General features: G+C 36.3%; 2 protein-coding genes across 3 annotated transcripts; one reads left to right on the top strand and one right to left on the bottom strand.

Moving 5' to 3' along the window:
* Positions 1-8,039: 8,039 nt before the first annotated feature.
* On the top strand, positions 8,040-44,676 carry PPP3CB (protein phosphatase 3 catalytic subunit beta). Its single transcript, XM_085312172.1, has 13 exons — positions 8,040-8,076; positions 11,397-11,597; positions 13,636-13,760; positions 16,774-16,885; positions 17,820-17,965; positions 24,778-24,917; positions 25,015-25,092; positions 25,191-25,285; positions 27,029-27,154; positions 30,028-30,105; positions 34,660-34,741; positions 35,595-35,692; positions 42,990-44,676. Exons 1-13 carry the CDS (start codon positions 8,040-8,042, stop codon positions 43,166-43,168), a joined length of 1,497 nt encoding a protein of 498 aa, XP_085168298.1. The 3' UTR covers positions 43,169-44,676.
* A 2,786-nt stretch (positions 44,677-47,462) lies between these two features.
* Positions 47,463-61,593, bottom strand: ANXA7 (annexin A7). 2 transcript variants are annotated; one of them, XM_085312237.1, is made up of 12 exons: positions 61,509-61,593; positions 57,551-57,767; positions 57,118-57,225; positions 56,468-56,511; positions 55,518-55,620; positions 55,138-55,232; positions 52,472-52,585; positions 51,314-51,484; positions 49,618-49,788; positions 49,438-49,513; positions 48,340-48,452; positions 47,463-47,819 (listed from the first exon to the last, which is right to left on the bottom strand). In XM_085312237.1, the coding sequence occupies exons 1-12, from the start codon at positions 61,584-61,586 to the stop codon at positions 47,697-47,699; spliced, it is 1,413 nt and encodes a 470-aa protein (XP_085168363.1). In that variant the 5' UTR covers positions 61,587-61,593; the 3' UTR covers positions 47,463-47,696. The 2 variants fall into 2 exon arrangements, with proteins under 2 accessions (XP_085168363.1, XP_085168364.1); XM_085312238.1 differs by having other exon boundaries at positions 56,468-56,508.
* Positions 61,594-65,446: the final 3,853 nt, after the last annotated feature.

The following is a 65,446-nucleotide window of genomic DNA, read 5'->3' as shown; positions in this document are numbered from 1 at the left end:
CACATTGGGGGCACTCAGGCTTTCCATCTCTCCTTGCTGAGCTCTTCTATTTGTAATGTCTTCAGTCGTTGAGAATAGCCACATAACTTAGAAGCAGAATGCAGTATGTTATCTGGTGTGTCCGTGTAGAGCGTTGGTTCCTATGTCAGTTTTCATGCTCTGCAAGTGCTAGAACCTTTTGGGAGGGAATGTGAAATCAGGACCTAATGTTTGCTTTTGGAAGGGCTAGCCAGTTTCCGAAGTAAAGAAAAAAAGAAGAAAAATATTGAAAAAAGATGATATTTTTATTGTTTTGTCTATCTCTTTCATTATAGCTTTGTTTTCTTCTTCTTTATTTCTTGGAAGAATGGAAAAATACTGGAGACCATGAGAAACGAGAAACCACGAGAAATGAAATCTTTCATGACAGATAATATATGTTGGCAGAAATGGGCAACAAATGGTCACCCGAGAAAAAATAGTTAAATTATTGTATCGTCAGTAACTGGTCTTTTCCAATAAGATAGGATAACAATTAGAGTATGTCCCCCATTATATTTTGACCAGTATATTTAGCCATTAACAGGAGACGTACATATCTAGAAAAATATCTGAAACATTATCAAGTATAACATTCACCTTAGACATAAAGATAACAAGCATAATGATGGCTTTAAATACGCAGTGTGAATAGTCTACCTGTATTAGTCTGGCATGCCTTCCCAGGTATGAATTGTATCATCATAGCGTGTTGATTGCTTTTATTAAAGTATGTAAAAAGCTCAGACTTTCTCTTTTCAAGACTCAGTTAAATTGTATCCAAGTAATTAGTACTTGTGGAATTTCCTATGAATTAATACTTAGATACAAAATTGTAATATCTGAAGTTAGTGTGTGCCATTCAGTTCCTGAGAAATGTCTTGCGGCAGGGCTTTTGTTACTCTATTTTTTAACAGAGATAAGGAAATGTACCTGTCCTCCTGATTCACTGTTTTCTAAGGTGACCTGTTCATCTTTGAACAATGATGCCTAGTGTTCTACTGTCTTAGGAAAGATAACATTTTCCTCTATTATATTCTGTTAGAATTACAGAAAAAAATCTCCTTTTTTTCTGACTACCAATGGTATTTAACTATCATATCTGATTCTTTTGACTTTTGTTGTGATAAACTGACTTCCATCAGTTTGTTTGATCTTTGAGTGCACATATGATTCTCATGCTTGAAATTTGTCAGTATATTGTATCTTGTTTACTGAAACAACTGTTCCGCTACCTTACAGCAAAGTACTTTTCACCGGCACGGAGGAACCTTCACTGGCTTTAGATTGAATGAAAAGCACCTGGGCTTGTGGGACCCAGCTGTCAGTAGCTACGCTGCAAATATGTACTTGAAGTAGTGTCCTTTCTTGCACTGCACTTCTGCCCACTGTGAGTGTTACTAGGCTTTAGGATGTAATCCACAGTATTTTGTTCTGCTGAGCTAGTGGATATTTTTTTTTAATGAATTCTGAAAATGATACCGTGTTCTTCTGGACATGAGAGACTTCAGCATCCCTTTGCTTTTTGGGTAGAAGTTGTGGTTAGGTGCAATTGGCAAGCAGTGGTTTTACATGTTAAACAATAGCTTCTTGAAACAATTATTCAGAGAAGTCTGAAGAGAAGCAACTCATCTTTTATCCTTGAGCAGGGTCTTAATTTAGATGCTGATAGGATATACTTATATACATATATGTAGTAGAAAAAAAATCATTGTAGTATTTAATTTTAAAACATAGAATCTCGCTAAAAGAAACAGCTAAAAGGTAAATGCGTACAGGCAGCATGAAGATTATTTTAAAAATGTGATGGACCTAGAGTGTATTTATGCTACTGATCATAAATGGTTTTAAAGTGACGTAAAAAAGCAGCAAAGTAAAGAGAACGTTAAAAGGTCATACTTTGAAAAAAATCACATTTGTGTTTTGGGATGGAAAATGGAATGGACTGAGTTCTGACAAGTTAGTGTTTGGCCTTGTACTTTTTTTCACTTTTCTTTGAGAAGATGGTGAGAGGGAGGGAAAAGAGAAAACCTCTAAGCAAAAGCCAGTGTCAAGTTTCAGTAGGGCTCATGGGCAGTTGGGGTTTGGGAAGGTGAGGCCAGGGCAGAGCAGGCTGACAGCTATTTGCATGGGTGTTCGCTGTGTAAGAGGACTCTTTCACACAGGGGTCAAGTTTTTTTTGCTGAATGAGCCTGAGGAACTGTCTCATTGTAATGTAAGTGGTTGTAGAACATTTCAACCCAATGAATGTTTAAAAAAATACATGTATGTCCCAGGACTGAAAGATATTTGTCTAGTGCCTCTAAAGGAATTCTCTGGCTTTTTTGGGTGAGAAGTTGCTGATCTGTTTTCCATAGCCTGTGGCTTAAATCATCTCCCGAGTCTGAGAAATGGAGCATAGCAGCATTTAAAAAAAAGCTCTGGGTTGAATTGGAGAGCTGTAAGTTTAACTTAAGGAGACTCATAGCAGTTGTAAGAAAGAGTGGACTAAATACACCCCTGGAGGAATATAGTATGTAAAAGACAAGCTGGTACAGTTTGCATAGAAGGAAACCAACAGAAACTGTTAGAATTGTGTGGAGGAGCCAGTGAGCTGCCTGGTCCAGACAGAAGTGTTCGTCAGGTTGCCTCATGAGAGCTGCTGAAGGAAGCAGTCGTGCTAAATGAGGAAAGGTCTTTTGGATCAAAACTGGTTAGGAAAGAAAGGATGTGAATAAGTAATAATCTTCCATGGTTGAGGGGGGTTGGTATCTGGAATTTGTGCTTTTTAAAAGTATTAATAAATTATTTAGAAAACAGAGTGAATAGTGAAATAACACTTATTCAGGATAGTTAACTTCTACAGATGTTTCAGAAGGGTTTTATTGGACTGAGTGAATTAAGTAGTAGGGGACACTGTGCTGATGGAGACAGAATAGTAAGACTCTGCAAGGCCCTGCTAAAACATTGACCTTGCTTAAATATGCATAGTGGTGGGAACAGGGAAGAAACGATAGAGTCCGTATGGATAGTACTCTGAAAATGTTAGCTCAGTGGGTGTCAAATAGACTGATAGGAACTTGGGCATTATTCAAAGATCAATTTAAAAGAGAAAGCACCATCATACTCTTACGTAGGTCTTGTGTTGTACGTACACCTTGAACAGCGACATGTAAGTTTTGTCTACTTCCTGATATTCTTCATTTATAATGTACTGTGTCCTAGAACTAGAAGGAGTACAGAAAAGACATGGTTGGAGGCACAGAGTGGCTTCCATGCAAGGTGAAACTGGAAAGATTAGGACTCTGTGACTTAGAAAAGTGGTAGCTGGTTTGGGGTAGAGTTAGCTGCGTCATGGATAGTAGCTAATGGAAAAGATGAATAGGAAGCAACTGCTCTTTTTATCTCCCTGTGAGAAGGAGAAAAGTAGCACTAAATGAGTTTTTACAGAAATTGTTATAAAGGGAAAGTGAAGTACTTCATACAGTAATGATGTAACGAAAATTCTGGAATTGATAGCAACAGGGTGCAGTGGAGGTGGAAAGTAGAAAAGCATCTCATGCAGGTCTGGACAAATTAGCGAGAGAGAGTGCCATCAGTGATCGTAAACATAATGGTCTGAGCAATACTTATGGCTCCAGAGGAAATCCTGAAACCATCAAGTTTTGGAAAACAGGGAGTATACTGAGGGGAAAGACCTATGTATCCGCTTGTGCTAGAGAATTGTTTAAGCACTAAACAGTCTTTTGATATAACATGCTATGTTCATTTTAATGGGATGGACATCCTGAAGTACTTTTTGAAAAAGTACTTATGTTTTTCCTGAGAGAACTTTACAAAAACATCAGCTAGGTTACTAGAAAAATTACTTGCACAGCATAAATGATGAGCATAATGTGGCATATTAGGCATATCAACATTTTCATTTGAGGTTTTTCCTTCCTTGCTTTAGAATGTTTGATATTGCAGCAAGTATCACATATTTAAAGAAATCTGAGGGAAGAGATTATTTTTGTGGCTTTTGGAGAAAATGCCATAATCTGCAGGAAACTGCATTTGCAGGATCTGTGCTGTCTTGTTTGGTATGAATAGGGCAACCCATGCCTTTTGACAACTATTGATTCCAGCTTTCTCATTCAAGTAAATGCTGCTGTGTTTTTTGTGCTAAACTAATATTTTCAAGGTTGCTGGTCCATAGACCATCTGTGATATGTTTATGAAATTTCTTTTCAAGTCTGTCTTGCCAGACACAAAAGGATAATTCAACATACTCTGTCTTCATAGCAGTCATGGATGCTGTATTTTCTTTGTTCTTTACTGATGTTGGCATAGAGAGGTGGAAACTCTGGGGAGAGACCAAAAGGATTTGCTGGGAGTTAGGCTTCTTGCTTCTACTAAGTGTCAGTTAATAGTCAAAAGTGCATTTAAAACCAAAAGCAAACCCCTCCACTCTTCAAGCCCCACCAACCAACCACACTCCCAACATTTTGGGGGCAACGGTTGGGGCAGGTAATAAGCCTGCTGACAAAATGACTGATAACAGCCTGTCTTTTTACTGAAAGCTCTCCTTGTATTAATATATGATGTTATTTTGCAGAGGCAAACATTATATCCTGTTTCATGTATACCTGTCCCCAAAAACAAAAAAAAATCTTTGCTTGTGTGAAATAGAGAAATTCAATATACATAAAATGTCTGTGTTTAGTAGCCTTGGTAATGTGAACTGAGACTATGTCTATGTAACGCTCTGAAAACAGAAAATAAAAATTGGGATGTTGAGCACAGTTTTGCAGCCAAAGCTGAGTTCGTGGAACATGTCATGGGGTCCTGACTGTAGACAAAAAATGACCAATTTTATTTCAGTGAGAGAGAAAAAAGAATTATTTAAATTTTAAGATCTTAGGAGCAGAAAGTATTGTGTTTGTGGAAGCAGAGTACCTTGCACAGTGACTCTCTCATACCTTTTCCTACCATTAAACTAGGAGGTTTGGTCTCATCTTATTTTGGGATCCTGTTCTAATAGGGTATCTCTGATACAAGCCAAATTTAACCAAGGCTGTTAAGATAGGCCTGTATATCAGTGTGGTAACCTTTGCAATATCTACATTTTATGTTTTATTAACAGCTACTGTTGCATTCAGTTACTAGGCACTGTGAGATCTGCTTTGGGTCTGGAAGTACTGTGTTTGTGTTAGTTGCCACAGTGCACCTCTCAGTTGGGATTATTATATTGGGTAAGGTGCTATGCTAATGTAGTTTTTTACTTCTGAACCTTATTGCAATGTACTGTGAATGTATTTGTTCAGATTGATGCTAACTTTTAGATCTTTATAACATGCTTTATTGTAATGTATAAATGTACTCAGAGGCTCATAGGAAATCTGTGGGTAGAATTAGGTTTCTAGGTTTTACTTTTGATATGCCTGTTTTAAGTAGTGCTGCAGTATAAAGGAAAGATCTTTTTTTTCTTCTTCAGAAACGCACATGAATAGTAATAAAATCCATGACAACCTTTTTCTTAACAAACCCTACATCTACTCACTGGGTCTTTTTCAGCATTAGTGTTTAAAATTTTGAATTAATATACTTGAAATAGCTGTAAGTTATATAAGCAACAGATTTAATTTTTTAAAATTAATTTTGACTAGTAAACAGCAGTTTGTTTTAGAAAGCTTTTATGTTATTTTAAATTATGATGCATGTTATCTTTGTTAATGAGATATATTCCATTGCTAATAGGATATAGTTTCTGTCTTTTTGTATGGCAGTGTGTACTGCTTTAGAGATTTATCTCCAAATGCTTGTCTATTGCTTATCCTTATCTTTGTTGGGAATGGAAGAAGGGAATCTTTTAATGACCAGTATCATATTATTTCCTTAGGGTAGTTCCTCTTAATTACCATTCCGTTACAGTCCACAGAGCCCAGGTTTTGCCCAAAGATTTTGAAATGTGGATTGTATTTCTGTCTTGGAACATACCATGCTGCAATTCCTTTTCCTTAGGCTATACTGCTCTATTACTACTTCACTAAATGTTTAATTAAACCCATTAGTTTGCAGAAATTGTCTACATGCTTCAAAAATTATCATCCTTAACCCATTAAATAACATTATTTATAATATTTTCCAATGATATGAGCTTTAATACAGTATCAGCTATTGTTGAGACAAAAATTAAAGTATAGACTACAAAGCCACAGTTTTTATAGTAAGTGTTGCTGTTTCATTCCAATTCAGTGTTCTAGGTTAAATCATTAGCGGTGTTTATGCTGTCTTTCGTGAAGATTATTCTGAGAAAAAAAAAATCCTTCTTAAGCAGTAAAAGAATACATGTGTTACATGAAAAGGATGTTGTTAAACTTAAAGAACTAATTTTAAAACTTAAGTTTTTCCCTGAGACTGATAAAACTTTATAAATGCTTGACCATTTTTGATACTGCCACTTGTGATTTTGGGACAATATGGATGGCCCCTAGAAATACAGAATTTTTCATTTGATGTATAATCTTCCTAACTATATTAATTCAAAGAATTCAATACAGTTCTTTCCACACAGCAGATGGAAACACCTGTTTTTATATCCTCACAGAAAATGTAACTTGTTAGATGTACTCAAAGCTGTAGCTATTTAGAATAGACAGAATTCAGTTTTGTAAGAATCTGATCAGAAATAGTAAAGTTCTTGTGTCCAGGTAATCTAAGGGAAGGAAATTGCTTCTATTGTGTGTTTAGAACCCTTTCAGTATTTCTAAAATCCCATAAAGAGGAAATCAACATTATCTTCTAAATCCTGCAGCCATCAGTAACCGTATAGTTAATCAGTAATGATTAGCAAATAAGAGAGGGAAGATCAGAGTGGTCACCTGCATGGGCCATTCTGCACCCCATGCCCTATCTCCTCAAAAAAAAAATCTTCTCTCAAAAGAAAAAAAGGGTCATCTTTCATTTAAGATCATTATCTACGAATAGTACAAGAACTAATGAAGCACAGTTCCCACAAAACTGTGTCTTGCGTTGATTGACTTTGGTTCTGGGCAGGTACGATCTCTAATGCTTTTGGAACAATTAGAGCGGGAGAGATCTCCCTCGGGAATTGTCTGGGGTATCATAAAAAATGAGCTCAACTTTGCATTGCTGAAGGCAGTTGTGGGCCCGTCTCCTCCAAGGAACTGCCTGCTTTTATAAGCTTGCGTGAGCTTGATTGCTTTAGAGACCTTTACCTCTCTGTCAGTCAGCCCATAAGTTAAGTTACTGATAGGAAAAGAATGAGATGTAGAGGACACACAAGTATATACAGACAGTACATTTTCACCCTTTATTTCCTTAACAAAACAAGCTACCTTCCCCCAAGTTTAGGTTCAGCGGTATCTTCCAGTCCTGGTAAGAGCATAAGAAAAATGATAGCGCTTGAGCACAAGACTTGGGAAGTTCATGAGATGAAGAGCGAGGAGGCTGGATGTGCAATTGCCTGACAACTTGATTGATACCTTTAGTAAATGGAGTATCTGATGAAGATGTGAACAAAGACTAGTAACAGGCAGGGATGGGTAAATTTCACACTAGGGGCTAATTTTGTATAAAACAAGGTTCTAGAATATGGCCCTATTCTAAAAAGACTGATCAAAATTGTGTTCCAAAACGAGCAACGTCAGTCATAGCAGTTGAAGAATAGATCTTCCTTCTAGCTGGTTTTGAGCTCCTTCATTTCCAGTGCACCCACACAGGCAACTTTCCCTTCAGGTTCTTTGGCCTAATGAAACAAATGAGACTTGACAGATCAGTGATGCTGGTGATTAATCCAGAGAAAATCAACAAAAGAAGAATTTTATGCAAGAGGAAGAACCTCGTCCTTCTTCACAGGACACTTAAGATTCTCAGGTCCTGGACAGTTTGATGTCTGCAAACAGACCTGAATTCTCTATTTTTTCCTACTGACTTTCTCAGCTACCAGCTCACTTTGTGAGTGGTGTGTGTACACACATGTACCATCACCATGCACACATCTGGGTACCTGGGCCTGCTACGTTTGGTAGTGACCTAAAATGACGAGGATAGCCGTTCTGCCAGACTTCGTAACTGGTGAGACTTGTGACCTTTGTCAAGTTCACTTCTCAAGTTTTTTATTTCTCAGTTTCCCTGTTGGTATTTTGGAAGTTGGCAGCGTTCCTCTCTCAGAGGCTTTTGGAACTGTTGAAAGCATCACACTAATTCTCAGTGCTGTTAAACAGTAATAGGCTCAGGTTAGTAACTCAGCACTAATGCAAGATTCTGTTGTCAAATCCGTTCCTATCAAAACATGTCAAGAAAAGAAACAAAGACGTTTACCTAGATAATATTTAATTAATTTGCAGTTTATGTGGAGTGAGTTTGTTCCTTGTGGTAGCAATACTGTGTTGAGAAAGGAAAAAGAAAGAAATTTTCTAAAAATAAATTATGTACAGATTTATGTGAATTTCCAAATAATGCAGAAAATACAGTTAAGAGAATATGAAGGCTGGAATGTCAGGTCGAGTGACTATCAGAATTAAGGCATGTGTGGTCATAATTAAATTCTTCTAAAAATTCAGTAGATAAAGTGTCTTGTTGAAATGGTAGCTTTGCCTTTTCAGAGTCAGATTTATGTTGTTTAAACAAGTGTTTTGCATGGAATGAAAGTGATTGTTTCTGATTTCTTAAGTACATTGAGTTTATGAACAGTTGGACTACATGGGATTTTAACACTTCCAAATGAAACCTGACCGATTACCGCGGAAGACTGGAAGGAAAGGTGTGCCATTTCTTTTCTGTGTTAGTAAAGTATGTTATGCCCAAAACCAAAATGTCAGATTTGTTTCACAACTGTTTAATGTCAGGGCAAGTTTTTCAGCATCTTTCCATTTCTGAGCATTTATAGGACAATTCTGCAATTTATATTTTACAGAGCATCTTTGTATTCAAATGGAATTTTATTTGAGTTAATATTTGTATGCGACTTATGCATCGGTTGCTTCACTGGTGTGTTTTTGTTCTTGTATAAGACAGAAGAGTAGCAATGTGTTGCTGCTAATCCAGAAACCAAGTTAAATGAAGTCAGTGCAAATGTTTTAGTGTTTAAGCATTAATTTTGGAATGTAAAGGTTAACTTTGGAGAGTAAGAAAATACAGTGTGAATAACCCAGCTACTGTTGTATTCATACTACTAGCTGTTCTTATCTTTAAGTAGATATGTTTCTCCCCGGTGTACTTTGATTATTTTAAGCAATATTTGAATGGAGAGAAATGGAATGGTTTTGATTCTTGTACTTTTTTTTCATTCTTTTGATACCAGTTTGTATATAGTTTTTTCAGATAAGTTTTATTTCCTGTAATCATGTATGAGCATGAGGACGTTTTGATGAGTGCTATGTGGGACTCTGCCTCCGTGTCCTGCATGTGTGTTCCTCTGCGCAGCGGCCGAGTTGCTGCTGTCTGCGTTCGTGTGGGCCACCGCCGGACGTGCTGTCTTGGCAGCTGCTGAGCCTGCTTCGGAGGCTGGCAGTCCCGTTTTCCCCAAGGTTACTGCCCTCGCAGATCTTTCAGCGTAACGGGGTGTCTCCGCCGTTGCCTAACGCGCTTCTGTCAAAATGATCTTGGCTAAATGGCAAGTACTCGGCTTTTAATGGCAGCAAGCAAGGAGCGCTGGAAGAGCAGGCGCCGCGCAGCCCCGCACCTCTCGCCGGCTCCACCGCTGCGGGAGCCGGGAGCCGGGAGCCGTGGGCTGCGTCCGCGCCCGGGCCGGGCTCCGCGGGCTGCTGATGCCGCCCATCAGTTCCCAGGCGCTGTCCAGGCTGCGGACCGCCGTTGCACATAGCTTGACTTTTGGAGGCAATGCAGCAGGAAAATAAGGTGAACAAGCTTAATGAAGGAGCTTCTGCCCAGAATGGCGATATTGTAGGTTCCCAAAACTTCTAAGGTTTTCTGCTGATACGAATTTATTTTCCTGCTTAATCTGTGGTTTGACAGAACTTCAAACCTGTAGAATCCATCCTGCCCCTTTTCTGTGCTTCAAGGGTGTGTGCGCGTGTGTGTGTTTGTGTGAGGCAGTATTTAACATCTTGCATACAGTAGGATCATTAAATAGTGGGTTCAACCCATATTTTGAGGCCTCCCCTATAAAGAAATCCATTTTTTCTCCCCAGTAGTAGAAGCCAATAGTTGCAAAGCGAAAATTTATGAGCTTGTACTTGTTAGTTTTATTTATGATGCCTATTTTATCAGAGGAGAGAGTGAACAGTTATTCTCCTTTCACTTTCCCCATTAATGCTCTTATAGACCTCTGTTATAATCCCCATTTAGTTACCATGTTTTTAGACTGGAAAATTCTGATCTATTTAGTAATTCTTGAAGCAGAAACCATTCCAACTTTTCAATTTTCTGTGTTACTATTCTCTGAATACTTTTTTAAACTGTTCTTTCCCTTTTGTAAGATTTGGAACCAGAATTGCAGTGCACTTATGCATTAGCATAATTATATCTTCTTTTGTTTTCTATTCTTTTGCTAATAATTCTTAACATTTGGTTTTCTGGTTTTTTTCAATTTATGAGTACTGTCCATTTTCCTAGAATCATGTGAAAGCCCTTACTTCTGAAGAGTAAGCTTGTAATCTGTGATTTTTGTATGTAAAGTTCCTTATCTGCATTAATTTACATTTATCAATATTTAATGTGTCTTTTTTTTTTGCTGAGCCATTCAGTAGTGTTGAGTTCTTCTGTAGCTCTTCATAGTCTGCCTCATTCTTCATTGTGCAGAATAGTTGCTGTCAGCAGCAAACTGTATCGCTCCACATGTAACCTCCTTTTCAGTCTAATTTATGAGTATGTTGAATAGGACAGATCCTTGTGGGGGCTACCCAGGTGACCTTCCTCCTCTTCAGATGCTGGTTATTGCCTCCTTTTTATTTTTTGTCCTTTTACGAGTTGTTTATCCTTTCCCTGCTTGCTTGGTTTCTTTTTTTTGTTTTAAGAGCCTTTGGTGATGAACTCTTTCAAATATCCATTTGGACTTGCAAAAGGCATTAAATCCTGTGTCCCCATGCTTGTTGAGTCCTTCAAAGAACCTCTGTGCATTTGAGAGGTGTGACATCTCTGTACAAAAGCAGTTTCGACTGTTCCAATGCACCTACTAACTCAGTTTCTATTATTTCTACAAATTTGCGTATTATAGTTCAGTATCGATAGCACAAGGTAGAATTCCTTGTCTGGCACAATTACATCCAGTTACTATTGATGCTACTGAATTTGTGGATTGAGAGACAAATCCAGTAGTCTTTATGCTACTTTGGATAGCACTTATTCCATGATAGATCAGTTCTCCATCTAGGTGGAATGTTTTTTTTTTAAATAACATGGTTGTGATTTATGTATTTCTTTTTAAATTTCAGCTGTCCCTTTTCCACCAACACATCGCTTGACATCTGAAGAAGTATTTGACACAGATGGAAAACCCAGGGTTGACATTTTGAAGAACCACTTAGTAAAAGAAGGTCGAGTGGATGAAGAAATTGCACTTAGAATCATCAATGAGGGTGCTGCAATATTACGGAGGGAAAAAACTATGATAGAAGTTGAAGCTCCAATAACAGGTGATATTGCTAGTCAATTTCACTGGCAGCCAAATTGAAAAAATCAGATTTTTTTCAGTTCTATTCTTTATCTTAAATTGCTTTAAAAAAGATTTATGTGTAAACTGACCAAATTTCCCCTCAAAATTGCATTTGTTTAACACTACTCAGCTAGTCTAAAAAATATACTGCACAGTATTGTGCATAACAAAGGCATTAAACCTGCCTGGAAAAATGAGTAGTATTCGTATTATAATGACAAAAGGGAAAGTAGTTAAGTGCAGATGAATTACGGATATCTAATTCTTGTGCTGTTGTAAGTGAGAATAAAGATAGCTGCCTGGAATAGAAAAATGAGCTCAGAAGAGGAGATTTAGTAATTCTGAAATCTGAATATGTGAAGAGAAGCTAGTTGCTGTTGTTTGAAGCAAATAACTTTAAGCTGGATTTCTGAGTGAAAAGTACATTTTATAATTCCTGTGCAGGTGAGACTGGCAGTTGCATGTTAAACAGTGTTCTTGTGAGGGTTCTTGTACTGGTAAGAAACATAAGGGTTTTTTTTATTTGTTTGGGTTTTTTTGGGGTGTTTTTTTCATATTTAATGCAATAGGACCATGTTCATTTTGATACCAAACTGACAAATTGTCAGATTTTCTTTAAATTTAATATTTTTTTCTTCTTCAGGATGGACCTGTGTAAAATTATCATCTCATAAGTTTATTTTAGGGCATCAGCTTGCTAATTTTAGCTAATTTTAATTGGTTGTTAATTTTTTAACATTGTGTAAATGAAAGCATTTAAATGGTACATGACTATTATTGATTTTTTTAAAGAAAATTAAACTGTTGAAATGATGGAAACCATTAAATGACTGCCTGAACTTTTTCTGAAGGTCAGGCAGGCTCAAAACAACAGTGTTGTCTATATGTTTACAATTTTTCTATTTCAGTTTATTCAAATAGTTATGCTGAGTTACTGGTTAATTGCAAGTGGAAAAAGAAGGAAAGTTCCTGCAATGTTTGAGTACAGATCTGAAGAAAAGCGATATACAAGATAGCAAATTATGTTAGGTCTAGTATTTTATAGGTCATGATGACTAAATAGCCTGCTCCAAGGGAATGGCAACCTTTAAAATGTGGTATGCCATATCCTACATTTCTTTCAAAAATTAGAAAGACTTTTTTCCCCTTAATTTGTTGGTAAACACTGACAAGCAGAAGATACTGTTGGTCGGATAATTATTGGCATTTTACATCAATGGCAGAAGGCACAGCCTCTAAAATTTTCCTCTTGATTGTCGTCAGCAATACCTCATGCAGAAGCAAGAAAACAGCTCCTAACTCCAGCTGAGCTGGGAACTCCTTGGGGCTTGAGGAGTTGGGAGCAGTTGTCTCTTCTATATGCTTTTTTTTAAAAAATTGTGAGAATACCTGGCTTTGCTGCACACTCTTCAGAGTCTTCCCATCTGCTATCTTTGGCACTTCTGCCTCAGATTGCTGACCACTGATCTTGTCCCGTCCTGTATTCTAAAAACATAAGAAAAAGCCACTGTTGAAGTAGTGAACGTGGCTATTTGAAGGCGAAAAATAAGAGAAGATATGATTATATTAAAAAGTATGTTAGTCTGACTTGGGAACAAAGACCTACTCCCTGCTTTTTTCAGTCCCACTGGGTGCAGCAAATTGTTGCAGGACAGCATTGTAATCCCTTTCCAAGTATACATACCATGGCAGATTTGCCAAGATACGTAAGGGGTTGAGGAGGACGGTAAACAGCCTTCAAGACCTTCAAGACGTGAATGCTCAGTCCACTGGCAGCTCTTGGAAAATTTTCCACAATCTGCCAGGCATAAATATGATCATTAGCAGTTTTGTTGTAGGTAGAGAGAACAATATCGTAATGACAGAGGAGAAAGCTCCAAAAACTTGTGTTATTCCTGGCTTATGCTTACCTTTCTTCTTTATTAGAAATACTTTGTGGCTGTTTACTTAACTATAAATTTAGTAACTTTTTTGTTAGAGATTTTTTAAATTAATTTGAGCACATTTTTTGCTTGCAGTGTGTGGTGATATTCATGGCCAGTTCTTTGATCTAATGAAGCTGTTTGAAGTGGGAGGATCACCTGCTAACACAAGATACCTCTTCCTTGGTGACTATGTAGACAGAGGTTATTTTAGTATAGAGGTAACTGAATATATTCATCTCCTTTGTCCTAAATTTTTTGTAAGCACATTTTCATGGACTTTTTTCAAATGAAATCTTAGGTTTGCTTTTACATGCAAATATATTCTTCCTTGCTGTGCTTTCTCTTATTTTAAAGGCCTGTTTACAGGAGGATATTGACCCGCCATCCAGCCTGTCTTGTTGGAACCATGGGACTTGCTCATTTTTCCCCTTCTTTAGTTACTTTTGAAAAAGTTTGATTCTGTGGCATTATTCTGCATAGTCTTGCTTCTCTTGTAATATTGAGTAGGGTGCGTTTGTAGGTTTTTGGAGAACAGGTGAGTAATGTTTAGAGGTCTTTCTCATATCCTCTTTATGATGTTCTTAATCTGTATAAATTAGATTCCTTCTACTTATGTAATAAAGTATTTATAGTAATTATTATTATTTTTATTTATTAAAATTCTGACGGCTATTACAAATATTCCCTAACGATGACCTGTGTTTCTGCCATTAATTTTTCAAGTATTTTGAATTCAAATACTTTTTAAAATTTTCAGTATGTTTGTTATGTTATATTTGAGAGATATTCACACTTTCATATCATCAGATGGTTTCAGGGCTATGGTTTCTAAGTTATCTATTCTTTTGGAGCCAGCTTGGAAAATGCTTCAGCTTGAGACCTCTTCACAGATACCAAATTCAGTAGAGTGGCTTTTGAGGTAGCATATTACCTTATTTCAGTGCCAGAATTATGCTATTCTAATACTGTGTGTGTGTATACTGTTAAGGGCATGAACAATGCATTTGGGGATTATAGGTTTAGTAGTCAAACTGAAGATACATCAGGAAAGATTGCTTAAAAAGTAATTTGTGAAAAGTAATTACAACAAACATTCCCTATTTATTCATTCAATCTTCCGTCTCATTTTTTTCTCTCATGATTTTAATTTATTTTTTTAACTATAATGCTTGGGATGCTAAATATACTCATGGAATTCTTGAAGATATGTTAACCATATTCTTCAAAATCACTCCGAAGTCCTGCAATGGTCTGCTCTATTTTGCTCAGAGTGCCTACAGAAACATTAGTAAAGTGCATAGCAGATTAACTGAATGGCAGATTATCAAATTCCTGTAAGTATATAACAGGCTATGCTATGTAGTCCTGTTGAAAAAGAAAAAATGCATATTAATATCACCCTTCTGCTTCCCACTTTTACTTATAAAAAAAAAATTATCCTTCAGGTTTTGCTTGGCCATCAGTAACTTTTAGAAAGTTCAATTTAATTTTTAGGAGTTTTCGTATGATCACTTTTAATTCTTTTTTACTCATTGTAAAGGTAACGTATTCAGTAAAACTTCTGAATTGTAATAGAAAAGTGAAGATGAAATTTTCTAGAAATGCGCAAAGAGTGGAATTTGTTTATTCACTAATAAATTCTTCATCAGTTTGTCTGAAACCTCTTCAAAATTTTGTTGATAAAAACATTCATATGTTGCATCAAAGGATAGTAACTCATTTTCAATATAACAGCCAAATGCCATCACTTCTTCTAAGAAGGATCACTGCATATCACCATGACTGTGTATAACAAACTATATGGGTCAATGTGGAGTTTTTCATGTAAGAGTATGTAAATTCTGCATTTCTGCACTGAACTAATGTGATGTAGAGAAGTCTGACATTTGTCTGATTAATAAAAAATAGTGCCAGTACAGGAAAGGTACAAAACCATTTTCTTTTTTTCTTTAATAGGTGTCATGCTTAAGAACATGTAAATCTTAGCAACTTACATACAGCATCCATTTACTTGAAGGAGGGCACTTTTCTGACACTTTCCTTTTTGTAAAAATTCACTTAATAGATTCAAATTTGTAGAATTCACCAAATTTATTGATGTCTTCATCAGATGATAAAACAGTTGTTTTTGTCACAAACTGATTATGTTCTCTGCTGGGAAACAGTTTCAAAGTGCCTCTGAACTTTGCAATTTATCAGGATATTTCAAATGTACAGAAACAGGAAAAAACAGAGTATGTGTAGAAAAATGAAGATTAGTATTTTGCATATTTTTACTAAGGAGAATTCAATAATTAATTCAGCTAAACTTCACAATAGAAGTCTTCAGTGTATCTCTCCATATGTTTATTGTTTTTTTATGTTCTTGTGTTTTATTCCTTCATGTGCTTACTACAAAATAAAAACAGTGTTGAAGAATGAGAGCTTCAGGGTTCTGAATTGATTAATAAAAACAAAAATAACTTGAAAGTAACTCCAGTGTAGTGCAAAACTTCTGGAGTTTTGTCTTTTTCTGGGCTCAGTCAAAAATGCACATAAGAATCGCATTCAAAGTTTAGGTGAGACATTTGGGACATTCAAGGATGGCAGCTGGTAATGTAATTGGAACTTGAAAAAAATCTGTCTCCTGTAGCTCTGCCCCTATCTCTGTTAATTACTAAGTCTACGATAATAATGATACATAGAAACGTAACACTAGTAAATTTGATATCTGAAAATTGAATAAACAACTACCTTTCCCAGTTCCAGAGGAAAAAAGGCTTACTCTATCCATTTTTAGTTCAAAAACAGTCCCCAAATGATGTAGCTGTCTTTAATGTAAATAATTTTATGCTTCAGATTCTGTGAATAAATGTCTGCCCTCCTCCTTAGGCCAGTCTTATTGTAAAATCTGATTTTACATAGACACATACATGATCTCTTTAGATTAAGGTGTTCTATAGTACAAATCTGTTGAGTTTTTTTTACTCTTGAGTGTCTAGTAAGTGTAAATATTTTTCCTGCATCCTGTTCAGCTATTCTTTTGGAAAGTAATAAATTTGCAGAATTCAGGTGTAGAATAAGTATATTGAATCAGGGAAGTAGTGTTATAATATATTTTTAAACTGTACATTTTAGGCTGTACTTGCATTTGAAGTTATTAGCATTTTTATTCAATGTTTTTCAGTAATAACAATTTTTAAAGTTCTTGTTAACTTGTTTATTTTATTGGATATATTTATTTTTCAACAGTGTGTGCTGTACTTATGGGTCCTGAAAATTCTCTATCCAAGCACATTATTTCTTTTGAGAGGCAACCATGAATGCAGACATCTAACAGAATATTTTACCTTTAAGCAAGAATGTAAGTACTATCCAAGAATGTAAAATCAGCTTACTTTCAACCCACTAATCTTTGTTCAGCTGTCTCGTTTTGCTGGAGAGATGGTAGTCTCTAGCTGTAGAAAAGATGTTGCAAGCATTTTGAGCCTGCTGATGTCTGTAGAATTGTTTGCAGTTGTTAGATGTGGTGTTGGTGTATAAGTGTATGGAACACTGGTGTCAATAAAGGTACATTTTGGAGTAAGGATTGATGTATCAATACTGTTTTTAAAATCTTGGAGAGGGGAAGGTTATTGTAAATAAAGCACAGACAAGGGCTAGGACTGCACTTCAAATCTTTTGCTGTCTTGACTGTAATCAGGAGTGTAAAGTAACTGGCAGACAGCATTGTGAAGCTAGCAAGAAAACCCTACTGCTGCTGTAATTTTTCCATTTCGGGAAGTAATTTTAACTGTACTAGTGTAAGATCACTCTTCTGCTGATGGAAGCTGCTCCTCCATTTGGAGATTTTTAAGTATAGATCCATTGATCAATGTATCAGTGGTCCTGGTGAAACCTATTTTGATGTAGATAAAAGCAATGTAGTAGAGTCTATAGGCAGTTTTTGACTTCTCATTCTAATGAGAATGCCGCAAACTTCTCAGTAACATTTTATTTACTAAAGTATACTGTATAATTGTACAACACAAAATAGTTCCCTGATTTTTTTTTTTTTTGAAAAAAAAATTTTCTCCAAACTTAACACAGCAGAAGAAGAAATGAAAAAAGTTTATAGTTTAAGAAGAGAATATGTGTTGGAATCATACTTATTGTACAGTTTGATATTTTCACTTGAAGTTTTTTTTTTTTTTTTTTAAAGTATTTAGTTTTTGAGATTGTTTCTTAAAATTAAGATCTGTTATATTACTTTTTTTCATCTGATGTGTTGTTCCTAATGTTTTATATTTTTTTTCCAGGTAAAATAAAATACTCAGAAAGAGTCTATGATGCTTGCATGGAAGCTTTTGATTGCCTCCCTCTTGCTGCCCTTTTAAATCAGCAGTTTCTTTGTGTTCATGGTGGACTTTCACCAGAAATAAACACACTAGATGACATTAGGAGAGTGAGTATTTCGTGTATTTGAAAATAAGTGGAATATGAAGATTTACATGATGCTATACAAAGTCATGTTTGTGAAATTGTCAGGATACTGTTTTCTCATCTTCTCTCTTTTGGAAGTGTAATTCAGGAACTGAAACCTAGGCTAAGAGTTTTTAATTAAGATAACGCTTAGCCTGTCTAGTGCATTTTTCACTGGGAGATTTCCTTGAAACAGTTGGAACTGTCACAAAACACTCAAAAAAAAAAAAAAATCCAAAAGTCCACCAAGTTTTCTACGCGACATGGTGTGTGTGAAGAGCTTCTTACTCGATCTGTATAGTGCTTAGTGTTTCTTAGGAGATAAAAACTGCAACTCTCATGGCTATCAGGACTGAGCTCATAAAAGTTAACTGTAATCTTAAAACCAATTGATGTATCAGACATCATATTTCAGTTATTCTTATAACTTCTATAAGTCCTATTAAGTGGTAGGCTATAACTTTGTGTATTTTTTGGGAGCAGTGCACTTGCCTTAAATGGATTCCTTACTCTCTTCATCAGGTGGATTTTTTTCTTTTTGAAAGAGGCTGCGAAGTTGCAGCACTTAATAGAAGTTCAGATTGTTATTTAAAATGGGAAATTTGGTAGGCATTTGATTAACAGCTGTAGAATACTTCTCACTGTAATAAATGTGCTGAATGTCTGTATCGGTAAGATGTTTGAAAACAAGTTTCAAAAAGGGAACTATGGAAACTAAATATTCAATCGCATGCAATTTAAAGGAAGGAGAGTGTGATGACGTCACGTTTCTAACTATCTTTTAATAAATTGGGTTTAACTTGCAATAAATTGGGTTGTAAGTAACAATTAACTTGCAAGCTTAATTGTTTTTTTGTACACTCCTCCTAGTTAACTTAGCTGACATTTTGACTACAATACTTGGCTCTTTTCAAGAAAGTAATATTAGATTACTTAAGTTTTGGGAAGCTAACATAGAGCATGACAGGAGTGGTGTTCTATTCTTGGAACTCATTTTCAAAAGTTAAGATTATTCATTATGGAATATAAAAAATTATCAGTTATATGAGAAATGGAAATACAGCTGCTGTCCAGTTGTGTGAAATCTGACTTCCCTTGATCATTGCTAGTAATGTGGTTCCTCTGTAGGAGGGACAGGGTGAGAGGGGAGAATGCTCTGTCTGATGTTGAGCCAGCTGCATGAGTGACTTTCTTGTGGCTTTCAAAGCTTCCGCGTTTGCCCTTAGTCATATCTTTTGTCATCTCTGAAATTTTAGAAGAAACTGGTAATAACAAATTGGCTTTACCAAGGAAACAACTTCTAAAGGGACAAAAAATTTCCTTATGCGAGGCTTCTTGAACAGATGGGTCTTATGCAGCTTAAGTAGTGCAGCCCCTTCTATAAAGATCCAACTGCTTTAAAATCTTTATCACTTGTATGGTTGAAAGCTTTTGCCAAAATATGCCAGTATTTCTTCCTCGAGGAAGGTGATCTTATCTGTAATGGATCATTTGTCATCTGTGAGTCAGTAGCCATCCATCTGCTATTTTCTCTACACTTAGGGAAAGAAGAAAATTGTGTGTATTTAGGTATCTTCTTCATTAAAATTGCAACAGTAAATATGTCAATGGGGTACCAGTAGGTCATTGTTTTACATGCAGTAGTGAAGTTAGTTATAGAGCTTTCATGAGCATTATACTGTTTTTAGATAATCAGGGCAAGATCTCTAGTAAAGTGGTCTTGGTGTAATTATTTCCTTTGAATAAGATGACTATTTATTCTCCTGTAGTGCAATTTCTTTTACAGTCTAATGAAGGAAATACTGTTTTGAAAATACTTGTAATACCAGAAAAATATAATGAAAATGAGCTATTCTTTTGCATTGTGAATTTTTGTTCACAAAAGAGGTTGGTCTTCATTGCTTTAAGCAATATGTAAAGGGAGAATCTTCTGAAGCATGTGTGTTCAGATTCCAGTCCACAAAGTTCTGTCCTTCGTAATGATTCTGTTGTTTGTGCGAATTCGCATTATTATACTACTTAGAGTAAGTTGTGGTACAAGAAACTGAGGCTGTGAATGAAGAGAATGAAATAAAAGATTGAGGCTCTACTAAAGGATTCTCTAGCAGGAAATCTGCTTGTTGCATTTGGCATAGAATTGATTAAGTATAAGTTTTATGATCGCTATAAGATTAGCTTTGCTAGTTTTGCATTAATGATAAACTTAGGTTAGAGTGAATAGTGGAAAATTATTGGAATTAGTTACTATCTTTTTCATGGGCCTACTATGGAAGATTTAATGTACAAATTAAGAGTTATAATTTTTAAAAATGGAAAAAATGTGTTCTTATTGGCTAGTTGTGGGGGTTAAAAATCAACATAGCTGCATTTATTTTCACAGTATGTATGTAGAAATGTATTACAAGCTCCTCATCTGAAAGAATCAGAAGTATTTTACAAATTCTCTATACATAACTTTGGAATTGGGTTTCAGATTTTCGAGTGAGGGTGGAACATGCATACTGTCCGGGAGCTGACTCCGACATTTTGTAAAGTTGAACAGGACATGAAATCCATTTTTAAAAACTGAACAGGCGAGCATAAATTCCTGCTTCTGTTATTTTCTTGGGAATTGTTTGATTAGGTGTGACTGATCAAATATGGGAGTTTCATCACTGTAACTGGGAGTCTTTCCTGTTGTTACTCATCTCTTAGCACATACGACCAGCAGTTCTGGATTTTCAAAAGCTGAAAGCTGAAACAGAATCTGTGAGCGTTGTAGCAGCTTACACTTGTAGTGCTGTTTTGGATAAGTGCTTTCCTGGTTTTCCTATTCTTTGTTCCTTTTCTGAGTGAGGTGTGAGTGAGTCCTTTGTGATTTGCTAGGTGCATCTGGAAATCAAAACCGTTTCTGTTACGATTACTAACAGCTAAAGGATAGTTGATTTCAGCTTAAAATGTAAATAGCTTGTTCAATGAAAACTTCAGGATCTTATGTGAGGCTGGAAGAAATAATAAATTTATATATACATGGAACAAGATATTTCCAAAGTTTCCAAAGTTTTTTGGAAAGAAATGCAAAAGAAACAAATGTAGTTTGGAAAAGCACTTTGGAAAGCCACTTTGATAGTAGGATTGTGAGATTTGGTTTTTTCCTTTTTTTTTTTTTAATCTTAGTCTTGGAACTAATTTGGAAGATTTGGAAGTCAGATAAATTTAAGGGATACTAGTACTTCAGAATGAAATACTAACTTGTGTGTTTATGTATATGAAAGTCTCTTATATATTTCTTCTGATGAAAACCATATCTATAAATGTAAGGCAATGTTATTTGATCTTTGAGCCTTTTTTGTTTGTTTGCTTGTTTTTAAAGAATCATCTGGTAACTTAAAAAAAAAAGCGCTATTAATGGCTTGGCAGCTGCTCAGTAGCTGCATTAGAGCTTGGCCTACGCTGATAGTGCAAGATGTTTTCAAATTAAATAGGTGATATAAAAAGTCCCTTTTATGTCTAGGAAAATATTACATGCTTGTGATACAAGTGTGATATATGAAACATAGCTTTTGTAAACAGTCAAGGTAATTGTATAATTTTACAAGGCTTCTTGATTTACTAGCAGAAATTTTTGTTTAGGACAGGTCTTCTTTGCAAACATGTAGAGACATAATCATCTGGTGTAAGAAGGGAATCACAGCTCTAAACAGGATAGGTTGTCAGCCTAAAGAAGAAATTCTGTGTACATGCAATTTCTGCATCATGGTATTTTTTTGTCAGCATTGTTGATATTCGGGAAGGCGATTTAAATCTACATGAACAAAATGATTATTTTTGCTGGCATAAACTCATTTCCAGTAGAGGGCAGCTTTCATAGTCGCTGTAACAGTAAAGCCTAACCAGAAAAGTTGCTGCAAATGTGTCTCTAATTTCCAAGAAACCGCAGTTTTCTGAACCTTCAAGTAATCTGATTTTTGTCCTCTGAAGCTCATTTACACAGATGTTTTGATTGTGTGGGTAGAGTGCTTCTCTTTCGGAGATATGTCCATCAATTTAGAGGTGGTACTTAGTCGATCTCATATACACTGCCAAGACTTTTGCTGAAACAAAACTCTTTAAGTATGGTGATTCAAAGCCCAGTGCCTTATAAGGAAGGAAGTGTCTAGATAAGATGACAGGACTCTTAATATTAAGAGAGACAGAGAAAGAATTGTATCTGATTTACAACAAACAGTCGTTTTATTTAGTTGTCTGTGATACTAAGGTTTAATTAGTAAAATACTTTGAAATATATAATTTTCTGTTAAAAAAATAAAATAAAATTCTGCATATTTAATAAAGGAGAAGTACCCTGTACTTGTTCCATTTTTGTCAGTGGCAGTCCATCACTTCCTACTCATGTGCATTTTAATGGGGGAACTACTGCGATTCTGTCTTTATGCTTTACTTCCTTTCTGTGATTTGCTGAAATTTCCTTTACTTTGGCTATATATGACTGCCACTCTTCACTGGCTTTCACATAGTTTTTTAGGGCTTTATTATATAATAGTACAGAGGAAAATCAGGACAGATTAATTAAAACCGGTGTCTGTAACTTCAAGTATATGAAACTTCTGTAAAGGTGCTTTTTCTTCAAATGTAAAGTAATTTCAATTTGCTCTACCTTGATCTACCTCCAAGGTTTTGTGCCTTCTGAATTTGAGCATCTATGTGGAAGAATAGTGCAATTTTATTTAGTAGCCTTAACTTCATAATACATAGGTATTAATTTATATTTAGTTATCTTAAGATATGCATTAAAAATATGCTACCTATATCTGATAAACGCCATGTATAGTGATTCCTATTCTAAGTTCTCAGTTAATGGAATCTTGTTTAGAAATAAATTATGCTAATTTGAATTGAGATTCTGTTTTGCAACGGTCACAACCTATTCACAAATAGTTAATCAGTTACAAGTATTTTGAATTAACTCATGTGCTTTGTTAACCTTTCCTGGTATCATTATGTAGACAAACCCTTAAGTTGTTCTGATTTGATGTATGCAGTCTGGGTTGAGTGGAATGCAGTGACATTTCCTTAAATTTTGAGATGTCTTGAGAAACATGCCAAGTGGTAGTCTGATGTATCTAGTGAAGGAGACATTGATCTGATGTGTATGTAAGTATAATTACTTTTTGCAAGCAGACCTCCGTACTTCACTACATTACAGTTCTGAATACTATGAGAAGGTAGTTTGGGAGAGAGGTGTGGTGTTTCCAGCAACCAAAAATTTTGATTTATAGCATCTTCCTCTATCCCTTTGGCCAAAGTCATAAGGAAAATCCTTGAAGAATCAGTCAATAAAATTTCTTAGAAATACTTTCTAGACTTTCAGCCTTCTATACTGCAGGAAACATCAATCAGTGAACAATTGGATCTTCCTTGTATAAATGCTTCAGTTAGTTCCTGGACCCAAATTTGTTGCTGGAGGTTTAGAAACTTGATGGTTTAATCTACAGAAATTCAGGTACTTGCAGAAGTTGATGGACTGACTTCTTCAATCTGGAAGGAATATTCCATACTGGGTTTATCATCCAGTGTGGGAAATGTTAAGCCACTGGATTTATAATATGGAATAAGTCCCAACAACACCTTCAGTTAATACCTGCCTTGCCATTATCTGGCAGGAATTTGTAAAGATCTGGACCTTTCCACTTATGTTACAGGTGGCAGCCTCGGGAGCTCTGATTTTCCAGGGCATGAGAGAGCTTGGCACTACTGCTGGTTCCATATTTGAATGGATTCCTATGGACCGTTAGACTCTAATTCACCAGGTGCTCACCAAACCTCCTTTCGAACCTGTCATGAAGAGTTAAGTGTTCTCTAGTACCATCAAAGTCTTCTTCTTTGGTATGGGAGGTAAAGTGAGATTAATGCACTGTCCATCAAAGAACTGTTCCTACATTTCTTGGATAAAATCATCTTGTGAAAAAACTCCAGCTACATAAAGATCAAATAAACTTTACATTGAATTTGGGATATCTAATTTCATTTCTGGGAAATTAGAGATTGATTGAATGTTACCTAAACAGGGTATTTTCCTTTTGCGTTATCAGATGCTCTCTCCTCCTTCCCTCTGCCCCTTTTCGCTGTGGTTACTAGGAAAGTAACAGACTGGTAAAGCACATGTTTGCAAGTGGACAGAAGTAAAGAAGCATCTAGAGAAAAGAGAGAGGAGAAAACAAAAATAGACATCTCTAAAAATATTTATGGCCCATTCCAGTAGGGCCATAGCTGAGAAATAAAATCTATGTGAAAAATGTAAATGGACAGCTAAGCTAGTCATCTCTTCATTACATTGTTAAACAATCCATTATGGAGATAGTGGAGTTTTTTTGATGGTATATTTAGTCTGTTACAGTCAGTTCTAATTGTTCATAGTTTCTTTTATCAAACCTGTTTTCTGTACCCTTACTCTTTGCTAATTCCTGGTAATGACTCCAGATTGATAGATATGGCATGTGTGCAAGGAAGAAAAGGACCTTATTGTTCCTTGTTTGTAAATTAATTTTATATTACACATATCCATCAGTCTGGAATTCATCTCCCTGCTTCTTAGAACTAATAAATCTTATTGCTTTTAGCAGGTTTGGTTCTTTTGACCTCTGCCTTATTTGATGTGGAGGAGAGGAAAAAAAATACAGAGCCTACTTCTCTTTGATATGATTGGGATTTATTCTACAAAGCCATGTCATTGATGGATATGTAGTATAACAAGTGTATAAAATTTATTCATTTACTATTTAAATAATCTTTGTGCTATTGCTTTTTCTCAAACAGTTAGATAGATTCAAAGAGCCTCCAGCATTTGGACCAATGTGTGATTTACTGTGGTCAGACCCTTCAGAAGATTTTGGAAATGAAAATTCACAAGAGCACTTCAGTCACAATACAGTCAGAGGGTGCTCCTACTTTTATAGGTAGGAGTAGGCTAGGTTTCATTTGATGTTTTAATGCTAATCCTTGCTCCATGTTTTTAGAGACTTTCTTTTATTCATAATTGTTTCCATTTCACAGCTATCCAGCAGTTTGTGAATTTTTGCAAAATAATAATTTGTTGTCAATCATTAGAGCACATGAAGCACAAGATGCAGGGTAAGTACTTTGTATCCTTCAAGAGCTTATTCACAATGTGAAGTAAAAATTAACTGTCTGTTGTTGTATGATGTAAAATATTTTGTTTGGTTTTACAGTTATAGAATGTACAGGAAAAGTCAGACTACAGGGTTCCCGTCATTAATAACAATTTTTTCAGCACCTAATTACCTTGATGTCTACAATAATAAAGGTAAGAACTTGTTATAAAGAAACTAACTGTATATATTACTAAAACAGAAATGCGATATTAAAATAAAAATGTCTTACTAAATAAGTTGTATAATATCAATAACTTTTTGCCAGGTAAGAAATTAGAGAAAAATAATTGCCTGAATAAAAGTTATATTATTAAAGAAACACACGTAACATAAACCATGATCTCTTATAAAAGTAGCCTGCAGTAAAAGTATGGGCCAAAGGTTTCTTTGTAAAAACTGATGCTGTTCAGTATTTGTGAGTGTATCACCTGATGTCTTCCAGTCAGGCAAGGCTTTCGTGTGCTGCTAGTAATTCACTCCTCTGGTTGTCTTTAGTTTGTGAGCTAAGAAAGGAAGGGAGGCATTAGTGAGCAGTCTCTGCATGGCGTAGCTTGCATTGCGCGTTACGACATCTGAGTCTTTAATTACAGAGGAAAGTACATGCTTACCGCTTACTTCTTTTGATGAAAAAAGTTAATTACTAAACAAACAAAAAAGCCCACAACACTCATCAACGCGTGGTCACTGTGAAGAAAATGAGTCAGAGAAGATGCCAAGTTTTGTGATATTACAGGGCCAATAATGGATGTGTTTAGGAAGTTGGGGAAGAGCAAATGCTGATCTAGATACTGATCACTTTTGGAAATGCTGAGTGGGAGGTATCAGAGAGAAGGAATTAATTTTTGCCTGTAAAAGATTTGTATTTTTGTATCTGTTAAAGATAAAGCTATGATATAAAGTTTGCTTAATAGTGTGGAGAAAGATTTACAAGTCGAAATTATAGAGAAAAGCGTAATGTGAATGGATGTTAGTAGAAGTTCAAGAACAGAAATAGTTAAACAAAAATAAAGCCTGCTGAAATGCATGGCATTCAAGTATGTGATGAATGAATGATCTCCAGGTGTTCAAATAATGCTCTTTTGAAACCAAGACCTCTTTCCTAAATTCAGTATATTATGTTTCCTCTCCCCCTTTCTTCCTTCCCTCTCCAACTCATCTCCAAAAGAAAAACTCCACTCAACCCACAGCACTTATGTAGGGTGATAAACTGTATATAGGGAAAGATGAGTTGCTGCTGTTTGTACTGGTTGTAAAGTAAAGGAGAAATAAAAATAGCTTCATCTGGCTTTTACCTCTTTTTTTCTATGGATATTGATTCTAAGAATCCTTTTTACCTGTCAGGTGTTCCCAGTGCAGTGCAAGCATAAATACGGAAATATATGGTAAACATCTATGTAGCTTTAGAATGCCGCTGTTCTTCTGTTTTGTTTCTCTATGCTCCCCCTTCTAGGTTTCTGTGAGTTTATTCCTCTCTGTATGAAAGGGAGTTACAGAACATGGGCTTACAAAAAAGTAAATGGGGAAAGATATTTTAACAGGAATAAAACATGAACTTGGTTATACTACTGTTTTGAGTTAGATTTAAAAAGGTCATGAAAAGGTGTAAATTCAGCAACTTTAACAAAATCCTGTGTTCATTCTTGACCTATTTTAGGATAGTACAAAACTATACTGAACTTAGCAGTACTTTAAGCCTCAACATTTGCAATAAGATACAATCCAAAGTTCTCTATTATAAATCTGTTCTGTAAATACCATGAAAAAAGAGAATGGTATATCTCTGGATATATTTTCTCTGTAGTACAAAATAGCGCTAAAAAAGTCCCTATAGCTTTGCGTTTGTGGTACTTACTGGTTTTAAACATTCTTTCTGAAATGTCTGAATTTTGTTGTAGCTGCTGTATTAAAATATGAAAACAATGTGATGAATATTCGTCAGTTCAATTGTTCCCCTCATCCTTACTGGCTACCAAATTTTATGGATGTTTTCACGTGGTCATTGCCATTTGTGGGAGAAAAAGGTAGGCAATAGTTGTACATTAATGAATTTCTTTCCTATTTCTGCTAGTTTGATGGTATTGAGAGCAATTTTTTTATATATACCAAAGAGAAGCTAAATATATAGTTTTTGGGGAAATGGGTATCTGTTTGTGTCTTTATGAGGCAGGCTTCTTGAGCTGTTGATTATAAAGAGGATTTGATAGAGTTATTAGACTGTGCTTTGCAGGTTTTTTGGAAGTAAAGTTGCCGTTTCTGAGAAAGGGTAGAGTGAATTACAACATATTCTATAGCTTTTGGTTGTTAAGGTAAAACTGCATCTAATAGAGATGGTAATAGAAAGTGTAATTCCCACTAAGAACATGTATCTGCATTATGAAGCAGTACCTAAGTAGGTTTTCAAAATTTGAACTTCATATAAAAACTCTGTTCATATTCTGCAGAACGCGATGATAAGCATTTTGTTAATCGGACATTATAGGTGTTACATTCTTGAAATTATTAAACCTTTCTCATTTTTTGGGATGCTCCTGTAAAATTTTAACTTTTTTAGATAGTTACCTTTTCTGAAGGTCAATTTTGGGGGGAGCAGGTGCTAAAAGATAATTTAGCGCAGATCCTCATTTTTTTTCCCCTCTGGAGCCTGATAACCATGAATCTAGGACGCTAGGGCTCCGAGTAGTCTTCAGTTAAAAAAAACAATGAGGTTAGAGGCTAAAAGGGTCTGTTTAAAATCCCTCCACAACAGGAATTGGTCTTTTCATAGAAGAGATCTGGAAAATTTCTTTCTAAAGTACCATTGCGATGATATATTTGCTTCACATAAACAAATCTAGAATTATGGATTTGTTTTAGTTAGTGAGCATTTACAAGCAAATAATTAAGATATTTTTTAGGGTGGTTAACCCATTCAGCAAATTTTTGTGGTTTTCAAGCCAAGGGAACTGACAATTGGAAGGAGATTTTTATTTACATTTCTTTTAAGAGATGATGCAGTACATAACCCTTTGCTGTTGCAACTGTTAAAACTGTTTATTTTGAATTTCTTACTGCTGGCAGAAAAATTCTTTTCTGCTCCTCAACATGTATGTTCCTCATACAAAAATAAGGGTCATTAAACTATTTGGTAGCAAATTCCGTACAAATAAAATGAGATGATCCTTCACGTATGTGAATAAACCGTTGAATTGTCTTTCGGGACAATTTTTATTCCTATAACTACCGGACAGCGTCACAGAAGAAAAGCTTAGAGGGCTCTTAAACAGAAGAATACCCTTTCTGACCTGGGAAGTCCTGGAGCATCAAAGTATTGGAAGCTGGGAAAGTGTTTGGTAGAAGCACTGCTACGTGCTTACCTGCAGCAGGCATCCCGAGCCGTCAGCTGTTCGGGCTTGGCAGAGCCCAGGTGCTGCGGCCAGGCGAACCTTTGGCACGACCCAGTACGGCTGCCTTAAGTCAACTCTGTTCTAGCGGTCTGGACGTGGTAGCCTGCCGCAGCCGCCAGGATTAGTTATGGGAAGAATTTCTAGGAGTGCACAGTGTGTTCTGCACTGTGTTGTGGCATTTTGCAGTTCAGTGTGTCTGCCTCAAGAACAGGCTCCCGGTTACTGCACATCAGAAGGTTTGTAATTCTCCTTTCTCCCATTAGCTGCATGTTTGTGTGGGGCTGCAACAGAACCCGTCCTTTCCCATGCTCTGAGCACCTGAACAAGCGAAAAAGGATATGCCGTCATGCTTTTCATTAGGTCAGACACCTTTCAAGCTAGCAACTCATTTTTAGTTGTCAGTTTTAATATTTCTGCCAGCCATCTAGTTATAGGTATGACTGTGAGTTACCAAGATCATAGTTTTGAAAAGGCATAGCATGATTCGAGGATGCATTAAGATTTTTTAGCTCAGTAAACAAAGAATCGATTGCACTGCATAATGCTTTGCCACTTTCATTCGAGAAAAACGAGTTTAAATTGGCTTAGGGTAGCAGGGCTCTAGTAGCATGATTAAGGGAAATGGAGATTGTGCTTTGCTGTGGGAGATTTAAGACCGATGGCTTATTAAGTCTAGCAAAACAAAGGACCATGTCTTTATGGATATGCTGTGGGAATATATATCAAGAAAGGAGAATAGCTTAGCCGATAACACAGAGATTGTATGAATTAATCGTGAATAAGTTTGGCCAGGAAATAAATAAATAAACAAGGTGGTTAGCCATCTGAAGTTCTGGGAAAGTTTTCTAAATACTTTAGTGTGAGGAAACTCTCGACTGTCTCTTATCAAGAGAGTCTGATATATATGTGAAAGATTGACAAAATAGCAAGATTCCTGGAGATAGAAAGTATAAGCCTTTTAGTACAAGTTTATGTATCCACTATGTTGTAATTTTTAGGGAGAATTTGAAAAGACATGTAGTTTGCAATATATTTATATCATACTATTTTTATGCTGTAGTGCTTCTGCCAGGAGCAGAAATGGAATAGCCAGGCATAGCTGCAGAAATGGAATAGCTTTCTCCCTTTATATCTAAATTTGAGCAGTCAAAATGTTTTCATATTTAAGTAAGTTTTGCATAAGATCTAGTTCAAATGAAGATGAATTGAAATGATTTTTCCTAGTGTAGAAATACTAATAATACACAAGAAAATAATTCCTTGTAAGATAGGAGAGAAAGTTCTATGATGTTCTAGTATTTGATTGTTAGGTGGTGTAATTTTTAGTTGATAGTTTTTCTGAGCTTTTAAATTCTAAGATAGTGAATATTTTCGGGACAGTATTACTTATCAACAGTTATCATGTGGGAAGTTCATTTACTGTAGTTGCAGGTGACTAGTTACATCTTAAGTGCATGAAAATACTTAAAATTAGATAGGCAATTAATGAAGATTTATTCTTTCCTACACAGTAACAGAAATGTTGGTGAATGTTCTGAGCATTTGCTCTGATGATGAGCTGATGACAGAGGGAGAAGATCAATTTGACGGTAGGGGTCACTTTTAGATATAACAGGTTTGCTGATGTGGAGTTTTTTGTTTGGTTGGTTGTTTTTTGGGGGAAATACTTGCAGTATAGTAGTTGATACTATAGACTGGAATTGGAAGAAAATTATCTTCGCATTGCTTTAATATTACTGGCACTTTTGGGGGGTATCAACTGTATTTTCATGTTTGTGATTAAAAAGCAGTAATGGTATTGTTTGCAAATATTCATATATGACCTCTATTTGAAGCTGAAACCTTTTTGTGAAAAATTCTCAGTTTATCAAAACTTTAAAAGTATTAACATACTAACCATATTTGCAGAAGTACATCTTGTGTACAAGATTAATAAATATCTAAATAGTGCAATAGTAATCTAGAGCAGTTTTATCAAAAGCTCTTGCATTTCATAATGTAATATTTTTTCTTCAGTTTAGAGTCAATACAGGTAAAAGTCAGAAATAGTACTTATGGCGCAGTACTGCTTAAAATAGGAAATATAAGTTTAAACTTTGATATTTGAGTTTAAAGCATAAAAGTTGGAGAACTGTTATATGTATGTTTTATAATAGATATTTATGTAATAAAATATAACATCTTTCTGTCCTGTAAACTGATATGGTGAATTGTTAAGGAGATGTTTTTAGGATTGTGATGATTAGGTAATAACATTAGATGGTGATTAAGATGTATATAGCCTTATAACAGCATATCAGAGAGTTTTTTTTTCACAGTAATGCTTAATATAACATCTGAAAGATTCTCAGACTTGCTTCATTTTATGCAATAATAGAATAGATTTACTGGATTGTTTGGTGATTGGAGAGGAGGAAGGAATGTTTACAGCAGACTTTGAGAAGCACTAAAGATCACATATAAAAGATCTTAGAGACATCACCCCATTCTTTAGTGTTTGACAATTGCTGTGTTAAAATTCAGGAACAGAATCAGGCTGTGCTATGCAGCTGTGTATTTTAGATTGGAATACATGGATCAGGAGCCACTTGAACTTTGCTGCCATCTAGGTTGTTGCTAGAAATGTGAAAAATTAGAGAGTTTCAGATGTGATCCTGCAAAGTTAATTTGCCTTTCATGCAAGTAATCCTGCTGAACTGGGCATAGAACAATTAAGTTGAATATTTGCAGGATTGGGCATTTGGGTTTTCTGAGGTGATAGACTTTAGGCTATTTGGTGTAAATGCAGTCATCAGTTGATTGCATATGCCCTGTTTTTAGTACAGTAGTTGCACAGTTTCCTAATTTGAATTATCTTATTCTTCTGTCTCCTTTAACAATTTCTTTGCTTGATGCATATCTCTTAATGCCATCTAGGTACTGTCTATGCTTTATCTTTTTATGTGAATGGATTTTTTTTTTTAACTGTTGACAAGCTTTCACTTGTTTATCATCAAAATTTAAAATGTACTCAACAATTCCACTTCTTATTCAATTAATGCATTTTTAAGTGTTGCAGTTTTCCATTTTCTTTTTTTTCACATTTGTTTTCCATTCATTCTTTATTACCACTGCCAAGTTAAATATCTTTATTTTGTCTCACTCACCTTTTTCTCCATCGTTCACTTCCTTTTTTTCTGGACTCTCCATCTGAAGAGCGACTCATATATGGCAATAAAAAAGGTACAGACCAGACAGAGTAGGAATGTTTTGGAATATGACTTCAAGGAACCTAACGGTACAAGTTTTAGTGCAGAAAATACCTGCTTGTGGAGAGACATATGTAGGTTTTTATTTTATTGCCCATTTTAATGGGATGCTCATAGTGGTTTTGTATTTTGTTATCAGAAGTCATATTCCAAGACATCTGTCTTTCTGAGCATGATTTTTTTTCTCCTTTCTTCCATTCCTTTTTTGTAGAATTTCATTCTTTTACCTGTTTCTAATACTTTATCTTTGGCCCTGCATGTGTAGGGAGCTTTCAGTTGTCTGTCTTACTCTTCAATAACTTTATTGTGAGCATTTTTTCAAGATTGTGCATGGAATGTGTTTATAGAATGTTCCAAAACCTGGTTTGTATAGTACTTTTAGTTTCCTTAAACTGAGATGTCAAAAAGATACTTCCTTATTGTATGTGCAATTTTGTAGATGGCTTGATACAAAATTTACGAAGAAGTCTGCTAACTGAAATTCAGTCTATCACCTGTTGGGTTTTTTTTTTGAAATTCCATTATAGATATTTCCATGCAGAAAAATTCTTCTGACGTTACTTATCTAATAATCCGTTTGCTGTCTGTATAAATTTGTCACTTCAAGAGAATATTTTTAATACTTGGAAATACATTAGATAATAAGGGTATTTCTGAAGATTATGTGAATTTTTTGGCGCACCGCAGTGTGTTTCAAACTCTCTTGCGCGGGCATTGGGAATGAGGAATAGGAGAGTTCTTTGCTCTATCACCTATAACGTAAGGTGTAATCAAGACATTCTTCTGCAAGGAGATGCCACCTTACTGTGCCTTTTCTCTGGACTAACCTGCAGTGTTGCAGCCTGAGGTAACACGTATGTGGCCTTTTGGTTTGGCTTGGCTGTGTTGCTGCCAGAGGACTCGAATGGAGAAAACTCATGTAAAAATACCCTAAACCAGCCCTTTCTAGGGCTTAAACCTTTTAAGGTGTAGTGACCTCCCAGAGCTGAGGTCTGGGCACTAGCACTGCCTGAAAGCTTCTCAGCCTGCATTTGACAGTGCTGCAGCCCGCTGTAGGTAGGAGAGAAATTCTGTGACCTGCAGTGGAAGATTTATGGACCTTTATTTAACTCTGGCCTCCTCAAAAACTCTGAAAGAGCCCCCTTCTCATTCCAGATCTTCCTCATGTTATTTCAGTGGTGTTCAAAGAGCAAAAGTAAAAGCTTTTAGAATTTTACAATTAAATTTTAACTTAAAAAAAATATTTTTAGTAACAATTTATTTTTTCGATCTATCAATCTATCCTATTATAAATTTTTCCTGAGCCTTCTGTTTTTTTCGTTTGTCTGTTTGTTTTGGTGTGTGCGGTTCATTAAATTGTTCCGTTGTCTAAAAAATCCTTACTCAGTAGTTCCTGTTTTTTTTTCCTTTCATTTAAATGGATTGGCAGATATTTGTCATACCCTGGGACTCTCTCATCATGTTCATACAAAGGTCGTCTCTTCCTCCCTTTTCTCTTTGTCTCCACTACATGGTTTTTGCTTGTGTTACTCTGTTTACCCTGGTATGCCTTTTTTTTTCTCTTTGTATTCTCTTTGCTTTGGTGTTCGGGATGGGATGTCCTCCCACTCCTGTTCAACAGAAGGCCTTGGATTCTTGCAGCTTTCTTCTCCCGGTGTTGACTGTTGTGCTAAGCTGTATGCACTCTCAAGGGGAAGCTAAATACTCCAGAGCAGGGAAGGAAAATGGCTTCTACTTTTTTTTTTTTTTTTTTTTTTTTTTTTTTTTTTTTTGATGGAAGTAGGCAAATTCTAGGATATGCAGCTCTCCATGGTGCACTTCTGTGATTCTGCTACGTTCTTGCTGCTTTGTTTGGCAACCTTTTCATGAGCCTTTTCTCCTGCCTTGAAGAGCAATGAGATAAGGAAGATCTGGAGCCTGACAGAGTTGTCTGAGTTTGTTCACTCTCTTTTGGCCATGTGTGTTGAATTCAAGAAGCATGACTGAGTTCCTCTTACCCTGGTGTGATGAAAACTTTCCCTCCCTAATGACTGATGAGAATTCTGAATTGATTTTAGTTTGAGTATCTCCCCATCTGCCAGTGCTGTTTTGGGGGAAATGGGGTGTCAGGAAAGGAAAGGAGAATGGAGAGAACATTTTTTTTTTAGGGTATAAAGACAGGCAAAGGTAGCTATCCTTCCAAATCCCAAGCCTCTCTGCTGAATTTTATCTTCACTTTTATCTGTCACAAATGGTATTTCTCTGCTTGTTGGAATATGCAGTATTTATTACAGATTATTTGGTATTTGTAAATTCTGCAAATGACACAAACCTACAATGATGCAGAACAAGGAATTAGATAATAAGGGAGCTAACACTGCAAGTATTTGATTTTTTGAGTTGTGTGTGTGTGTGTGTGTGTGTGTGTTTTGGGGAGTTCATATAAAACCAAGGAAACAAACAACTATTTTCTCCTGGATAACTGTCTGAGAATTGGCACTAAACCTTGTTTTTTGTGGCTTTAATATCTTTTTGGCTTCTATATTGAGCTATAAGACTACAACCTGATATACATGGATGTCAGTGAAGAACTTCAAATGTAAAATGTAGGCGAATGAAATATGATAGTTACTACACTGCAATGACAGTGATACAGGTGTTTGCTAGACTTAGCAAATCCTTGCGAACATCTTAAACTTTTTTGTGTCTGTTTTGTGGACACAGAGGTGGTGACGATTTTGATGGCATTCTGAAGCCTTAATTTTGTAACTTTATGGGCCCTTAGGTGTTTGGGTACTGGCATTCTGTCAAGAGTACTGAACTTAAACAGTTGTGTTGAATTTGATGTGCTCTGTAAAATGGTGGCCCAGTGAATACTCATGAGCTTGAGACTCTTTCTTCTTCCATTGAAAGTAGGTACAGCTGCAGCGCGGAAAGAAATAATCAGAAACAAAATTCGTGCAATTGGCAAGATGGCAAGAGTCTTCTCTGTTCTCAGGTAATTACATGGCTTCTGCATTCCTAAAACACCTCGTGTTATGTATATGAGGAAAAAAATAATTCAGGATCTTAGATGCCAAGCATTCTTCAGGCAGACCACTGTGCATCAGAATTTTGTTTTGTATATAGAGGCACTCCATTGATGTTGGAATTTTTGGATAAAGAATATTTTAAGGTTATCTTTGAGATGTGTTTCAGGAGTTATAAATTGTAGTACCTAATCTTTAAGTTAGGAGTTATTTGCCCAGTCCTTTAACTACAAGTGTCTGAAAGGCAATATCGAAATAGAGATCGAAATCAAAGTTACAAAGGAGAAGATCAGGATTCTACAGAAATTTTTGTCATACCAGAAAGTTGAAGACTCAGTTTTTTGTTAACTACTTAAAAATGCTGTTTTCTTGCACCTGTCTAGATCTAGAGATGTCATACTTGCATTTCACCAAAAGGTATAGTTTTCTACTGACCATAATTATTCCAATAGGGATAATATTTTTAAGTTGGTATTTCCCAAAGCATAGACACTTTGCAGTAAATTATGATTTTTTTTCCTATGGACTGAGACATGTTGAGTACCTCGTGAGGCATTCAAGACCAAGTTCAAAGCCAAAGAGCCTGCATGTGAGTAATTGCTCACAATTTGGCTCAGAATTAATCTGTTTATAAGCCCTAGACAGGGGAAAGATGGGTATGGAATAGAATCTTCTCCTCCATTTTAGCAGTTTAAACTTGAATTTGTATTAAATCTTGATACACAGAAAGCATAGCAAAAATAGGCTTTCCCTCCTTATTTTATTTTAATGCTTTAATGAGCAGATATTTTAAGTTACTGTTGTTATTTTTTCTTATACCAGGGAGGAGAGTGAAAGCGTGCTGACACTCAAGGGTTTGACTCCCACTGGAATGTTACCTAGTGGAGTGTTGGCTGGAGGACGACAGACCCTGCAAAGTGGTAATGATGTTATGCAACTTGCTGTGCCTCAGATGGACTGGGGCACATCTCACTCTTTCGCTAACACTACACATAATGCATGCAGGGAATTTCTTATGCTTTTCAGTTCTTGTCTTAGCGGCTGATACAAGCATAGTGTTATGTGTTAATCAGGCAATGTGAAATGGATACTTAACCAGGGTATAAAACTAAAAGCAAACGAGTTCAGTAGCGTCAGGCCACTTTTTTCAGACTTTAAGCTTCCTTAGTTAAGAATTTTTCAGGTAGTGCAGATGCCTCAGGTGGGGTGACCTCATAGATCTGATAATGGAATCTTAAGTTATTTGATCATTGCAGTGATCATTTGCAATGTAATTTTGCATCCTTACTTGTCTGCCTTTCATTAAAATGGTTTTATTACAGATGTGTTAGTATTTTAATTGATAATGTCAAGTACTTTTTGATGTTAGTATTCACAAACAGCTACAGGCTGCAGAGTTTCACATTACACTCCACTGGTAGATAGAAATGTGCTATGTTTTGTACCCTGGTAATTAATGCCAAAGTTTGTTCTCTATGTTGTTTGTCAAATGTTCTATGTATAATTGACCTCCCTGAATTGTCCTTGTAACATGCTGTTTCCTTCCTCTGCAGATGTAGCTGCTTTCTTAGATCTGTCTGTCTCTCTCTAGGTATAGATGTATGTCTGTATAAGTGTTAAAATTAAACCACTATCTCAGACACTTGTCTGTCTCTTGATGTAGAAGCAATGTTGTAGCACCTTGTTTTTGAGGTTTGCTGCATTTGCTGCTGCACATTGTCTGTGCATTTTGAACAATAATGTACTTGAAAAATATTCAGTAATTGTTATAAAATCAGTTGAGAATAAAGGGATTGAATTTAAAACTTGTAAATAAATTAAAATAAAAGGGTGTTATTAAGTGTGCATATATTTTTGCATGAAAATAAAAGAACTATATACAAAATATACCTGTAATCTGGCTCATTGAATATTTTGTAAAAGTTTTTTTTTATTATTTTGTTGAATCATTGGATTCTTTTTTGCAGAAGACCCATAAATGATTAACTAGGCTTAGAGAGAATGTTATGAGCTTGTACCAAACATATTAAAAGGATGAAGTCCAGGTTTGTGTGCACAATGCTGGATAAACTGGACTTCATATCACTGTGCAGCACTCTTAAATATAAGTTATTCAAGACTTTATTTGCCATTCTCAGGCTTTAAAAGAAAGTGTAACTGTTAATCTGACTATTGAATCTTATAACCATTGAAAGATTGTGATGTATTGATTAACTGAATACTACTTTTTACACAATCTATTTTCCAAGAGTAGCTGCTTTTTCATTTACGCTGTTTATTTGAAATTTGTAAATTTTCTGATAGGGTTTTTAAAAACTTTTCACTACATTTTCTATTAAACTATCAAAGCTGTTCATTAATGGCTTTGAAACATGGATGTCACATTTTAAGTCATTTTTCAGTGGACATATAATGTCTGCAAGTAAGTTTATATGTCCAATGTATGTATGTGATTGTTTTGTGAATGTCTATAACAGGAAATGGTGTATGTTTCTTAATCCATCCAACTATTCCAAAAGCATATGTTCTAGTTTTAATTTTCATTGTGTAATAAGATACTCTATTATGCTTAAAAAAAATGAGTCTGTAATCCTCTCATTCATTTAATGGATTTTTGTCCATGCTGCATTACAAATATTAGAGAGGATCAAACTGACTAGAAAATTTTTTTTAACATAAGACGTACAGCATTCTACCGTTATTGAAGATATGGGACGTTTAGGAAATCTGGAAAATGCTTTTTGGATTTTTGTGGGTGTTCTTTTCTTCAGTAGAATTTTTGATGGCAATATTCCTTGATGCATTACATTAATATACCTCATCTGTTTTAGCCATGTTAATTGTTGAAAATAATTCATGCAAATGTTAGTTCTCCTTAAATTACATAACTTCTTTCTTATTGATAAAAAATTTTACTGTCTCACTCTTTCAAAAAAAGTAAACTTTTCCAATGATTGTGCTTAATTGCAAAGGCAGAAATAAAACAAAAATAAAATAAAACTTCACTAATTGATACTCTTCTAAACTACCACAATATCAGTGAATTTATGTTCTTGGTAAAGATAGGCTCACTGATACTATAGTAGGGTTTCTTCTTAAAAATATATAGTTGTTTTTTGAAGTATATTGTAGTATGTTGATCCATTTATTATCACTAACTTAAACTAGTGTAGATTTGAGAAAATAACAGTATTGATTGACGTAGTATTCTTGCTTTTCCCGTTGTTTTATTCACTTGAAAATCACAAAAACCACAAGTATGTTATGTTTTTTCCAAGTATTAGAGTGTTTGTTTCTCAGTGCTGTATTGGGAAATGATTTATTTGTGCTGTGAAAGCTATAAGAAATGGAGAGTATATCTACATTTTGCTGGAGAGCTGGGCTGAAAATATGTCAGTGCAAATATATATGTAGGCATAAATGCAAACATTGCACTTTCTCATGTGTGTAGTGCTGACTTAGAGTTGCTTGGACTTTGACTTTAGGAAGTGTAATTTGCACCCAGTTTCACATTTTTGGACAGTAAAAACCTGAATTGCAGAGGGATTTTATTCTAAGATTCCACTAAATGAATACAATTAATTCTTAGCCTCAATAATGTATTCTGTGCTAGCTCTTAGCAAATACCACCACCCTTTCAAGAACTTGTTGAGCCACTTCTCATACGTATTACGAGATACCGGCCATTCTCACAGAAGGACCATTGATGCCTTGTTGGCGTGGATGTAATTTAGAGCCAAAAGCATTAGTCAGTCAAACACAACTACTTTATGGAAAATGATTGAACAGATTCTTACTGCAAAACAGGTGTCCGAGAGTAAAATAGAAACTCAAACTCTAGTGAAAGGCTTAAACAAAGACAAATAGATTTAATTCTTTTTTTTTTTTAATAATGCAAAGCTATAGCCTATGGAACAAGTCAGTACTTGAGTTATTCAAGAAATATATAGATATATTTCTGAGAAAGGAATCAAAGGTTATTTCCAGATAGCTTTAGTGTACTAGGATAAGACTAGACTTGACAATCATGGCCTTTGTATGTTTCTGGGTTTTTTATGTGGATTTATGACTTTCATTACTGTATTGCTTGCTAAAATATTAAGGACTACGCTAAGAACGTCTGTTCTTTAAAGAATAATTTCCTAGTGACTTGAATTCCATGGAATTAAACTGTCAAAATTTGTTTAACAGGCCTAGATCTTGATTCAGCAACATACTAAATGCAAACTTAAATTTAAAATTGTGGGTGCTTCCATGGAAGTCAGTTGAACTAGCCAAGTACTTCCTATTGGAGAGTTTAATTGCTGCCCTGGCTATTAGTCAGAGGGGTAATGAGATATTATTTTTTATGTTGGTTAGGATTTTACATCAGATGCAGCCTTTAATGAAAGGGGAGGGCACAGGCTATATTTGAGGAGGGCAAAGCCATGGAATGATTTCCTTGGAACATTCTTGTTTAAAATTTGCTGTGAAGGAGAGAATTTTCTGAGCAAATCTGAAACTTTAGGAATCTTAGTTCTATTAAGACAATATAATGTTTGTTCTAGGTTTATCAAGATTTACAAGGGATAGAGATTTAATTTAGAGGAACCTGAAAAACAAACAGACCAAAAAAAAAAAAAAAAAAAAAAAAAAAAAAAAAAAAAAAAAAAAAAAAAAAAAAAAAAAAAAAAAACAAAAAAAATCCTTATTTTCCAAAAATGCTTTACTGTCTTTTTTTTAATGCTTGTATTTTCCAGTCAGTTTGTTCTTTTATTTCAAGTTTAAAATTTTCTTTTTCTTAACTGCTGTGTATATTGCAAGATCTTTCTAGAACAAGAGTAGTGCAAGTAGAATGAATTAGATGTAAATTCTGAAATTTGTGTTTATGACAAGGCTACATAATTTACAGAGATAAATCAGTATTCGTGATCTTTTCAGGAAAAGATTGAAAACGAAGACCCGATAGGTAACAGGAAATGGGGGAAAGAAGTGTTTTTAATACAGTTTTGTATTTATATGGCAAATTATGATAATTTACAGTATGAAAGTATGCACTTAGCCTTTTAAAAATAGATCTAAAACTAATTTATTTTTTACAGTTTGGGAGAGGCTCTTTCCCTTAATGTATCCATTCAGCTGCCTTTTTGCTTTAATTCTGGGCTTCCCATGTCTCTTTAGATTTAGGTGTAGGAAAGTGGTGTTTTGTTTTTTGTTTTTGTTTTTTTCTTTTTTGGTAACTTGGACCGTGCAGTTTGTAAAAGTTAAAATATGCAATATGCATATGTATTTCACAATATTTTTACTACAAATTAATATAGTTATCTTTCATTTCTGCTTAGATAGTCTGAAAAATAGTTATGCCTAACAGGTTAAGTTTATGTTTTATGTTTGAAAGGAAATGAGAAGTAATAAACTTAGTTTGCTTTGAAGAATTCTGTTCTGATCTAATCCCAGGTTTCTTACTTAACTCCTTTTCCCGTTGTTCACTTTAATATTCCTTTATGCTTTCTGTTGTTAACAATATGTATCAAGCATCAAACAGGTTTGATACACTGTGTAGTATCTTCTGATAATAAGTTATGGGATTAGAGGCATGACAGAGGGTACGGGAGGATAAAGGTTATTATTTGAATTAACTGCAGTTTAAGTCTTAGTTGCACATGGTTTATTTAGCAAGTCTGCACTAATAAAAGATTATTTTGATTTTGATGGTCTAAAACCTTACGTTAAACTGTACATTAAAGCTTTGCTGACTTCTCGAGTTAAAATGATTGAAAAAATCTTACACCTAAGAAATCAAAGCTACGTAGTAAGCTAGATTTTTCTTTATGTTCACATGAATTCATCCACCAAGGATTTGTTAAACTCAGACCTCTTCCTGCTGTAGACTCTGTTGCTGATCCACCTAAACACTTAATCTTATGAGACTTTGCCATGACTTCTAGATTGTCCTATATGGTTTAAATTTTACAAATTCAGTTTATAAGCTATATGTATTTTAGCTTAAAATGCAATGAAAAATTGAAGTACTAGTTTAACTTCAGAGAGAAAATATAAATAAAGCAAAAGATATTTTCTTCATATTAGAACACTGATAGCATTATTTTTATAGCATCCTTATTGGTAGTTTAATGCTCACAGATGCATTTTTAATCATCAGTGATACTAGTTTCAAATAGTTCCTTTTTTTTAAATCATACCACAAATTTACCAATAGTTAAAATTTTATGTTGTCTTTTTTTAAAAAAAAAAAAAAAAAAAGAAATGTATGGTTGAGTAAATGAAGTACCAGTTAATTAGCATTGCTCTTGATAAACTTGTAGTTGATAAATTATATTAATTAAGATATAGGAGAAGTTTCACTTAAGCTTAATAAAACAAAACCCCAAACCCTTAATTATAATATAAAATTATTGTAATCTAATCTGGCGTAGCATACTATATTAAATTGATCATTGCCTTTTCTGCTATGCGATATTACACTCTTCATCTTTCTCATTCATTTTGCATGCATCTGCTCACTTCTGTACAGCCACTGTAGAGGCAATTGAGGCTGAAAAAGGTATGATCAGAGTCTTTGCCATTGGCAGAGATCTGTGGTGTCTGGGAGGGAATTCAAAAGTACTCTGTGTGGGTTTGTTTTACTTTCAACTTGTACAAGCAGAGATGAATCAACCATATTGATTCATCCCTTTTACATGTAACATTCATTTCTAGCTTTAGGATGATGATTACTTGTGTTGATATTTCAAGGAGATTTTTTTTTCTGTTTCTTTTTTTTCAATACAAAATATGCAATAGGTTTCTGTTTTTATTTGTATAATAGCATGTTGTGATATGTGGTGTTGTCTTGAAGTCTTTAAAATGGTAATGTTTGATTTTTTTATTTTATTTTTTTTTTTCTGCACCCAACTGCAGGTGTTCTTTTTTCCTTTTTGGGGGAACACATGAGGAAGGAGGGTTGTTTTTGCATGCCTCTTCTCATAAAATTTATTTTTAATGTCTTCAAACATAGTGGTTTTTTTTTTTTAACTTCCCATAACACATCTGGTAGTGCAAAATGTATAAATACGATGTTTACTTTTCCGGTAGATTTTGAACATGATTTGATGACCAAATTTGCTTCCAGTATATATGCCAATCTGCCAGTGAGAGGCATATTAATTTCTATGGATTACCAGTGCTGCTGTGCTAAAAAAGTTGCTGTATATACATCCTTTGTTAGTGGTGTTGACTAGAATGCCATCAAATTATTTGGTATTCATTCAACTGCAGAATGTCGTTAAAATCTTTTTCACAGATATTTTCATTTCCTGTTGCTCAGTATTAAATGAAGTGAATGACAAACAGCATAGCAACTGAGAGAGCTACCTCAGTGTGTTTCCAGATTCGGTTGCAAAGCACCATTTAATGACTTCTTTAATTGAGGAAGTCAGATCTCCAAAAGTATAGCCAGGGGCCGTATTCTGTTCTCACGCACAGTGCAGGAGGGTCTGTTGTTGTGAGTGGGAAGCTGCCTTAAACCTTCAAAGAGTAATTTTATCTCAAAGACTTTAGTCTTACAATGTGGTCAACCATTTTCAGGTCTAAATTCAACTGCAGACCTCATGCGTTAAACAGTAGAAAAATAAGACTTTAAATACGTATGTATTTAAATTACACCATTTTTAAACCCAGTGCTAACCCAGCGACTGTGGTTGTGTCCATTTCAACCACCCACGTGATTAGCACCGAATGGGAACCCTATCCTGCAGTTTTGCCTGCATGAAAACTGCAGGATCAGACCATCAAGGTGTATGCAGGATGCAACTATTGTTTTTGTAACTCTTTGCTGCTTTGCCTCCACTGCACTTGCTGTGCTGCTTAGATCTTGCTGACATGCCACTGAGGAGCACAGGGATGTAATGATAAGCCTGATGCGCTCAGCAGCAAAAGCAATTGCTGTTTGTAGCTGGCCACACCAGGGACGTGCAGAAGCAATCAAGTGGGTTGAAGCCCCTTGATTCCTACCTGCAGAATATTTGCCATACTGTGTCCTTTGTCGTAAGTTGAAAACACGATTGCCACCGAACATTTCAGGAAAGCAGATTAGATAAGGTTTTACTAATACAGATACAGAGCCATTAGTTTCTTTGGCTGATTTCTTATCTATTTTTAAAAATCATTTATTAGAAAAAGTATATGCTTTCACCTTATTTTTCCATTACTGACATATCAAATTTGCATTTTGTTAAGCAATACGAGGATTCTCTCCGCAACATAAAATCTGCAGTTTTGAAGAGGCAAAAGGTTTGGATAGGATCAATGAGAGAATGCCACCAAGAAAAGATACTCTTCAACAAGATGGTATTAATACTATAAACACAACAAATGCCAATGGAAACAATGGAACTGGCAACAACAATGCACAGTGACCGCGTCCGCTTCTCGTTTACTCACTTATGTCTTGCCTGAGAATTCCTCGATTACTGCTATTTGATGTGACAACAGATGGAACAGCCAGGGGGATCAGTCAAAGTGACTACTTAATGTGAGGTGGAAAACCGTCTAACTTGACTGCGCTGAAGAGAAACCACCCTGCTTTTGAGACAACAGCCCCTCTCGTTACGTGGTGGCCCGACCTGCTGGGAGCGTGCTTCATGTATTTACAGGAAATCCATCGCTGGCTGCTCGGTCTTGAGATCTGGGGAAATAATTGGGCTGTTATCACTAAAGCACATCTAGACTAGCATCTTATGCTTATCGTTGTCAACACTTTAAGTTTACAAATGGGATTTTTTAGTAGTGCTAGTTTGTTTGTTTGTTTTTTAATCAGACTTTCAAATACAACCCTAAGAGCTAACTATTTATTAATGGACATTGGTTTCATGAAATGTCTTTAAAACGATAGATTAGAATGGTCTTAAAGTATCTGAGGCTGCAAAAACTGTATTTTAAATGGACAGGAAAAAATGCCAAAAAAAAAAAAAAAATCTCAGTTGGTCATTCTGTAAAATGCTGACCTCAGGTTTACTCCTTAGATGTTGCTAATATTGTATTCACTGTATTTTTTAGTTACGGCTTATCAGAAGATTTCTATGTAGGAATGTTTATTACTTGAACACAGATTTAAAAAAAATATTTAATTCAGAAACTTTTTGCCCAGCTTTTTCAAGACTCCTCCCAACCTTGAATTTTAAAAAAGAATATTATATATACTAATTTTAAAAGTAAGAAAAATATGGAAATGTTAATTTTAAGGTACTTTTAATTGAACTTTGTACATTATGTTTAAGTAAATTTTGATTCATATCAAGTCTGTAAAGCTTGGCATTGTGTTTTGTGTATGCATGTTTTCATTTTGCAAATCCTTAATATATAGACCTATGATGTACATCTATAGATTATGTAGATGTTATGGGTACTTTTAGTTTATTGTGAGTATTACAGTTGCATAAATAGCTAATAATCACTGGCCTGAATAGCTGCAAGCTTTTTATCATTTTTAAATCTGTAAAGGAAACTGAAATTGTATTGGGCATACTTTCTGTTTAGGCAAAGCAGCACGTAAGCAATTGCTCTGTTCAACTGCTAAGGCATTAGTGAAAGTGTAAACTTGAGACTGCATGTATTTTGATATCTACGGGACTGCTTGGTTAAAATAAAAATTGAAGCCCTGTGCTGATTTGTTCACAAATAATGGACTGTACTGATTGCCACTGTACTTTGTTATCTATTTTGGCATTTGCTACGTGTCCTTCTCATCCCCTGGAACACAACTTGAAACTTAAGTCACTAGAGTTCATCTCCCTTTTTTGTTTGCCATAAAGTACGATCTGTACATACCCCTGTCTAAGTTGGAAATTTTATGCATGTTCTGACTATTCAAGTATTTTATAAACAGTAGCACACAATAAATTTTGTGCATGGGCTGCGGCTCGTATCACTGTGTATTGGTTTTATTTGGTCTAATCTGACCCAGAAAAATTAGTTAGAAATACTCAGAATTTAAACTGTCAAAAAATCTGAAAAGTCAGATTTAGCTTGCAGAGAATTAATGTGATTTTCTGTCTGCTAAGTTGGACATCCATCCATTGCTGGTTTGAATGAACTTGGAAGGGCAGCATTAGCTGATTCAGCAGAAAGGCCGTTAACTGTAGCTGTGTTTGTGTGTTGGTTTGAGATGAATATTCAAGATACTAGTGAAATGTGTTTAGGTTGCTTTCTGGGTGAGGGAGGACTGTTGTTTTGAAAGTTAATACAGATATTATTTGATTTGGTCTTTTTGCTAGTCTCTTTAAATATAATAAGCTGCTGAAAAAGATGAGAATGAAGATAAACTAAGATGAAAATTGTGACACACTATTGCTAATTGAGTTTTAATATTTTATTTTACTTTATTGTAGACGCATTCTAATTGGAAACAATATTCTTAAAGTCTGAGTGCAGAAGACCAGCGTATACAATGGTAAGTGTTTTTATTTTCTGTTTTATGAAGCACCCTCATACTAGTAAGCCATACAGTCTTTGTACGATGTTGTGTTAGAGCAGAATTCAACCCGTTACCTAAGTACAACTAAAGATTTACATGATGTAGATTATGATGGTACCTTTCTCACTGGCAGTGCTTATGGAAAATTTCCCAACCCTCTCAAGACAGTATTTTTCATGATTCGATACTGTTAGTTGTGATTAGTATTCTGACTAGCTGGAATTGTGTATGTGGAGAAAATACAGATGCAACCTTTGTCTAGAAAGTCCTCATCGTACGTGGAGAGAACGAGTTCGGATACGTGTTGGTCTCTAAGCACTCTGCTGGCTTCCTTTAGGATCCTCTTGCAGCATCTGTTGTAGTTTTGCCAGGTGTGAAGGGAGATGTTTAGTAAAGGAAGATTGCTTGGGCAGTTGTTGTCAGCCTGTTCAGTCTTCACATATTGCATCTCTCCTGCTGCTCTTTCAGCCAGTGGTCAGTTAGATAACAGGATTATGTCTGCGATTTCTCTGTTTCAAAAGTAGGTATTCATTTTTTGTTACCGTGTTCCTGAAGGTAGAGTCTGGAGCTGTCTCTAATCCTTGCATGGTTGAAGAGAAAGGATTATATCCTCCCTCCCAGAAAATGGTAAGTAGTTTTGCATTGTTTGCTTTATGCTTTCAGTGTTAAAGGCAAATAAAAAAAGCTCTGTGTGCCATTATTCTGTTCTTGGTCAGGCAGGGGAGAGAGCTTGGAAAAAGCTCTGTCAGCTTTTGCATCCTTTGGCTATGCGAGACATGCTTGGTTCCTGGTTTGAGCTGGAGCAGTGAAGGCTTTTCTGCCTCGCACGGGGCTCACTGGACCCTGTATGGGCCCCAGAGAATCTGCCACCTCCATCCCTGAACTCCTAGGTTAAAACATTTATCTGCAGTACACTTACCTGTACTGCACCGGCAGTATCTGGGGGGGCTCTCCTGTCCAGGCAGAGAGGTGTAAAAGCACAGAACGTGCTCCAGTAGCAAGCTGGGTTTTTCCTCTCATTTTAAAGTAGAGCTGTGTGCCGGTGGGAGACTTGCTGCCACCTGGTGAGCCAAACAGGCAAAACCCGCCTAGCTCATTCAGTCTACACATAAACACATCACCTCGTGCGTGTATATATCTATATTTCCAAACCACTACAAACGTGTGTGTGTGTGTCTCCAAACCTCTAATCTGTCTCACAGTGGATACCTGCACCATCTTAGCGATGGTCAAAGTAAGAGTGGAATGTTTTTCAGTCTATTAAAATTTACTTCTATCTTTTGTCACTATTTGGACTATTTAATCTGACCAAGGAAATTTAAATTGAACAAATACCAGAAAAGTTTATAGTCTAAAGTTTGGTTTCAGTTGCAGAACATTAATATCAATGAAACATGCTTTTTTGTATGGTAAATTTGACATGTATTGTTGTTTTGGAGAAACCCCTTTTTTTGTCATGCAAAGGTTTGCCTTATTAGAACTACCTTTACCAGCCCTAACTGCTTTTGTTTGAGGGTTAACAGACAGTTTTACTGTTTGTAGGAGGCTATCTTCTAATACTACCTTATTTGTTAAAGCTTTGCTTAGAAATGTTAGGAAACACCTTGTAACCTGCTGGACTTCAAGCTCCTGATAAATTTATGGCTGGAAGTCAGATTCAGTTTGGCTTTCTAAAAAGCAATGTACTACTCAAAGCTGTTCTTTCAATTTAAATCCTATGAAATCATCTACACAGTAATTTCAATTGTCTATCACTGACACCTTCTGTTTGGATTTAAATACATTCCTGTAGTGTTAGCATTTACTTAGTGGGTCTTTTTTTTAGTTGTTCGGTCATTTGCCGTATAAAACAGTCCTTTAAAGGAGATGCTTCAAATTAGATCTGAGATATTGCTGCTCCCTTAAGTATAATAATAACTAGCTGCTTGTGTGAGAAAGAAGGCAAGGGGGATACAATCAGGTTCTGACAACCTGTCTGTGTAATGTGACTTAAACGGGACACTTTCATGTTTTTCAACATTAACAAAAACCCTCTTCAATACCTTTCCATGGTAGAGAACCTGGCCAGGTTTTTACTTTGCATCATAGCCTCAGCCCTCTCTGTCAGCTCAGCAGGAAAGTTTAGCTATTTCAGGAAATTCAGTGAGTACTAGAGATTCTTCTGAGAAAATTAGTTTAACCATGCAGGAGTTTGGTAGAGGAGGGGTCATTTTGTCTGGGTCAAAAGGACCAAGGCATAGGGCTAATAGACAAGATACATCTTTTATTATACAATAAAGAATATTATGTGCTGTAAATTAAGGCAAATGTAAGTGCAAAAAGCTTTTTTGAATCATCAAGTAGGCATATTTGATTACACAGTTTAAAATTATTCTTTTACACACACAGATAGTTAGTATCTGCATAAAGCATGTTACATGTCCTTCAGTTTGTTTTAAAAAAGAAAACAAAAAGACCCAGAAAATCTTCTTCTATTGACCAACAATTGCCAGCAGCAAACGCCGGTAATCACCACTCGTATCGCTTGCTATCATTGTGGCCAAAGTCTTCTGATACATTTGTGTGAACATCTGTTTAATTTGCACAAGGTCAATCTGTGCAAAGAGAGAAAAAAAAAAAAGCACAAAGCTTGAACACACAGCGATTTTTAACGTTTGAGGGAAGAGAAGCAGGGTGACTATCTGGGAGTTATTTTTTTTCACGACTTTAAAATACATGTCAAAGGCCAAACATGCAATTGATTACAGGTCTTACAAGCCAGCTGTTCTCTCTAAGGAGAGACAAGCAGCTCCCAAAGCAAATGGTCCAGCTCTTGATACTTTGTTTTTGTGGACCTTAGAATCCCACATCTAGTAGTTGAACCCTTGAAGTTCAGCTGTTCATCTGCTACGTGGGCAGACAACCACAGTTAGGAAAGAAGGCGAACCGAGATCATTAAAACGTTAGCCAGAAATAAATTATTATAGGAAACCTTTAAAACAAATCAACTTGTTCATCTAATTTTGAAGAGGTTAAAAGCTTCACTGCAGTTCCCAAGTTTGTTAGACAGCTTTCAGTTACGTGTGAAATTTACATCCGAAATCTCTGCATTCTGGAGGGACAAGAGTTTCTTACCTCGCTGCGAGTGACTATAATTCTGATCAGTGTAGAATCATCTGTGCCAGCTCCTTTCATAGAGTAATAAAGTCTTTCTGCAAAAAAGGCTGGGCGATTTAAAGCACATTGCACTGCAATAAAATGAATTTTTAAGATTAGTTCCAGTTCTGTATGCTCTATGGCGATACTTGGCAAGATATGCTTGGCTGCAGGCAGCTAGAGCTAGGTTTTGGTAAGGATCCAGTTATGGCAGATAACAGGAACTTTTTTATAGAGTTGAGTTTGGTTTCTAGCTGACCATGTAAGTAATTCCCTTACAAGAAAAATTACCATTAACAGTTAACTTTTCTGGAAGTGTTTTTTAAAGTTCACTGAAACCATAATTCCCAAATATGTATTTTAAACAGTTCTCTTTGGATAACTGATACTAGGATACAGGATTTTTATTTATGTTCCATTGCTAGAGTTTCACTAATAGAAGTACAGGCATAAAAGTTCTCATTCTCTAGTAGTTGCAGAATAGATCTTGTTTCAGTTACATTTTTCACACACACAGACAAGCCTCTCTTCTCTTTTAATACCATCAGAGCTGAGTTTTTCCCACAGAACTCTTCTGTAGAATATAATCTGGGAAGTTTTTGTTTAATCCAGTAGGAATTATTAGTAGAAATGCTGTTGTCATTCTCATAAGCATTCGTAGGACCAGTTTCCACAGAGTACTGGTCACTTGTTCTCACTATTAGTAAATCATGATACATTTAAAATAATTTACCATAATAAGTCAGCAGGGAAAAGTGAATTCAGAACTACAAATACTGAACAACGACTCTTGTTTCTGTGTAGTTATCTGCCTTTGCAGAAAAGTAACAAGTAGTTTCTGCCTAACCTTTTCCTTGTTTCAAACTGGCTTCTTTGAAATGGATGCTTATTTTCTCCACTTAAGTGCAAAGTGAGTAATCTGAGTAATTGAAGTTACTTTTCCATTAGCAAACTCTCAGATTTTGTTTTTACTTGCTATATGGCCAGTGCTGAATTGGATCTTCCTTGAATAATGTTGAGAAGGGAGTGATGTTTTAATTCCTAAGGGGTATGGGGGAGGAAGAACATATCACTTACAAATAGCCTTCAAACCACGTTCCACATTTCCAGAAAATTCTCTGTCAATGCTGCTTAATAAATCCCGATTAGCAATCTAAAAACAAGATTAATATATGGCTAGTGAAAAGCAATAACAAATGGAACTTTAATTCAAAATACACTGGCCAAATTCATTTGGAATCGGTGAAGAGCTCCTACCTTGGAGTACGCTTCAACCGTTGCTTTCAATTGAGGAAAACTTCTGCTTGCCAGAACCATATTAAAACAAGACTCATCAGTTCCAAGTTTTCCTTCACCTGCTTGGTACAGACGCTGAGCATCTTCCTGAGCTTTTTGATAATCCACAGTTTGATTCTCATCTCGATTACCCTGCAAGCAAGAACATCAGAGGTCAAATGAAATTACCCAGAGCAGGCTATGCTTCACATGCTTGGGGTCTGCCCTCCAAGTAGTTAGCTTCAAAAAAACCAAGCAACTTTAATTAGAGAGAGTAGCATCAGTTTGAAATACTTTACATTGCTTTAAATACTCTTTGGTTCAGTATTTCTTACAAACAGAAAATAAGAAAGTGCTTCAAAACTCTTATATATAGGGCATGCTTTAAACTAGGTATACTGACCAGGACAGTTTCACCTCTACATACCATCCTATAGTTCTAGTCTTTTTCAGGAACCGTACTTAATTCTCGTATTTTCTTAATAATATAAACTTTCTCTTGATTTGTTTCTAGGCTTCAAGTTGCAAAGCAATCTTCCCAAATGAACTAATGAATTATCTTACTGAATATGCACACCTCAAGTAGCTCAGGTCTTCTGTTATACTTAGAATTTGCTCATTTCAAATAAGAATGTCTGCAGAAAGCATTTACTGTAGTTGTAACATGCCAGCAGAGCGTATGTGACATTTTATGTGCTTTGAGGTTTGTCTTTTTGCTGATTGATGCATGGATGGATACTGCTAAACATGCTAAATATACTGGCTGAGTAGGCTTAATACATACTCTCAAATATTGTTGTGTCTATAGTGGTTAATATATTATTTAAATTGATGTGGTTGTCACAGTTACTGTAAAGTACTGGATTTATCAAAATAAAAATTAGCAGCATGAGCTTCTCAAGCTTTGCATTCTTGTGGATTTTGACTTTTTAATCCAAATACCTAGTGAAGAGCTGAACTCTCACAAAGGTAGAGGCAAACAAGATAGAGAAGTGTCATGGAAATTCCAACAGTGAATGGGCAGATTTATTAGAGAAATAAGGGAAGCTGCATTTGCTGCATACTTCCAAAGCACAGGTAACTACTATTACTTTCCTTAACACAAAGAATCCTAGTAAACTGTACAGGATAAGCAGGCTCTACGGAAGTACACAGCTGATTCTGGTGATCTGCAAAGAGCTGGCTATCACATGACTTGGGAGGTAAGTTTTGACCTGCAGTGCCTCTTAGCTCATTCTTGCGGATTTTCACAGGTATTCTACATACCATAAAGCTGATCCTGTCAGATTCAACCATATGATTTAAAAAAAAAACATATGAGCAGCTGAGACCTTTGCTTGTAGTACCATTCATTTGCATCTGCACAACAAAGTGTTTAAAAATACATACTCTGAGGTGAATATAGGGTTCTTAATTAGGTCGGTCAATCCATCACAGATTTCTAGATGGGAAATCTCTCTTCTCTGAGGATGGACTAAAGTGTTCTATCTGGTCAGTAGGGAAAAAATTAATGGTCCAGTGCTAGTTTTCTACAAAACCTGACTCTGGCTAAGCATGTACAGGCAATTCATTTATGGAGCAATTATGAATATATACAAAGTCAGACTGTTCACCCTTATCTTACAAAAAAACAAAACAACAATAACCACAACAACAGCAATCAGAAAATAGAGCTCACTTGGCACATGGATATCAATAATCGTTCAAAGTGTCCTGAGGTGTCTGCTCTGATGTCTTGCTCGAGGTCCCGTCCAAATTCTGATTTATAGCATTTCACTATTTCTCGAATTTCCTGATTTGTCCTTGTGCAAAGGATCTCAATCAGCACCCTCTCCTGAGTGCCTGCTCCCTGTGGGCAGAGGAAAAGAGGATGTACTGCAGAGCACTAGCTATTCATTTTTGTTTAACTGTGAAATAAAGCAGTCATTTTTTATTCTAAAGCAAAAGATACACACTTAAATCCTGCTTTGCTCAGTTTACAAATGTGTTCCCTATTCAAAACGTGGCTGCTCCCTCAACATGAAGCACAAGCAGGAACTTTTCAACGATGCTTCCTTGTCCCCAGAATAGAAATTAACTGTAGTCATCTCTATTCAAGCACAGATTAGATAAGGCTGGATCTACGTGGGACTTCTAGGCAGTGTTATAATTTACAGAGTCAAGAACAGCTGTGCCTTTGCTAAACCCAGATCTTCATTTGTGTTCCATATTCTTTAGAGATCTGCATTCATACATGGGCTAAGTTACTATTTTCCAGTAATCTGCCATCTGCTAGCTGTTGCAACTCAAACAGGCAAGAAATAGAGAAACTGGAGGCACCAGTTTACCCGAGTTAAAAGTTTAAATCAAGTTGCATACCTAATCTCTAATGCAGTCTTAACACTTAACCATATATATTCATCATCTGACCATAAGAAAATATTCTTTTATCACTCTGCTGAGAACACTGGGATATTCTAGAAATATTTTTCAAAACCAGCGGCTTGTTCCTAGCAAGGAGAGGTACATACCTTCAATTTAAACAGGGGGTACAGTTTTAATTGCACCCTGACTCCTACTAGGGTCTAGTGAAAAGTACTGCTGAGAGAATGGCAGAGAACAAAGTTGTGTGCTGCAGCGCTTTGATCCCCTGCTGGAGCGTTGCTCCCAATAGCTAGTCCTGCAGAAATTGGCTGGAACTGGAAGATGCAGCAGAAAAGACTTTTAAACCCCACAGTACCTAAATTTGTTTGCTACCACAAGATTTTTGAACAGTGTGTATGGATCAGGTATTCAGTTTTCTTAGATGAGCATTTAAAGATGGTTTTAATCTATTTTGTTCACAGCAAAACCGTACCTTCATTGCATGACGTAAACTCCAAGCATCATAATAGGTGCTAGGCATGAAGAGTGCTAGAATCAGTTCTTCCACATTTCCACTTAACTCAGACTTCAGATCTTTAATTAAGTCCTGTGCAATTATAAACATAAGAAGGGAGTCATAATATGGCAGCAGCAAAATTATTAGCAATTACTTGAAGTGGCCCTGTTCACAAGTCAGGGCTTACAGCAGGCTTTAGTCTTCAGTTAAAAGTCTAGGTGATCAACAAATATTTATTCAGTTCCTCTGACCATGCGTGAAGTCTAGTGAGTTGTGACAACTCAGGTCACAATGTCAGAAGTCTGAAGAGATGTATTTTACAGGTTTTCTACTCCTTTGGCTAAGGAAAATACCGTGACATCACATCCAAAATTCAAAAAGTCTGTTTGCTGATTTTCACAGGAAAATCTGAAGATCCAATGCTCAAAAGCAAAGCTGAACTGTGGGGAGTGTTACCCATGTATTTAGATTATATTTTGAAAAAGTTCAAGCTGTATCTTACCTGTGTGACTGATTTCTACCTTTGTGTTACTTTTACTGTAAATCTTTGAATGTCTTCTGTTCTTACAAAGAACAGTGACAGCTCAGCTTTTCCACTCTCTCCTCCCTAATAAGGTTTTTCTAATTGCTGCCTGTAGGGAAGAGAACCTATCATTTTCCATTTCACATTTCTTTTAGTGGGAAGAATTTTCTAGGAAAATCTTTACTATGATATTTTTAAAATTCATTCAAGGAAAAGCTAGGTCTTCATATGATAAAATGAGGAGGGGAAAAAAAAAAAAAAAAAAAAAGCACCGAAGTTTGCTCTTTGCAACCTTCAAGACTGTGTTAATGGGATATGGATACTGTTGGTTTCTTCCTCCTTCCCCCTATCTTTGGGAGCTTCCTACCAGACAAGAAATTTGGGATTAAGCAGTTTAAGCAGCTTCAAAACACAGGGCATTCAAAGCATAGCATTTTATTTTACTACGATCTGCTTCTAGCTCCTTTCACTGCCCCCTTTTATTGCTAGTCATTATCTACAGGGTGCTCAAAACAGTTGGTGATTTAAACTAATTTCAGTTGCAAATTCTGGACATTAAGGATATGCACACTCCCCCCCTCTCCTCCCCTGCACACACTTAGTCCAAAAAAAAAACTTTAATGTAGTTAGGTTCTTGTGAAAGATGCTGAGATCACTAACAGCAGTTCTGTTATAGGCCTTTTTTTGTTTTAGATCTAGGTTGTCTTCTAGTTTAGCTCAAAGAGAAGTGTTGTACATCATAGCTTTTTAATGCTTTTTGCGATGTCTTCTAGAGTTCGCTTATTACTGAAATCATGTCGTAGACATAAATGGTTTGAGTTGCAGCAGAATAGTGAACTCCTGAAAAAATGCCATAACTATAAAACTGCATTTTAAATTGCTTTTTACTGACTTACAGGGAACAGCTTCTTTAATCTGATACAGATAATTAGGAGTTCAGAAAGCTGGCTGCAAAGGAGTTTCTTCTGGTAGTTTTAAGAAAATAGTTTGTCTGCCAAAAGTATGCAATGGGAAGAAAGGCAAACAAACTGTTTATTTCTCCATTGAGAAACAGTCTTGTAGCTAAGACACAGTCCACCAAAATTCCTGGTTATCTGCTGCCTCTGAGATGCCTAAGTCACCTTGCAGAACCTCAGAAACAACCAGAAATGTTCTTTTAAACTTACCCAAGAACCACCCCATCTGAGCAACTCAAGATCTTTTTCTGCTTATATTTGCTAAGGGAACCTTTGTTATTTATAATCTGAGAATCACTAACATTCCTCACAAGCACAGTCTTACTCCTTTCTTCTAAAATACTAGTAAACTACTTGGCAATACCATCTGTAACATGCTGTAGCGATTGGAGAACTCGCCCCAGGATGGAGGAAGCCTGAGTTCAGTTCCCTCCAGGTATTTCCAAACCTGCTTCTACCTCTTACAGAACTACCTTAACCACAAACAAATAAGTCAGCCTGGTGGAAGAGGGGAGAGTCCTCTTTCTGCTCTACTTTTGAAGCTGTACTACTGAGCTAACAAAAATGCAGGATTTTGTGGCAGCAGAAAACACAGACGGGAGAATGATTTGAGAGCAAGTGCCTATAGCACTCTCTTTGGAAAGGAACTATACCTTATGGAACGTAACGGAGGAGATGGGTATGTACTTGCCTGCAACCTTGAAGTGAGCCCAAAGAGTGATGGCAGTAAGGGTTTATGGCTGAATTAATTCAATAAGGTAAGTAAGTCCTAGGTGTTCAATTGCCACCAATCTATAACCCCTTTCTCTGTTTCTTAGGAGAAAAATGATTTCAGTGCTAGTTTGTATACACAAACACCTCCGAGTAGTTTGAGGCACAAATACAAGGACAGTTTAAGCTTGTTTGTTTTCTACCTGTTGAGCATTAAAAATCAAAGAAGCTTGTTTGGTTAGGGACAGAGCTTTCCTCCTACCAGGTATCAGGATAATACTGAATGTTAAATATGAGGTTTCCCTAGCTGCTGCACAGCAAGGAATATAACCAGAGAATTGCATTTAAAAAATTCCCCAAACCACTCCCTGAGCCTAAAACGCAATCAGGCAGTTATAGCAGCAGCTGGAGTGTGGTTTTGTTTACTGATTCAAAAAAACTAGTGACCATACCTTGCCATACATAGTCTTGAAAGCTGCTTTGATTTTTTGCCTCTGATCGTTGGAGCGGTTAGCTACAACATCGATGATAGCCTTCTCATCAGTTCCTTGGAAACAGAAAGGCAATTTCATGTAAGAACTCAATAAACCCTGCAAGTTTGTCCAGTTTGTAATTGCACATTTGGGCACAGTTATACAAATGCATGACTATCATTTACACCTATTTACCAAATAATCTTAATAACTTACTCTGCCAAAGCGCCTAAGGCATTTTGAAAGTATGACTCAAAAGCTCAAGGGAAAAAAAAAGGGTTAAATAAAACTGAAGAAAAGGGCAAAATGGAATTAACAAATAAGCTCAACGGAAATTTAAGCTTCTATTATGTACTTACCAAACCCCTTCATAGCTTTGCGCAGAATTTCTGCATCCCTTCCAGCATCAAAGTTTGCTGCAGCTTGAATTGTGCCCTGGGTACACTGAACCATTGCCGCAGGCTGAGAATAAGAAAGTCATGTGTAACTAGCTATTCTGCACAGTACAAAGTTGAATTAAAACTTTGCAGTCAATACTTCAGCTAGACGAGTCTATTCTCCATTCCTTTCCAACACAGAATCAGGATGACACTTAGTTTTGTTGAAAACCAATACCAATACCAAAGCTTTGACCCACCAATACCAAAGTGCTTTTAGCAAGTGCTATGGATGAAGATCTACTGTAGCGTATACACAGATGCTGTGTTACCATTGTGTTCAGGTTGTATTCTGAGTGTGGCATTTGGACTTTCTGGGTGTAGGTCTGAGAAAAGAACTACTACGCAGCTAAAAGAAAGTAGCTTTCATCTAAATCTTGATGCAGAACAAAATGGTTCATTTGCCTAGCTGCAGTGTGCTGGACTTCACTGCTGCAAAGAGATCTTTTGCACTAAAGAGAAGTTGGTCACTTTGTAAACCATTTGATAATATAAGACCAGTTTATACCTTCCATGTACACCAAACTATGGGAAAAGCTATACTAAAATACCTGTTTGTAACTATAACATTGCTTAAATGTAATCATGTTTTCAAATGGAAAATTAGAGAGGAGTAAATCTGAACTCTATTGAAAGCAGTGGCAACAATTATTTTTCCATGTGGCAATTTTTATCTTTTTCACCTTTAGCACAAAGCCCCAGTAAAAACAGTGGGATGTACAATCCTCTATGATACATGCCCTGCCCATACTCAGTCCCTACATTCCTCCATGCAACCAGCTGTGAATACACTGCTCTACCAACAGACAGAACAGGTGAGAAAACTACAGGAGCCATAGAAGTTTGATTATAAAAGAGGATACAGCACATACCGGGCCAGGCATTGGTGACGGTGCTTGTCCACCAGGATATCCTACTGAAAACAAATTCAAGAACAGGATAAAAGTAATTAATTATGTTTCTTCTTATTACCATAAATGCTGTCTGATCTGAAAATAAAACCATCTATCGAATAAATGACAGCCCTACCAATGCACAACTTGTTTCCTGGGTAATGAAACCTATAATGTTCTTGATGGTAGCTGACCATTCAAAGCATTAAAAACACCACACTGTTTTTAAGCAATTGTGCACATTTTCCTTTCCACTTCCCCCATTATAATAGGGATCACAAACACACAGATCTACTTAAGACTGCTGAAAAATGCATAAATGTCTCTGAGCTGCACAGAACAGCCAGACACTCACTGACTGTACCCTCTGGATTTTACAGCTCTCACTGGATACCTGCAGTACAAGGAAGGGTAAGTACATCAATGACAGGCATCCCATTTCGATATAATACAGAGATGGTTCTCATCTGCCATTCACTGGTCTTGTCAAGTAAAGTGGTAGGAAATGTACAGTATGTGAACCTCAACAGCTAGCAATGAGGGTCTACTTTCTTACTACCTATCTTGGAATCCTGTGGTTCAACTTTGGATGCTTGAAATTCCTTATATATGGTGAAACACCCACATACCTGGAATCTGTGCAGGTCCACCTCCGCCATAGTTTTGGGCAGGAGGCTGAGGATAGCCACCAAAGCCAGGGCCAGCAGGAGGCACACCAAACCCAGGGCCTGTAGGAGCTGGAAGAAAGATTTTAGTACACTTTGTTTTATAGTTGATTTTTGATACAACAAAAGCCAGGTTACTGATAAGAGTTAGGCAAGAGACTAATGGCAACCTACCACTTCTTTTCTCTGTGTCTTTGCAGTGGCCAGCAATGCAAAGGCATCAAAGCCCTGCTATCATCAAGTATCTATTGACACATATCAGTCTGTCTGGTTGTCTAAATACTACTGCCTCTATTAATTACTAAACAAATCTGTTTTTCTTTACTACTTCTACCAAGCACAGGGAATGGTTACAACAGAAATAACTCTTGAGGGATAGTCTAATAAAGGATGTTACCTCCAGGATAAGATGGCACTCCTCCAGCCTGGGGCGCTCCAGGATAGCCCCCCGGGGCTGGGTAGCCCCCGGGGGCAGGATATCCTGCTGCCCCTGGATACCCAGCACTTGGCGGTGCTGCAGGATAGGCTCCACCTCCTGCTGGAGGGTATCCTCCAGGAACGGTGGGATAGGAGTACTGACCAGCTGGCGGATAAACAGACTCTTGACCTGTTGGCTGAAACAAAACCAGGATGTTTGTATGTCTATTAACAGGACATTAGAGTAAAAATGCTCAAGCTACCAAAATGTCCACATTTATAATAATGTCATCAGATTAGCCCTTAAAGCAGCAGCAGAATTCACAAAGCCTGGATGTGAACCTCCTGGCTGGGCTTTCTGATGTGTCTCTCTTGTTGAAACAACCCTTATGCAGAATCGGAGTGCTGTAGGGGGAAGGCACCTCTGGAGGCCTCTGATCCCATCCTCTTTCAAAGCAGGGCCAACTTTAGAGTTAGATGAGCTTGCTCAGGGCCTTGTCAAGTTTTGAACTTAAAGTCTCCAAAGACAGCAACTCCACAGCCTCTCTGGTTCCAGTGTTCAACCACTCTCATTGTGAAAAACATTTTCTTGAATCAAATTACAATTTCCCTTGCTGCAACCTGTGATTATTGCCTGCTGCCCCCTTTCACGTTGTACCTCTGGGAAAAGTCTGGCTCCAATTCCTCTGTTACCCCTTCTTAGGCAGTAGAATACTGAACCGATCTCCTCTCTTCTCCAGGCTAGCAGCCCTCCCTGGACTCACACCAGTTTGACCATATCTCTGTTGTACCGTGGTCCAAAACTGGACACAGTGAGCACAGAGGAGCAATCATTTCCCTTAACCTGCCGGCTTTGCTCTTGCTAAAGCCCAATGCATCATTAGCTTTCATCTTCACAAGAGCACACCACTGACTCATGTTCAGCTTGTTAACCACCAGAACGAAGGCCTCTTACTGGAAAGCTGCTACTCTTATGTCTCTTAACTAAGAGGTGAGCTCACAGTTCTGGCTTGCTTTCAGTGAATCATTAGTAGCCTGTCTCCTTTTTTTAATAAGGCTTTTAAGAGCATAATGTCTTTCAGACTTCTACCTCTCACGTGCATTTGGCTGAACACAGCCAGTATTTTCAAAAGTTGTAAGGTAAAAGCTGGCAGAATTCTTTATTTTATTTGGAAACCACTTTATAAACCATGAACATTCAAAGACTAAATCTGGACCACTGAGTCAGATTTAACAGCCATTACAGGTTTTAAACAAAAAGAATTTAACAACAAGTCAGACGTCCGAATACTTCCATTCTGCGATGTGTGAGATTTTGTTAACAATATGTCATGAAGGTTGACATTAGCATTAATTCACATCATCATTAAAAATGTTTATATGAAAGGCTAGGATCTCTAGGGGGAAAGAAACCCTGTAGGTTAAAAGCCATATACTTGATCTTGAAAGCCAATTACTTAAAATCCGGTTCATAACCAAGTGTAACATGGGTTTGTTGTTACTCATTTATTGGGAACAATCCTTACCCACTAACTTTGCATAGATTACCCACACAGTTGGTACAATACGCACTCATTCCTGAGTACAGAAAACACAAATAAACAGCAAAACAGTAAAGTTTAGCTCAAACACTGCCTTCAGGTTTGGTTGCTCCAAGTTTTCTACCTCCAGACTACTGTGCCAATACTACAGTAAGATCCTTTTCCCTAATGGGATATTCTAATCCTTCTCAACTCTGTTTCAGCCAGATTCGGCAAAAAGATTTTAATAGAATTTAGGTTCACAAATCCAAAATTAGGATCCCCCAAAGCCTTGCTCAGCTGACCATCACTATTACAGAAGGAAAAACTCTTTCCTTTCATATCGTTTTTTGCACTGGTTATCACTTGGGGCATAAGCCAGAAGGAAAAAAAAGTATTTGGGGAGTAAACAAACATTATTAATGAGACTAGAAAAATGCATAATTGTTGTACTAGAATATGAGGAGTCTTTAAAATTCATTCATTAAGGTTGATAGTATTTTAGATGCTAGTTAAAAAAAAAAAAGATGTTCAGATGTACTTAAAAATATCAAACACAATAAATTACAGCTACACTCATGAGTATTCAGCAGAATCTAGAAGGGAAACAAGAAATCCTGGAATTAGGTCTGGTTTCTAACATGCTTGTCTTTAATTTCACTGACTTTTTAGCATTTCAACGTGAGCAGACTCTGAATGAAGCTCTTTCCAAAGTTGGGGCATACTTTCAGATCATTTCTCCAGTGTCTGTCCCTTGATACACTGTAGTGAAGAAACTCACACTACAGTTTTTCCCTTGGAGCACTTACACATCTCTATTTCCTGCGATGTATTCCATGAAAACTGTAAAAACTTAGTATTTCAGACTCCCATCTGTGTCACATTTGGGTGATCTTGACAAACAAGCTCAGAAATTAGTGGAAGGTTATGGACAGACTGCATAACTGTGTAACTTTTGTTTCCGTAAGACACCAGACTATGGAAATCTGTTTATTAAGTAAAGATTTACTGAGTGAAGATTAGAAATGTTCTGCTACTGCTTCCACTTCCTGGTGCAAAAGACACACTCTGGGAATAACTCCAAATCCTTTTCTCAGAAATCTGCACCTCAGCACAGTAAGGCAGATACCGGAGGGGCTAATAAAAACAGATGCTGTGAAACAACTGTTGCTAGTGACCATTATTTGCGAAAAAGCGAGCATCAGAGGCCTTAAGGTGAGTATGAAACTACAGAGAAAAACAGAAAACTAATACAGAACTTAGTAAAGGTCCTTTCTGTGTGGCCCAGAAGGTGCTTCTCTAAAACTCCCCGCTCACTGTCCAGACCTTTTCTCCACTAGCCACATGACCAGTCACTGCAACAAGAAGCAGTCTCTCATCAGTCACTTTCTGAACTACGACTCTTCTAATCAGAAGGAAAGCTTTATCTGGAACTGTAAAGCAAAATAACTGTAGAACTGATTGCATGTATTTTTTTTTTTTTTGCTATTTTGGGGGGAATCCAAATTGAGCTCCATGCTTAAGTCTAATTCAGCACTACGTAAAACACAAACCACGTAAAATTCCCAGTTACAGTATGTTCAGTGCCATACTAATAAAAACACACACTTGCATCTAGCTTTGAAAAATAATGAAGAAGTTATCAACAACATGGCAGTACCACCCACAAAATGATTTGATTCCAGCTTTTCATTAAGTTTCATTGGAATTTTAAGCCCAATCAGTCATGCGGTGAGGGTGGAACCAAGTCCTGTAGCCGAAGGATAAGGGGTGTAGGGAGATCAAAGTCAAGACATTGTCCTGCATCTTCAGCAAAATATTTGCTTGGTGTCATAAGAAAGCTGGTGTACTTGAGCAAAGCTGCTAAGCATTGCAGGTTCTTTCTGAAGGCAATGGCCACTCTGGTTGGTTCAGCATCTCTATAAATGCTGGGGTAGGGAACTGCTTTGGCAGAGAGAGATTCAAAGATTACTTCTGATCCCGTACCTGAAGACCTTCATATTTATGTAAAGACTACTAATTCTTAAAAATATTTATTTACTGAGATGATAGCTAACTAAATATGTAAGAACTCACAAGACCAATAAATGAACAAACAAGCAAAGCCAAACAAATAACCCTTGTGGAACAACAGGCAACATTAAAAAAAAATCTTAAACTTCCTTCTTTTAATTCTTACGAGACAGAGAATCAAACCATATCCTTTGGCAACTATGGAAGTGCTCAGGTATTTTATTTCCTAATGTTTATTTATAATGTAAAGTCATTCTCAGGGATGTAGGGATGAAAACAAAGACTATAATCTACAGAGAATACCTTGTGTGAACTGACAGCTAGTATTTACAGAAACACAGCACAGTACGAATGGCTATTTACAGAATATATTAGGAGTGTAACACATTTAAGAACCATACTTACAGGATAACCAGGGAAAGCAGGATAGCCTGAAGGGGGATAACCTGGGTATGACATTCTGGAAAAGAAAGATATTTTCATTGGAATGGTACTACATATGCATTTGTAGCTGATTACCTGTTTTGCTTGCTAATTACCTGTTATATCACTTGAATAATATGTTTAGTATGTTCAGTAGAGCTCAGGAATACTTGTCAGCTATTAAACACAAACTTTCCTTTTCCATGTACATGGCAAGCAAGCTTGCAAGCAGCAAGCAGGATACAGAAGGGAAGTATCATTTTGTTATTAACTAACTGCCATCCTTACTTAGGATCAGGTAAATACTTCATGATAAGAGGCTTGAACCTCCACAAAGAATTCTGAAATATGGGGTTACAGGCCTTGAAGTGCTGAAAGGAAGAGCGGCTGACTCCTATGCTAGAATAGGAACAGAAGAGTTGGGCTAGAAAATGGCCCCACTTCTGCACTGCATCAAACACTTACGTCCTCTCACCCTGCACGCCTTTCTTCATGGGAATAGTTCCTAGAAGAGTAAAACCCTATCTAGCCCATGTAAAAAAGTAATTTGATAGAAATGTGTTTTTAATTATTAACTGCTTTTGGCTATATTATGAAATAGATGCACGCACTGCTAAACAGAGAATAATTATTAGAAAGATCAAGTAATTTGAAACTAAAAAGTAGAATGATGCTTACATCATGCAATTTGCAAGGAAGCTTAGGGTTGTGACAGAATAGTTATCTGAGAAAGCCCATTCTCCCAGAATGAGTTTACTTAGAGCTTAGAAATCAGCCAGAGAAGTACAGTATTTTTATTAAAATAAGGAAATGAAAAATTAGACTGGCTGACCAGCAGAACAGGTTTATTAACCATATCTTAATAGTGTGCTCAAGCATGGGAGGGCCAGGGTGATTCAACAACCATATTTCAATTACTTTGACCTTTGAGTCACTTTCAGAATTCCACATTCATCTGACTCCTATAAAACGTAAGAAATGACTCAGTAATGAACACAGAACCTCCTGCAGAATTAAACTGCACCAGACAGTGGTAAGTGCACTGTGAAAAGGGTGGGCGAAGATCTGAATTTTAATCCAAAGTGGGTATTTAAGAGAAGAAAACATTACAAATAATAGCATTTTTTTAGCTAAATGCATTTAAAGCTATTAGCATAATGGAAACTTGCACAAAAGGCATGCAAGAAATGGGAGGAAAGGTTCAGGCAAAAGACAGATGCCTACTTTTTGAGCATGCATGGATCTCATCATTTAACTGACTCCTCTGCCAAAAATGTCCTCCCAGATGGAAAACATTCACTTTTCTTGCACAAAGGTCATTGGAGAGGGAAAGGAGGGGGGGGGGGAGGATAACCTGCTGGAGTGGAGAGATCCCTGCACAGAACCCACCTTCACATCCACGTCTGCTTAGCCCATGCAGGCAATCACTTTTGAAAAGAACTGCTCGGGCTAAGGGAGGAGGAGGATCAGTTCTATTTTTAAAGATCCTTTAAAAGTCACCAGAATTGCTATTTTATAATCTATTCCTGAACAAAAGAGTGAGTTTAACCTCTCTAAAAATACTTCATGCAGCTGGATTTATTTTTCGTTTTTACTTCCAAATACTAACACACTTGTGCTTGAACAAAGTACTGAAACCAGGAAGTATCAGAACAAATTGAGCTCATCAGCTTCTAGCATACTCCACATTTACCTCCAAATCTTACTTGCAATACCCAGCATCATTTCATTTGTGTAGATGATTTCTGTTTCCTGACAATAAACATTGATTTTAGTCCCATTTTTAATAGCGGGGCTCAGAAAGTAGAAATGGAACAGGACAGAAATCAACCATGTTTCCAGTTGTTTGGAGAAGGAGTTTCAAGGCCATTAGCCAAGTTACTAAACATTTAAAAGCAGAAAGAAAAATAATATTAATGCTGACCAGTAAGATTCCCGATCAGGGACTGGGAATCACTTACTGTATGTTTGTAAGACAACACGTATCTTATCTGCACAAATCAAGGAAAATGGGATAAATAAGAAAGAACACAACACAGTTAATGATTGTTCAGCATTTCTAGGTATGCACTGACCAAAACACATAGATTTGAAAACAGTACTCTTATTGTATTGCACCATGACGGGAATAGTTGTTTATATAAACAAACATCTCAGAATTAATGTGGAAAACATTAAAAATGAGTACATTAGTTCAAATAAGTGCCAAAACAAACTTTTAGAAAAGTACAACTATGCAGTCTCACACTGATAAAATAGAGCTGAAAATATGAAGTGAGAGCTATAAAACTATTACAATCATCTTGAATAATCTCTTAAACAGTCCTTCCAAATATATAAAGGGGGAAGAACAACATAAGAAGTTATTTTTAAATCTTAAGCTTTAAATAACAATTAGCAGTGTTTATGATTATTTCCCTAAGAAGAAACAGCTTAAACCAGTATCTGTAGCAATATTTTTTACTGACAGCTATTCAAATTGACTTTAAATTTTAGTTTTCAACATCACATTTCTTATTTCTGTTACTTGACTCTGAAACTCCTTTCAGGAACAAGCCAACTAGTGACATTTCCTTTGGATTTTAGTTCACTCTTACTGCTTATAAACAAAATCTTATGTCAAGGTTGTTCACCATAATCCAACACAAAGTAGCACAACTGAAAATTAAAAAAAAAAAAAAAAAAAAAAAGCTTGTTTTTTAACATAATTTAACTGAAGTTACACTACTAAAAAGACAAGTTAAGACTGTAAAGCTTACTGACATGCATTGTATCATTTCCACTGTACTAATATGCTTTTCAAAATCAACACCTGGTGACCACAGCTTTTAAATACTTTAATTTGTACAAATTAATGGGATTCAACAGTCCTTCAGTCATATTAAAATACATCAAAGTTTAGACTTATTGGTAGGATAATTCACTTAAAATGTGCTTAAGATGTACATTTCCAACATTTCATTTTCAACCAAAAAAAGCTATCAATGCTGTCTTATATTTTTGATTAGCAAATTAATCCTCCACGTAAACCTGTGGCTAACAGCACCCTTTTAAATTAACACTTTTCTTACTTTCATTGTACCAGTTCCTTTCCTAGGATTCACACAATTTCTGAGGCAAGGTCTTTGAGGCCAGGTACTGGGAATCACAGTATTTCATTTAACCTCTCCCATCTTAACACAGCCCTGATTCCTACTAGTCATTCTTCAGAAACCAAAAAGTTTCTTTGTATTTTCTTGATCTAGTTGATGGGATTTTGGGGGCGGAAGATGATTTAGACTCATAAAAGGCTCAAATAAGGGCCAGTGCTCCAGTAACTTCATCCCTTTTATAACTACATCAGCATATACTAAACCGGGATTTTAGATGTGCCTGTTACATCAGTTACAAGAGTCGCTTCAAAATCTAGTTTGACCAGACCGTAGTAACTACTTGAACAGCTTTCTGTATACACCTCTGCTTTCTAAATTAAACCACACAATATTAAGTATTTATTAACCATAAGCCAGCTGTTTCCACAACACATGGCCTCACCATCTCAGCACAGAGTATCTGGAAGGAGGGCAGAGGCTCTGCCATTACTACTTTTATAACCAAACGAGAACAAAATTGCCCAGCAGAATTTGTTTTTAATAAGATTCATTTTTTCCATCCGTTTTTCCTGAACAGTTTACAAACCACGAAAAGAGGGGTCTGCGTAGATTACTTAAAAGGCAGATCGGGCGCTTTTCTGATCTGCCCAGTGAGTCATCAGGTCGCGCTGGCCAAGCTCGTGGTTTTTTGTTTTCTTCCTCTCTTTAGTCTAAAATCGTCACTCGAGTTTCGGGGGGGAGGACGGTGCCTCCAGCCTCCACGGCGCAGCGGAAGGTGCCCGGGCAGCGCGGCGGCCCGCAGGGCCCCGCCTGGGGCACGCGGACCCG

The sequence above is a fragment of the Rhea americana genome, unplaced genomic scaffold, assembly GCF_003343005.1.
Source record: "Rhea americana isolate MKP2758 unplaced genomic scaffold, rheAme1 scaffold_36, whole genome shotgun sequence".
Lineage (NCBI taxonomy): Eukaryota > Metazoa > Chordata > Aves > Rheiformes > Rheidae > Rhea > Rhea americana.
The sequence above is the reverse complement of the archived record's forward strand: the minus strand, read 5'-3'. Positions and strand labels throughout refer to the sequence as shown.

Bases quoted from the DNA above. Each gene is read 5' to 3' on its own strand.
- ANXA7 (XM_085312237.1), bottom strand. From the start codon at position 61,586: ATGAAAATATCTTTCTTTTCCAGAATGTCATACCCAGGTTATCCCCCT. The intron at 52,586-55,137 runs GTATGGTCACTA...ATAATTGCACAG, and splicing joins TCAAGACTATGTATGGCAAG to GACTTAATTAAAGATCTGAA. The intron at 47,820-48,339 runs GTAAGAAACTCT...CTCTTTGCACAG, and splicing joins TTATAGTCACTCGCAGCGAG to ATTGACCTTGTGCAAATTAA.
- PPP3CB (XM_085312172.1), top strand. From the start codon at position 8,040: ATGACGAGGATAGCCGTTCTGCCAGACTTCGTAACTG. The intron at 16,886-17,819 runs GTAAGTACTATC...TTTTTTTTCCAG, and splicing joins TTTTACCTTTAAGCAAGAAT to GTAAAATAAAATACTCAGAA. The intron at 34,742-35,594 runs GTAATTACATGG...TTCTTATACCAG, and splicing joins AGAGTCTTCTCTGTTCTCAG to GGAGGAGAGTGAAAGCGTGC.